Raw genomic sequence first — 72089 nt, 5'->3', positions numbered from 1 at the left:
TATTTGATCCAGGATCTACATATTCATATGTGTCATCTCTATTTGCTCTATTCCTGGGTGTTTCTCGTGAGTCCTTGAGTACTCCTATTTATGTGTCCACTCCTGTAGGTGATTCTGTTATTGTGAACCGGATCTACCGGTCTTGTATTATTACATTCTTTGGTTATGAAACTAGAGCAGATCTCTTATTGCTCGAGATGACCGATTTTGAAATTATTCTGGGTATGGACTGGTTATCTCCATATCATGTTATTCTAGATTGTCATGCCAAAACTATTACCTTGGCTATTCCATATTTGCCTAGACTGGAGTGGAAGGGTTCATCGGTTAGTTCATTTAATCGGGTAATTTCTCTTATGAAGGCTCAACACATGGTTAAGAAGGGTTGTTTGGCTTGTCTAGCCTATGTTCCGGATACTACTGCAGAGACTTTGGCTATTGATTAAGTGCCAGTAGTTCGGGGGTTCTCCGATGTATTTCCTTCAGATCCTCCAGGTATGCCACCGGATCGAGATATTGATTTTTGTATTGACTTGGCTCCAGAAACTCAGCCTATATATACTCCACCGTATCGCATGACTCTGAAAGAATTGAAAGAGTTGAAAGAACAGCTTGAAGAGTTACTAGCCAAAGGGTTCGTCAGACCGAGTGTATCGCCTTGGGGTGCACCGATATTATTTGTGAAGAAGAAAGATGGTACAATGCAAATATGTATTGATTATCGGCAATTGAACAAAGTTACTATTAAGAACAAGTGCTCGTTGCCACGTATTGATGATCTATTTGACCAGTTGCAGGGTGCTAGGGTGTTCTTTAAGATCGATTTGAGGTCGGGGTATCATCAGTTGAAGATTCAAGATTCGGATGTTTCGAAAACTGCTTTCCGTACTAGATATGGTCATTATGAGTTTCTGGTAATGTCTTTTGGTTTAACTAATTCCCCGACATTGTTTATGGATTTGATGAATAGGGTATTCAGGTCGTATATTGATTCATTTGTCATTGTCTTCATTGATGACATTTTGATCTACTCGCGCAGTGAGGAGGAACATGAGCAACATACGAGAGTGGTGCTTCAGACATTGCGGGAACAAAAGTTATATGCTAAGTTCTCCAAAATGTGAGTTTTGGCTAGAGTCTATAGCATTTTTGGGACACATTGTATCAGGCGAGGGTATTAAAGTTGATCCCAAAAAGATTGAGGTAGTTCAAAATTGGCATCGTCCCACTTCGGCGACTGAGATCAGGAGTTTTCTAGGTTTAGCAAGTTATTATCATCGGTTTGTGGAAGGTTTTTCGTCTATTGCGGCACCTTTTACCAAATTAACCCAGAAGGGTGTTCAGTTCCGGTGGTCCGATGATTGTGAGGCAAGCTTTCAGAAGCTGAAGACAACATTGACTACAGCACCAGTGTTACTGTTACCTTCCGGTTTGGGAATGTATACAGTGTATTGCGACGCTTCACGTGTTGGTTTGGGTTGTGTATTAATGCAGAAAGGGCGAGTTATTACATATGCTTCACGTCAGTTGAAGCCCCACGAGCAGAATTATCCGCTACATTATTTGGAGTTAGCTGCGATTGTTCACGCTCTTAAGATTTGGAGGCATTATCTTTATGGGGTGTCTTGTGAAGTTTACACTGATCATCGCAGTTTGCAGCATTTGTTCAAATAGAGGGACCTAAATTTGAGGCAGCGCAGATGGCTGGAGTTACTAAAAGATTATGATATTACTATCCTGTATCATCTGGGCAAAGCAAATGTGGTTGCAGATGCCCTGAGCAGAAAGGCGGAGAATATGGGCAGTTTGGCTTTCATTTCAGCAGAGGAAAGTCCATTAGCCTCGGATATTCAGTCCTTGGCTAATAGACTTGTGAGGCTGGATATTTTAGAGCCCAGTCGAGTTCTTGCATGTGTTGTATCTCAGTCTTCACTATTTGAGCAGATCAAGGCTCGTCAGTATGACGATCTACACTTAATGGTTGTTCGAGAAATGGTACTACAGGGTGGTGCCAAGGATGTTACTATTAGAGCGGATGGTGTTCTATGACTCTAGGATCGTCTATGTGTTCCTAATGTGGATGGACTGGGGAAAAAGATCCTAGAGGAGGCACAAAGTTCTATTCATCCAGGTGCTACGAATATATATCGTGACTTGAGGTAGCATTATTGGTGGCGACGAATGAAAAAGGACATAGTTGAGTATGTAGCTAGGTGTATAAATTGCCAGCAAGTTAAATATGAGCACCAGAGGCCAGGTGGCCTACTTTAGCAGCTGACTATACCAGAATGGAAATGGGAACGCATTATCATAGACTTTGTAGTTGGGTTGCCGCGGACCTTGCAGAAGTTTGATGCAGTTTGGTTCATTGTCGACAGGTTGACCAAGTCGGCACACTTTATTCTTGTTGTGACTATGTATACTTCAGAGAGGTTGGCCCAGATTTATATTCAGGAGATAGTTCGGTTGCACGGTGTGCCAATTTCTATCATATCAGATAGAGGCCCTCAGTTTACTTCACATTTCTGGAGAGCAGTACAGAGTGAATTAGGGACCCGTGTAGAGCTCAGCACAGCCTTTCATCCGCAGATCGACGGGCAATCAGAGCGACAGCTCAGATTTTGGAGGATATGCTCAGGGCATGTGTGATTGACTTTGGAGGTCAGTGGGATCGTTTCCTGTCTTTGGCCGAGTTTTCTTATAATAACAGTTACCAATCCAGCATCGAGATGGCTCCATTTGAGGCTTTATATGGCCGTCAATGTCGTTCACCTATCGGATGGTTTGAGCCCGGTGAGACTAAGTTATATGGTACTGATTTGGTAAAGGATGCTTTGGAAAAGGTGAAGTTGATTCAGGAGCGACTTCGTACAGCACAGTCCCGACAAAAGAGTTACGCGGATCATAAAGCGTGCGATTTATCCTTTATGGTAGGTGAAAAAGTTCTCTTGAAGGTTTCGCCGATGAAGGGAATTATGAGATTCGGGAAGAAGGGTAAGTTGACCCCAAGGTTTATAGGCCCATTTGAGGTGTTGAGACGAGTTGGAGAGGTTGCTTATGAACTTGCATTGCCTCCCAGTCTATCGGGAGTTCATCCGGTTTTCCATGTATCTATGCTCCGGAAGTATCATGCCGACCTATCACATGTGTTGGACTTCCGCACTGTTCAGTTAAATAAGAGTTTGGGTTATGAAGAAGAGCCATTTGCCATTGTTGATAAACAAGTTCGCCAGTTGAGGTCCAAGAGGATTTCTGCAGTAAAAGTCTAGTGGAGGGGCCAACCAGTCGAGGAAGTGACTTGGGAGGTCGAGGAAGACATGCGGAGTAGATATCCACACTTATTCAGCACTCCAAGTACAATTCTAAACCCGTTCGAGGACGAACGTTTATTTAAGAGCTAGAGAATGTAATGACCCAACTGGTCATTTTAACTTTTAGAACCCCATACCCTAAAATAAAACTTCCCGTATGTGCTTTTAATGATTATTGACTTGCGGGGATGGTTGGTTCGGGATTTGGAAGCGTTTGGGTTGAAATCGGGACACTTGGTTCCTTAAGTTAGCCTTAAAAGGGCAAGTTTGACTTTGGTCAACATTTTGAGAAAACGACCCCGGAATCAGGATTTGATGGTTCCAATAGCTCTGTATGGTGATTTTGGACTTAGGAGCGTGTTCGGAATTTTATTTGGAAGTCCGTAGTTAAATTAGGCTTTAAATGGCTAAAACAAGAATTTAAGTTTGAAAGTTTGACCGGGGAGTTGACTTTTTGATATCGGAGTCGGAATTCAGTTCCGAAAATTTTCATAGTATGTTATGTCATTTATGACTTGTGTGCAAAATTTGAGGTCAATCGGACTTGAAATTGATAGGTTTCGGTACTTAATGTAGAAGTTGGAAATCTTAAGTTTCATTAAGCTTGAATTGACGGATGATTTGTGATTTTAGCGTTGTTTGGTGTGATTTGAGGGTTCGACTAAGTTCGTATGATATTTTGGGACTTGTTGGTATAATTTGTTGAGGTTCCAAGGGTCTCGGGTGAATTTAGGACGACTAGGAACACTGCTCATAGCTGCTGGTATCTTCTTCTAAATTCCTTATACTCGCTCGCGTAGGTTGGTCTGCGATCGCATAAAGTAATTTGGGCAGAGGTGGATTTTTTCTACGCGATCGCGTAAATGGGGTTGCGATCGCGTAGGCTTAATTTGGCAGCTGAGAATTTGTTCTATGCGATCGCGTGTGCAAGTCCGCGATCACGTAGGTTGGATTCAGTTGTGCTATGCGAACGCGTGACTAAGGCCGCGTTCGCGAAGAGGAAAAAAAGCAGAAGTGGACCACGCGCTTAATGCTTCGCGATCGCGTGAGGAGGCTCGCGATCGCATAGGCTTGCGGAGACTGTGCTTCGTGATCACGTGGGATTTTCCGCTATCACGTAGGGTTAATATTTGGGTAGAAAATTTGTGCTACGCGATGGCGTGAGGAAGTTTGCAATCGCGTAGAAGGAATAACTGGGCAGAGAGTTTAAGTTCTGAAAATGGGACTTCGTCCCATATTCCATTTTTAACGATTTGGAGCTCGAATTTAGGCGATTTTTGGGAGATTTTCAGAGAAAACAGTGGGGTAAGTGTTCTTAACTAAATATTGGTTATATTACCCAAATCTATCACTGTTTTTATCATTTAATTGGTGAATTGAGTTGTAAAAGTTTGAAAACCCTCTTGGATAGATTTGAGTATTATCGGAATTTAGTGATTTTGGTATGGGTAGACTCGTGGTTGAGTGGGTGATCATATTTCGTAACTTTCGCCGGATTCCGAGATGTGGGTCCCACGGATGAATTTTTAATTAATTTCGAAATTTGTATTGAAAATGTTGCATTTTCTTATAGAATTGATTCCTATAATTTTTAGTGATTGTATCGAATTATTTTGGCTAGGTTCGAGCCAGACTTATAATCGTGGAAAAGGCCTTCTAGTAGATTAAATTAGAGCAAGACGAGGTAATCTCTTGTCTAATCTTGTGAGTGGAAAATTACCTCATAGGTGATTAAAATTAAATAATTGTTGCTAATTGTGGGGGCTACGTATGCACGAGGTGACGAGAGTGTGTAAATTGTATTCCTTGTTTAATTAATATTACTTGATATATATATATATATATATATATATATATATATATATTGTGAATTGTTAGCTAAAAATATTAAAGAATGGAAATCTCATATACTTGATTTTCTGTTTAAATTAATTAATTTTTAAGAGAAATTATTCTTCCTCCTGAATTTATTTTATAACAAATATACTCTCATTCCGGAGGTACATAAGAAAAATGTCCTCCTTTCCAGTGGAGCGGGCCGAACGCCTCGGCAGGATAGATGCATCTATGGATCGTGTCGCACGTCCCTCGGCAGTGTACACGACACTCTGGATCAGGTCGTACATCCTCGGCAGAAATCGTACTTAATAATAATAATTACACGATACTTTAATAGTTATTTCAGCTTGCGAAGCTAATTGATAAATTGGAAAATCCTTGGAATTAAATGAATTATTATTTTTGCTTGCTAAAGAATTAATTGTTATTCCTATAAATGATATTTAATTGATAAATTAGAAATTATTTTAATTGAAGGAATTTAATTAATATACTAAGGATTGTTGCATTTGAAGGAATTTGATTATTTTTGCTGATTAAATAAATTATTGTTAATTCTGTAAATCATGTTGATTTAAATATCCTAGTTGTATTTCCATTATTATTATTGACCCATAGTGAGTGTCAAAGTCGGCCATCTCGTCTCTATCACTTCGAGATTAGGCTTGATACTTACTGGGTACACGTTGTTTACGTACCCATATTACACTTGCTGCACTTTTTGTGCAGGACCTGAGGCAAGTACTAGTGGGGGACCTATCGTCTTACACCCATGCTATCCAGGGGCATAGTGGTGAGCTGCCTTTCTAAGCCGTTCTGCAGCTACTAGATAAGATAACATGATTGCATACGATGATTAACCGAATTAAGTATGATAACATGATAATAAAAGATAAATTTCTTTTTTATTTTAATTCAAATTTAAAAACTTTATCTATAAATTCAAAATATCCTTTAATTCATATTCAGTTTATATATATATTGTGATGACCCAAAATGTCATCTTTAAATTTAATAATTAATTATGTGATCTAAGCACTATTTACCATTACTCGACTTGCGTGTGCAGTCCGTAAAAAAAAAATCGGAAAGTTTTCAGGTGAAAAATGAATTAAAATGTGAATTAGAACTTTAAAACTTAACTCAGTTGACTTTGGTCAACATTTTGAGCAAACATACTCGGATCAGTGTTTTGACAGTTTTGGTAGGTCTGTATCGTGATTTGGGACTTAGGCGTATGCCCGGAATCAAATTCCGAGGTCCTTAGCCCGAGATATGGAATTTTGATGAAAAATTAAAAGTTTAAGTTCAAATAGTGACCGGATATCAAATTATGTGCAAACGACCCCGGAATAGAATTTTGATGATTCCAACAGCTCCGTATGGTGATTTTGGACTTAGGAGCGTGATCGGAATTTTATTTGGAAGTCCGTAGCGGAATTAGGCTTGAAATGCCGAAAGTTGAATTTTTGGGAAGTTTGACCGAGGGGTTGACTTTTTGTTATCGGGGTCGAAATACAATTCTGAAAATTTTCATAGCTCAGTTATGTCATTTATGACTTGTGTGCAAAATTTGAAGTCATTCCGAAATGATTTGATGTGTTTCGACACAAGATATAGAATTTGAAAGTTCAAAGTTCATTGATTTTGATTTGAGGTGCGATTCGTCGTTTTGATGTTGTTTGACGTAGTTTGAAGCCTCAACTAAGTTTGTATGGTATTTTGGGACATGTTGGAATAATTGGTTAAGGTCCCGAGGGTCTCGGGCAGATTTCGGAAGGTAAACGGAATGGATTTCGGACAAAGAGTGCTGGAAATTTCTGTTGCAGAAATTTCGTGCGTGGAGCCAACTTTGGAAGCTTATATCTCGCAATTCATAAGAAATCCGAACATTTTCAAAACAAGAAAGTTGTAGTCTTTTGATAATAGTTTCTAGAAAGTTAAACCATTCATTATTTGGACATTTGTACAGAAAGTTATGACAGATTGAATGAAAGCTAGTAGAGCAGTTTCGCCAGAAATTTCTGATTCGTGGAGCCAATTTTGGAAGTTTATATTTCGCAATGCATAAGGAATCTGAACATTTTCAAAACATAAAAGTTGTAGTCGTTGGATTATAGTTTCCAGAAAGTTAAACCATTTATCATTTGGACATTTGTACATGAAGTTATGATCAATTGAAGGAAGGCTGATAGAGCAGTTTCTGGTGGACTTTTAGTGATGAAAATGGACTTTTAGTGACGGATTGGCAGAAACTTAAGGACCAAAAATGGTCATTTTATTCATTTTGTTTTGGATTTTTGGAGCACGATTTTTGGGCGATTTTTGGGCGATTTTCACGGGAAAACATTGGGGTAAGTGTTCCTTATCCTATATTGATTATATTTCATGATTCCACACACATTTAAATCATGAATCCGTGAATTTATGGAAGAAAAATCAAGATTTTTGCAAAATCTTCCAAAAACAAAAATTGAAGATTTGGAGGTCGAGTTGTTATCGGATTTTGGTAAAATTGGTATGGGTGGACTCCTAATTGAATGGGTTATCGAATTTTATAAGTTTCGTCGGATTCTGAGACGTGGGCCCCACGAGCAAATTTTGAGCTGATTTCGGATTTTAATGAAAATGTAATATTTTCTTATGAAATTGATTACTATAATTTTTGTTGACTGTATCGAATTAATTATGAGTAGATACGAGTCGATCAGATCGGAAAATCGAGAAAAAAGCATAATACTTGGTTAAATTGGAGCAAGTCGAGGTAAGTGACTTGTCTAACCTTGTGTGGGAGAAATTTTCCCTAGAATTGATATTAGTGTGATTATTGAAATGTGTTGAAAGTGGTGTACACGAGGTGACGAGTGTGTACACGGGCTAATTGCGAAAGATTATATTTTTAAATTATGTAGATCACTGTTGCGCATTTATTAAATTATTTTATCTTGTTATATTTTTCATCATTGATCTGAGATATATACTTCAAATTTGTTTGATCTTTTCTTACTAATTGTTTTACCTGTTTAGTTGAAACTTGGTTTCTTTTATTCTGTGCATTATTTGAAGGTTGATTTTCTTTAAATTAAATATTATTAATATGAAGTATTTGACATTTTTAAACTTGATATTGAAGCAACGTAGTAAAGATTTTGAAATATTATTTTCCTAAATTATTTACTCCTGAATATTTTTATACTCATTGTGAGGGAGCCGTGAGCTCTTTATTGTGGAAAAATATTATTGTTGAATTATTTTGACATGAGCCGTGAGCTCTTTATTGTGGAAAAATATTATTGATGAATTATTTTGACATGAGCCGTGAGCTCTTTATTGTGGAAAGCTATTATTGATGATTTATTTTGGCATGAGCCGTGAGCTCTTTATTGTGGAAAAATATTGTTGTTGAATTATTTTGGCAAGTTAAATTATTTGAGCACTTGAGGTGCAAATTGTGATATATTGTGATATTGATACGCATGCAGTGGTATAAGGTCTGGGTGTTGAAACGCATGCGGTGAGATAAGGGTGGCTTGATACGCGTGGCTAGTATGGGAACTACTAAAAGTCATGCGGTGTGATAAGGGTGGCTAAAACGCGGGATGCTATTTCGGGAAAAAATATTTTCTTTAAATAAATTGTGAAGGCTCCCGCGGTGATATAAGGAAATGAGATATTGTGAATTTATTTATGATTTGAGACTACGAGGCGGTACCTCGGGAGTGCCCTTGTTGATATTGATTTATGGCCGTAGTTGCCTTTGATTATTGTTGTGATTTTCTTAAAGTTGAAAAGAATTCTGTTTTGTTTCAACGAGGTATTTATTTGCCATTATTTGATGTAATTAAATGTGAAATACTACTTGATTCATTTGAATTGTCATTTTATCTTATAATATTGTTTAAACATTTTACCATGCCATTATTTATATTCCAGTAGGGCCTCACCTGACCTCGTCACTACTCTAACGAGGTTAGGCTTGGCACTTACTGGGTACCGCTGTGGTGTACTCATACTACGCTTCTGCACATCTTTTTGTGCAGATCCAGGTTCATTTTACCAGCCTAGACGTTAGTGAGTTACCTGCGCACAGAGACTTCGAGGTATATGTGCCAGCGTCCGCAGACTCCAGTGTCCCCTTCAATCAATTTATGTTGCTTTCTTATATTTGATTTAGATCTTGACATATAGAGACATTGAGAATAAATTCTTAGAAGCTTGTGACTTATTTCTACCGGGTTTTGGGAGTTGAAATTGTTTGAATTGTAGTTTATTTATTTTAGATATTTATTATTATTCCGCATTGATAGGCCTACCTAGTCTTAGAGACTAGGTGCCATCACGACATCCTACGGAGGGAATTTGGGGTCGTGACAAGTTGGTATCAGAGCACTAGGTTCATAGGAGTTATGAGTCACAAGCAGGTTTAGTCTTGTGGATCGGTACGGAGACGTCTGTACTTATCTTCGGGAGGCTATGAAACTTTTAGGAAAATATTCAGTTCTTTGATTCCTTATCGTGCGGCATTGATTTAGCTTGAAACATATATCTCATATTCCTTTGTATCCACTCGTGTATGACATTGCGCCCTCAATATCAGTTGTGCGTCGACGGTTCGTGATGCTGCAGATGGACTATGAGGGAGCCAGAGATGCTCAAACATTGCCTCAACGTGTGGTTCCGACTGAAGATGCGGGCGTATTGAGAGATCACCCAGTGAATCATGTGGGGGTGCAACAGACGTTGGCGTCTGGTTGATTTATATAAGTTGTGAAGGTTATTATTGTGGATCATCGGACGTTGTGACCTATGACTTCGCGCCTAGTGGGGGGAGTCTACTACCAATGGGTGGATTGCGGGGTCATGTATTATATCGGTTTTGGGCCTGAAATGTATATATGTGGTACTGAAAGGTTCCCTAAAATTTACACATGTTTAAGGCCTGAGATTTCGTAAAGGATAAGGTTGGGACTTGCGGTATGTCCGCCTCCTTAATAATCCTATACTTCAATACGAAAGGAGTTATAGAAACAACTCTAAATTTATAGAAGGTCTACTCAGCGTGGACGTCACTGTTGCAGATTTTGGGGTACTTCGGAGTAAGTACACTTGTTGACGAGAGTCTGGACTATGTGGTTCGTGATAAGATTTGTCTGTATGGAGCTCTACTTTCGTGATCGTTGTGTATAAATAGGGGTAAGGGTTACCCCAAAGAAGAATCGAAGAGTTTGTTAAGAAATTGGTCAGCTCAACAGTGTTGAGTCAGCATAACAAAAGAAGAAATTTGCCTTGGGAGAGATAATTCTCCACCAGTGTTCGTGGCAAGCCTATGAAGAGGGCATACCAGCCAATGCAACACCGCCCACTTGGCTCAGTTCTCAGAAACGCTTTTGAAAGAGTTTGTTTTCTGGACTCTCCGTAATGCGTGGCGCATAGGGTATGAACGGTTGCGTCAGGTCATCATTGACGGTGTCAGAATATGCCATCAAGTTCAATAAGTTAGCCTGTCATACTCCTACTTTGCTTCCTACACCCAGAGGGCGAGTCCATAGACTCATTAAAGGACTCAATTATGATCGTAAAATTTTGTACGACTCAGGAGCTACAAGCTGATACTTCATTTCTGCTAGTTATACAAATTACCAAGATATTAGAATGTGTTCGGGGTGAGGACAAAGGACACTAAGGAGACCAAGACGTCTCGAGGTTCTGGGGGATTCAGTGGATTCTACTCTGCAAGTATAAATCATTATGGTGGGGGCTCGGGTAGTCGGCCAGCCCAACCCGCACATCGGATTACTCGAGGTGCTCCAGTAAGTTTTTTTAATGCACCACCGACATGAGTTCCTACAATGGTTATTCCAATTATCTGCACAGACTCATTATGAGCAGCCTAACGCGCAAAAGGGTTGTTATGAGTACGGTGATACTAGGCACATCATGAGAAAATTGTCCCAAACTTGGGAGAGACTTATTTTATCAAAGCACTCAGGCTACGTGTCCCATTGCAGTTACTACACCACCCACACGACCAGTTAGGGGTGGAGGACAGACGGGTAAAAGGCGTCCTAGAGGTGGAGACCCAGCCGTTGATATATTTATTTTACGGTATGGCGGAGGTCGCTACATCAGATGGTGTCGTTACAGGTACGACCTCGATTTAATATAAAGGAATAATTTCCTTAAGTTGATTCGGTTCTCAATATCGAAACGAGTCTTCCTATTGTGCTCCACTTATGAGTGAGCTTCATAATTCTATAATTTACTTATGTGTTTACCCATGTTAGGAGATGTTTTGGAGATAACTACTCCTATCATTTCGTTTTGGTAACTAATAAGAGCTGCGAGGCTAAATGTGGCTTTCTGTTACTCATTTCGGTAAATTTTGATGTAAATTCTGAATAATTAATTGCAAATTGTGAATTATATGCCCTACCGGTGTGGGGTTCATTATGTGTTGTTATTTGGTGTAACCGAAATTATTTAAAATGAGAAAATAGAAATTTTCAATTGGCACGATGTGCATATTACTTGTGATTCAGAACTGAGGACGAGATCCTCACATTTTTATATAAATTGATATGTTTAAACCGGGCTACGAGCTGCGGTGGAAGTTATATAAGGACGAGATCCTTGTGAGAAAAATTCTTGTGTTTAAGTTCTCCCTTGTGAAATTAAATTTGTACTATAATACTAATAGAGAGTCATGCATGTTAGGCTTATTTGAAAATTCTTATATGAAATTCTCTGTGCATAGTTGTCAAATTCGTGTTGTAATTATTAATTTTTAACCTACGAGGTAGGTGCCCGCCTAGGTGGCATTAAATGTGACTCGTTAATTCGGGTAAATAATTATGAAGTCTTCATGCCTCGCATCTAGTTATCAGTATTGTGAAGGTTTGCAACGAGATTTTTGTTAACATGAGGTTAAATGACGATTCTATAATTGATTATGAACAACTATTAAGACCAAATTGATCCAAGAGGGTGCCCCATTTACAGGGTCAGACGAGTGTGAGTTTAGTTTTCAGAAGCTCAAGATCACTTTGACTCTGACACAAGCGTTGGTATTACTTACATGTTAAAGGTCTTATACTGTGTATTGTGATGCGTCGCGTATTGGTCTCGGCGCGATGTTGATGCAAGACGGTAGGGTGATTGCCTTCGCGTCTAGACAGTTAAAGGTAGATAAAATAAAAAATAAAAAATAAAAAATTTCGGTCCACGACCTTGAGTTAGCAGCTATTGTTCGTGCCTTGAAGAATTTGGCTCCATTATTTGTACGGTGTCCATTGTGAGGTCTACACCGATCACCGAAATCTACAATATCTGTTTAAACAGAAGGATCTTAATTTGTGGCAGCGGAGATGGTTGGAGTTACTTAAGGATTATTATATCACCATTCTCTATCATCTTGGGAAGGTCAATGTAGTGGCCGATGCCTTGAGTCATAAGGCAGAGAGTTTGGGCAGCTTAGCATATTTACCGGTAGCAGAGAGGCCTCTAGCCTTGGATGTTCAGGCCTTGGCCAACCAGTTTGTTAGACTGGATGTTTCTAAGTCGAGCCGAGTTTTTCTTGTGTGGTTTCTCAGTCTTCTCTTTATGATCGTATCAGGGAATGTCAGTATGATGACCCTCATCTACTTGTCCTTAAGGACATAATTCAGCACGGCGATACCAAGGAAGTCACTATTGGAGATGAAGATGTATTACGGATGTAGGGCAGGCTATGTGAGCCAAATGTAGGTGGTTTGCGCGACTTGATTTTCTGGGAGGCTCAAAGTTCGCGGTACTCCATTCATCCGGGTGCTGCAAAGATGTATCAGGACTTGAGACAACACTATTGGTGGAGGCGGATGAAGAAAGGCATAATGAAATATGTAGCTCGGTGTCTATATTGTCAGCAGGTGAAATATGAGCATCAACGACCGGGTGGATTGCTTCAGAAGTTGGAAATTCCAGAATGGAAATAGGAGCGAATCACTATGGATTTCGTTGTTGGGCTCCCACGGACTCAGAGGAAGTTCAATGCAGCTTGGGTGATTGTGGATAGATTGACCAAGTCAGCTCATTGCAATCCTATGATGACTACCTACTCTTTCGAGCAGTTGGCTCGAATCTATATTCGCGAGATTGTCAGACTTCACGGTGAATCGGTATCTATCATCTCTGACTTGAGTACACAGTTTACCTCATGGTTTTGGAGGGTTGTACATCAAGAGTTGGGTACTTGTGTGGAGTTGAGTACAACATTTCACCCTCAGACGGATGGGCAATCCGAACACACTATTCAGATATTGGAGGATATGTTTCGTGCGTGTGTGATAGATTTTGGGGGTGCTTGGGATCAGTTCTTACCACTTGCGTAGCTTGCTTACAACAACAGTTGTCAGTCAAGCATTCAGATGGCTCCGTATGAGGCCTTGTATGGTAGGTGGTGCCATTCCCCAGTGGGTTGGTTCGAACCGGGCAAGGCTAGGCTATTGGGTACAGACTTGGTTCAGGACGCCTTGGAAAAGGTTAAGTTGATTCAGGATTGACTTCGTACAGCCCAATCTAGACAGAAGAGTTATGCGAATCGGAAGGTTAGTGATGTTGCATTCATGGTTGGTAAGCGGGTATTTCTCCAGGTTTCGCCTATCAAGGGTGTGATGAGGTTCGGGAAAAAGGGCAATTTGAGCCCTAGGTATATTGGGCCTTTTGAGATTCTTGAGAGAATTGGAGAGGTGGCTTACAAAATTGCACTACCACCTAGTCTCTTTGCCGGTCATCCGGTATTCCATGTTTCCATGCTTCGGAAATACTACGGCGATCCGTCTCATGTGCTAGACTTCAGTTCGGTTCAGTTGGACAAGAATCTATCTTATGTTGAGGAACCAATGGCTATTTTGGATAGGCATGTTCGAAAGATGAGGTCAAAGAACATTGCTTCCGTGAAGGTTCAGTGGAGGGGTCATCCGGTTGAGGAGGCGATTTGGGAGACCGAGCATGATATGCGCAGCTGTTAACCACTCCTATTCACCAGCTTAGATACTTTTTCAAACTCCGTTCGAGGACGAACGTTTGTTTTAGAGGTGGAGAATGTGATGACCCAAAATGTTATCTTTAAATTTAATGATTAATTATGTGATCTAAGCACTATTTACCATTACTCGACTTGCGTGTGCAGTCCGTAAAAAAATCGGAAAGTTTTCAGGTGAAAAATGAATTAAAATGTGAATTAGAACTTTAAAACTCAACTGAGTTGACTTTGGTCAATATTTTGAGCAAACATACTCGGATCAGTGTTTTGACAGTTTTGGTAGGTATGTATCGTGATTTGGGACTTAGGCGTATGCCCGGAATCAAATTCCGAGGTCCCTAGCCTGAGATATGGAATTTTGATGAAAAATTAAAAGTTTAAGTTCAAATAGTGACCGGATGTCAAATTTTTGTGCAAACGACCCCGGAATAGAATTTTGATGATTCCAATAGCTCCGTATGGTAATTTTGGACTTAAGAGCGTGATCGGAATTTTATTTGGAAGTCCGTAGTGGAATTAGGCTTGAAATGCCGAAAGTTGAATTTTTGGGAAGTTTGACCGAGGGGTTGACTTTTTGTTATCGGGGTCGAAATACGATTCTGAAAATTTTCATAGCTCAGTTATGTCATTTATGACTTGTGTGCAAAATTTGAAGTCATTCCGAATTGATTTGATGTGTTTCGACACAAGATATAGAATTTGAAAGTTCAAAGTTCATTGATTTTGATTTGAGGTGCGATTCGTCGTTTTGATATTGTTTGATGTAGTTTGAAGCCTCGACTAAGTTTGTATGGTATTTTGGGACATGTTGGAATAATTGGTTAAGGTCCCGAGGGTCTCGGGCAGATTTCGGAAGGTAAACGGAATGGATTTCGGACAAAGAGTGCTGGAAATTTCTGTTGCAGAAATTTCGTGCGTGGAGCCAACTTTGGAAGCTTATATCTCGTAATTCATAAGAAATCCGAACATTTTCAAAACAAGAAAGTTGTAGTCTTTTGATAATAGTTTCCATAAAGTTAAACCATTCATTATTTGGACATTTGTACAGAAAGTTATGACGGATTGAATGAAAGCTAGTAGAGCAGTTTCGCCAGAAATTTCTGATTCATGGAGCCAATTTTGGAAGCTTATATTTCGCAATGCATAAGGAATCAGAACATTTTCAAAACATAAAAGTTGTAGTCGTTGGATTATAGTTTCCATAAAGTTAAACCATTTATCATTTGGATATTTGTACATGAAGTTATGATCAATTGAAGGAAGGCTGATAGAGCAGTTTCTGGTGGACTTTTAGTGATGAAAATGGACTTTTAGTGACGGATTGGCAGAAACTTAAGGACCAAAAATGGTCATTTCATTCATATGTATATATGTATTTGACTAAGATGATCAAATATAGAATAAAGTTACCATATACTATTGGCATTTATTAGCTTGTGACTTGGCTTAACCACAATGCAAATTATATATGGTAATCTATATATATATATATATATATATATGTATTTGACTAAGATGATCAAATATAGAATAAAGTTACCATATACTATTGGCATTTATTAGCTTGTCGCTTGGCTTAACCACAATACAAATTATATATGGTAACTTTATTACTTTAATATACATATATATAGATTTGACTTTATCTAATCAACTTAAATAAGTTCTCATCCAACCACTTAAATTACAAAAATTGAAGGATGTGTAATTTATATATAATCCATACACAATATGTGTATAATCGTGTATTGTCTATATATCATCTATGTATATTAGCAATAAAAGTAAACAATACATCTGGTGGGATATTTATGTAAATATTCCATAGGATTTCGGTTTCTTGATTATATCCATGATATGACTTTTAAAATTCAAAAATATCTTATCTTTTTATTTTTAAAATTGCATTATATTTTAAAAAATAATCCTATTTCGAATAATTTATTTACATTTTTAAAAAAAAATATTTCACGTCATACCAATATTTTTTTTTTAAATATACTTTTTGTTACACTTGGAAATCGCTATAGAAACTATCAATTAGAAACCAATATTCCTCTTCTTGAATTCGAGGAAAAAAACCTTTCACATAATCTAATGATTCTAAACTAATATTCTTCAACGAAAATAATATTACACCTTTGTAATGTTGTCTTGACTGCAGCTAAATTAAGAGGTTTTAACTTATACTCTTCAATTCCTAGAAGGTGCTAAATTGAAATTAATTGTAATGACCCAATCGGTCATTTTAACTTTTAGGACCCCATTCCCTAAAATAAAACTTTTCGTATGTGCTTTTAATGATTATTTACTTGCGGGGATGGTTGGTTCGGGATTTGAAAGCGTTTGGGTTGAAATCGGGACATTTGGTTCCTTAAGTTAGCCTTAAAAGGGCAAATTTGACTTTGATCAATATTTTGAGAAAACGACCCCAGAATCAGGATTTGACGGTTCCAATAGCTATGTATGGTGATTTTGGACTTAGGAGCATGTTTGGAATTTTATTTGGAAGTCCGTAGTTAAATTAGGCTTGTAATGGCTAAAACAAGAATTTAAGTTTGGAAGTTTGACCGGGGAGTTGACTTTTTGATATCGGAATCGAAATCCAGTTTCAAAATTTTTTATAGCTCTGTTATGTCATTTATGACTTGTGTGCAAAATTTGAGGTCAATCGGACTTGAAATTGATAGGTTTCGGAACTTAATGTAGAAGTTGAAAATCTTAAGTTTCATTAAGCTTGAATTGAGGGATGATTCATGGTTTTAGCGTTGTTTGGTGTGATTTGAGGGTTCAACTAAGTTTGTATGATGTTTTGAGACTTGTTGGTATAATTTGTTGAGGTCCCGAGGGGCTCGGGTGAATTTCGGACGACTAAAGGATCATTTTTGGCCTTGGGAACACTACTGATAGCTGCTGTTATCTTCTTCTGAATTCCTTATACGCGATCGCGTAGGTTGATTTGCGATCGCGTAGAGTAATTTGTGCAGAGGTGGATTTGTTCTACGCAATCGCGTGAATGGGGTTGCGATCGCGTAGGCTTAATTTGGCAGTTGCGAATTTGTTCTATGCGATCGCGTGTGCAAGTCCGCGATCGCGTAGGTTGGATTAAGTTGTGCTATGCGAACGCGTGGCTAATGCCGCGTTCGCGAAGAGGAAATGAAGCAGAAGCAGACCACGCACTTAATGCTTCGTGATCGCGTGAGGAGGCTTGCGGTCGCGTAGGCTTGCGGAGACTGTGCTTCGCGATCGCATGGGATTTTCCGCGATCGCGTAGGGTTAATGTTTGGGCAGAAAATTTGTGATATGCGATCTCGTGATGAAGTTCATGATCACGCAGAAGGAATAACTGGGCAGAGAGTTTAAGTTATGAAAATGAGACTTCTATTTTTAACCATTTGGAGCTCGGATTTAGGCGATATTTGGGAGATTTTTAGAGAAAACAACGGGGTAAGTGTTCTTAACTCAATATTGGTTATATTACCCGAATCCATCACTGTTTTTATCATTTAATTGGTGAATTGAGTTGGAAAAGTTTGAAAACCCTCTTGGATAGATTTGAGGATTTGAGGGCCGAATTGTTATCGGAATTTAGTGATTTTTGTATGGGTAGACTCGTGGTTGAGTGGGTGTTCATATTTCATAACTTTTGCCGGATTCTGAGATGTGTGTCCCACGAACGAATTTTTAATTAATTTTGGAATTTTTATTGAAAATGTAGCATTTTCTTATAGAATTGATTCCTATAATTTTTAGTGATTGTATCAAATTATTTTGGCTAGATTCGAGCCAGACATAGTTGGATAATCGTGGAAAAGGCCTTCTAGTGGATTAAATTGGAGCAAGACGAGGTAAGTCTCTTGTCTAATCTTGTGAGGGGGAAATTACCTCATAGGTGATTAAAATTACATAATTGTTACTAATTGTGGGGGCTACGTACGCACGAGGTGACGAGAGTCCGTGCGTAGCTACTATTAATGCTAAAGTCCGGGTAGTTTTGGACTCAAAGCATGAATTACTTGTGTAAATTGTATTCCTTGTTTAATTAATATTACTTGATATATATATATATATATATATATATATATATATTGTTAATTGTTAGCTAAAAATTTTAAAGGATGGAAATCTCATTTACTTGATTTTCTGTTTAAATTAATTAATTGTTAAGAGAAATTGTTCTTCCTCCTGAATTTATCTTATAACAAATATACTCTCATTCCGGAGGTACATAAGAAAAATGTCCTCCTTTCCAATGGAGTGGGCCAAACGCCTCGGCAGGATAGATGCATCTATAGATCGTGCCGCACGTCCCTCGGTAGTGTACATGACACTCTGGATTGGGTCGTACGTCCTCGGCAGAAATCGTGCTTAATAATAATAATTATACGATACTTTAATAGTTATTTCAGCTTGCGAAGCTAATTGATAAATTCGAAAATCCTTGGAATTTAATGAATTATTATTTTTGATTGTTAAAGAATTAATTGTTATTCCTGTAAATGATATTTAATTGATAAATTGGAAATTATTTGAATTGAAGGAATTTAATTAATATACTGAGGATTGTTGCATTTGAAGGAATTTGATTATTTTCGCTGATTAAATAAATTATTGTTAATTCTATAAATTATGTTGATTTAAATATCCTAGTTGTATTTCCATTATTATTATTGACCCATAGTGAGTGTCAAAGTCGGTCGTTTCGTCTCTACCACTTCGAGATTAGGCTTGATACTTACTGGGTACACGTTGTTTACGTACTCATACTAACTTGCTGCACTTTTTGTGCAGGACCTGAGGCAAGTACTAGTGAGGGACCTATCGTCCTACACCCACGCTATCCAGGGGCATAGTGGTGAGCTGCCTTTCTGAGCTGTTCAGCAGCTACTAGTGTCTCTCCTTGTATTTTTCATTTTGTCTATTTTATTTCAGACAGTATTTGAGGTTATCTATAATCCACTAGATGGCCATACACTTGTGACACCAGGTCTTGACACACACATTGGTAGAATTTGTGTTTTATTATTTCTCTTATTTTTAAATTTTGCCAATGAATGCTTAATTTACTAAGTTGGCTTGCCTAGCCGTAGTGTTGGGCGCCATCACAACCTATAGGTGAAATTGGGTCATGACAACATGGTATCAGAGCACTAGGTTCACGTAGGTCTCACGAGTTATGAGCAGACCTAATAGAGTTTTGCGAATCGGTGCGGAGACATCTGTACTTATCTTCGAGAGGCTATAGGGTGTTAGGAAAAATACCTTTCTTCATATTCCATCGTGCAATTAATGTAGTACTAAATATCCTTCTCTTATTCTCTCACAAATGGTGAGAACGCGCTCGAATGAGGTTCCAGACCAGGGAAGAGCTACTCCCCAGTTGCTAGAGGCCGAGGCCGAGGGAGGGCTCCAGCCCGTGGTAGAGGGCGTGGACGTCCTAGGACTGTTCCAGTTATGCCGCCAGTGGGTCCAATAGAGAATCCCATTATTGAGGAGCAGGGTGAGGTGCCTGTGGTAAAGCCAGCTCCGGTGGATTTCACATCTGGACCGGGATTTCAAGATGTCATGGGTCGTATGTTGTGTTTCATGGATAATATGACTCAGACCAGTTTATTTCCGGCAGACCCAGCCACATCTCAGGCGGGCGGGGGAGCACAGACCCCTACCGTATATCAGGCCCAGGGTGCACTACCTGTGGGTGGAGCCCAACCAGTGGCAGCAGCTACACCTGAGCCCAGGCCAACTATAGCCGCCGATCCTCAGAAACTATAGGACCGATGGACTAGACTACATCCTCCTATCTTTGGGGGTGAGCGACATGGGGATCCACAGGATTTCATTGATTGGTGCAAGGATAGACTGTACAATGTGAGGATATTAGAGTCTCATGGGGTAGACTTTGCTACTTTTCAGCCAGAGGGCAGAGCCCGTTAATGGTGGCAGTCTTATGCTCTTGGCAGTCAGGAAGATTCTCCTCTCATGACTTGGGACAGGTTCACCCCTATCTTCTTGGACAGGTATATTCCACCCTCCCAGAGGGAAGAGTTACAGTTTCAGTTTAAGCAACTCCAGCAGGGTCAGATGCCATTATGATACTCCCTACTGAGGCGGAGAGAGTGCAGAGGTTTGTAGCTGGTTTACATACTGGTATTCAAGCCACTATGGCTCGAGAGGTTGAGATGGGTACTTCTTATGAGCTAGATGTGGAGATTGCCCGGAGGATTGAGGGTGTGCATCAGCGGAGCCGAGAGCATATTATGAGAGATAAGTGGTTCAGGTACTCTGGAGAGTTCAGAGGTGCTCTATGTGGGGGCAGAGGTCAGTTCGTGAGGGGCCAATCCAGCAGACCCCTATTTCCAGCACCACCACCTCCTCGAGGTGCTCCAGTGTGAACTTATCTCAGTGCTATACCAGAGACTTCCTACCGCCCCCAGCTATTCACGGTCCTCACAGTGGGTATTCAGTTCCCCAGGGCCAGACACCGAAGAGTTGTTACGAGTACAGGGATCTCAGTCACATGGGAAGGTTTTGCTCCAGGCTTTGGGGTAGACCAGTACAGCAGGGTCAGCAGCCTATGCTTACTGGACCAGTTGCTCCACCAGTAGTCCGACCACCAAGAGGTGGAGGACAGGTGGGTAGGGGTCATCCTAGAGGTGGAGGTCAGCCAGGTGGAGGCCAAGCAGTTGGTGCTCTAGCTCGGTTCTATGCTTTTCCGACTAGACCAGATGCAGAGGCCTCAGATGCTGTGATTACAGGTATTATTTTTGTTTGCGGCAAAGATGCCTCAGTATTATTTGATCCAAGATCCACGTATTCATATGTGTCATCTCTATTTGTTCTATTCCTGGGTGTTTCTTGTGAGTCCTTGAGTACTCCTGTTTATGTTTCTACTCCTGTAGGCAATTCTGTTATTGTGAACCGGATCTACCGGTCTTGTATTATTATATTCTGTGGTTATGAAACTAGAGCAGATCTCTTATTGCTCGAGATGACTGATTTTGAAATTATTCTGGCTATGGACTGGTTATCTCCATATCATGCTATTCTAGATTGTCATGCCAAAACTGTTACCTTGGCTATTCCATCTTTTCCTAGACTGGAGTGGAAGGGTTCGTCAGTTAGTTCATTTAATCGGGTTATTTCTTTTATAAAGGCTCAACACATGGTTGAGAAAGGTTGTTTGGCTTATCTAGCCTATGTTCGGGATACTACTACAGAGACTCCGGCTATTGATTCAGTGCCAGTAGTTCGGGAGTTCTCCGATGTATTTCCATCAGATCTTCCAGGTATGCCACCTGATCGGGATATTTATTTTTGTATTGACTTGGCTCCAGATACTCAGCCTATATCTATTCCACTGTATCGCATGGCTCCGAAAGAATTGAAAGAGTTGAAAGAACAGCTTGAAGAGTTACTAGCCAAAGGGTTCGTCAGACTGAGTGTATCTCCTTGGGGTGCACCGGTATTATTTGTGAAGAAGACAGATGGCACAATGCAAATGTGTATTGATTATCGCCAATTGAACAAATTTACTATTAAGAACAAGTTCCCGTTGTCGTGTATTGATGACCTATTTGACCAATTGCAGTGTGCTAGGGTGTTCTCTAAGATTGTCTTGAGGTCGAGGTATCATCAGTTGAAGATTCGAGATTCGGATGTTCCGAAAACTGCTTTCCGTTCTAGATATGGTCATTATGAGTTTCTGGTAATGACTTTTGGTTTAAATAATACCCCGGCAACGTTTATGGATTTGATGAACAGGGTATTCAGGCCGTATATTGATTCATTTGTCATTGTCTTCATTGATGACATTTTGATCTACTCGCGCAGTAAGGAGGAACATAAGCAGCATATGAGAGTAGTGCTTCAGACATTGCGAGAACAAAAGCTATATGTTAAGTTCTCTAAATGTGAGTTCTGACTAGAGTTTGTAGCATTTTTGGGACATATTGTATCGGGCGAGGGTATTAAAGTTGATCCCAGAATGATTGAGGCAGTTCAGAATTGGCATCGTCCCACTTCGGCGACTGAGATCAGGAGTTTTCTGGGTTTAGCAGGTTATTATCATCAATTTGTGGAATGGTTTTTCATCTATTGCAGCACCTTTGACCAAATTAACCCAGAAGGCAAGTAGTAACTCAGCAACTGCAAAATAATTCACATCAGGACTCAGCCAACAAACCCCAATAAATTAGTCAAATCCTTCAAGAGTAAACTTTCACCCGTAAGTTTTTAAATTGAGGTATTCAGAATATAATCCTTTCCAATAAGAAATTTATTTTATATATTTTTTTAAATATTCTTCCTTCAAATAAATATCTTTCAAATATAGTTCTTTCAAGATAAAAATCTTTCAAATATAAAATTTTCTAGTAATATCTTTCGAGTATAAGTCACCCTGTGACACTTAAGCATGGAAGATTAGCAGCTCCGAACACAGATATAACCATAGGAGAATCTACCGGGATACCGTCCCGTAGTCCCGAATTAGATATGCAAGACAAAGAGATCTCCCGGAATACGTCTGTAGTCCCAATTTAAATATGCAGTGCTGGGGGATCAAACTCACTTTTTGAGAGGATCGAACGGGAGGAGGCAAGAACACAAAGAAAAGAGCAAGGCGGAGAATTCTTCTACGAGTTTTTCACTTTCTTCTTCATATTTCCATTGTTGGTTATGACTTTTTATATTGTAATCTTATATAATATTATGAGTAGCTAAACCCTTCATCTAGGATTTGATGGAACCTATTGGAGGATGATTTTCTACGACATATAATATAGATTTGCCTTTGATTTTCCTCTACTTGTTCTACTATATTTTCATTGTTGTTGATTGAAGAGCTCGCAATTAACTGTGCCTATTTAGTGTGTATATTGCTCGAGAGAGAGTACACATTTAGGTAGTTGTTGATCAACACCACTCCTAACGTATTTGAAAGAACAATACGGAGGGTTTAAAGGAGGGATTAGAGATAACGAAACCTTGGTGCGATCGTAGTGAGTGGTGAATTAGTGCCAGCTAGCGTAGTTCGAGAGAATACATATAGTAAATTGTGGTAGTTACTCGAGAGAGAGCTACGGCACCCAAAGTACTCACGGTCGATAGAGAATACTTAGGCGAATTTATAGGAAACGTGGTGGGGGAGATTCCGACAATACGGGAAATCATAACTCTAGACTTTTCCCAATCTTGTCTACAATATTTGCTTCGTTAGTTGTAAATTACTGCATCTTAATTACTTTGCTCTTAGTTATTAAACATTCAAATTGTTATTTAATATTTTTGAAGGTTGAATACTTGAATTCGTGCGAAACTAGTGGTTGTAATTAGTAGGTTAATTGTGAAATTCGACTACGGACTTGTAAATCGGATTATATTTGCAATGACCGCGCGTAATGTATCATTTATCGTAGGTGAGAAGGTTCTCTTGAAAGTCTCGCCGATGAAGGGCATTATGAGATTCGAAAAGAAGGGCAAGTTGAGCCTAAGATTTATAGGCCCATTTGAGGTGTTAAGGCGAGTTGGGGAGGTTGCTTATGAGCTTGCTCTACCTCCCAGCCTATCAGGGGTTCATCCACATTTTCACATGTCTATGCTCCAGAGGTATCATGCTGACTTGTCTCATGTGTTAGACTTCAGTACTATTCATCTAGATAAGAGGTTGGGGTATGAGGAGGAGCCAGTTGCTATTGTTGCTAGACATGATCGTCAGTTGAGGACCAAGAGGATTTCCACGGTAAAGGTTCAGTGCAGGGTCCAACCAGTCGAGGAGGCAACCTGGGAGTCCGAGGAGGACATGCGGCGCAGATATCCACACTTATTCAGCACTTCATGTATGAATCTAAACCCGTTCGAGGATGAACGTTTGTTTAAGAGGTGGAGAATGTAATGACCTGACCGGTCATTTTGCTTTCTATAACCCCATTCCCCTAAATAATACTTCCCGTACTTGCTTTTACTGATTTATAACTTTCGGGGATGGTTGGTTCGGGATTTGGAAGAGTTTGGGTTGAAATCGGAACACTTGGTTCCTTAAGGTTGGCTTAAAAGGCCAAATTTGACTTCTGTCAGCATTTTGAGTAAACGACCTTAGAATCGGGATTTGACGGTTCCAATAGGTTTGTATGATGATTTCGGACTTGGGCGTATGTTCGGATTAGGTTTTGGATGACCCAGGAGCGTTTTGGCGCCTAATAGTGAAAATTGGTTCTTGAAGAACTTTGAAGTTCTTTAAATTTGGTTTAGAGTGGTTTTTTGTGATATCGAGGTCGAAATGGAATTCCGAGACCAGGAATAGTTCCGTAATACCATTTAAGACTTGCACGAAAATTTGGTGTCATTCCGAGTAGTATAAGTACGTTTCGTCGCATTGGAAGTAAATTGAAGAACTTGAAGTTCTTAAGTTTGATTCAATCGGTTTTAGGGTGTGATTCTTAGTTTTAATGTTGTTTCGGGTATTCCGTGAGTTCGAGCGAGTCCGTTTTATCATTCCAAACTTGTTGATATGTTCGGACGGGGCCCCGAGTGCCAATCGGAAGATGCTCGGACAAAGTTGAGAATTTGGAATTGCAGCGAGCTCGCAGGTGCGAGCCAAGTCCCCGCAGATGCGATCCAAGGATTGCCAGCCAGGTTCCGCAGATGCGGCTACTTCTACGCAGAAGCAGGACCACAGAAGCGAGAGACCTTCCGCAGATGCGGCCCCAGTTGGCCCAGTCAACATGCAGAAGTGGATCTGCAGGTGCGGCCTATACACCGCAGGTGCGAAAATCGTTGGGGCAGTGAGGCTCAATTAATACGGGACTTAAGCCATTTTCACTCATTTTCTCTCACTCTTTGGGCGATTATTAGAGCTTCTTGAGAGGGATTTCCACTAGCTTTTGGAGGTAAGTAGTTTCTACCTATCGTGAGTTCAATACGTAGATATTGGGGTAGATTTCAACCTGAAAATTAGTAGAAATCGTGGGTTAGATGGAAACCCTAGGGTTTGACAAGAATGAAATTTTTACCACAAAAATGGTTATGGAACTTAATGAAAATAATATATTTATGTTCTTAAGATTATGAGTAACAACTTTCTTTGAAAATTTTCGGAATCCGGGCATGTGGGCCTGGGGATAAATTTTAGGAATCTTGCATTTAGAGTTGAGAAATTACCTAAATAGTAGGGATACAAACTTTTAAGCCTATATTGATTAGTTTCTACATTATTTGGATAGTTTTGGATTGCTCGGCACTAAATTGAGGGTTTGGACATAAGCTTGGACCGGAAAATAGGCCTTAAAGCGAGGTAAGTCTCTTTTCTAACCTTGTAAGAGAGAAATTTCCCCATAGGTGAACTTATTTAATATATGATTATTTGTGGGGGCTATGTACGCACGAAGTGACGAAAGTCCGTACGTAGCTACTATTCTTGTTATGTCCGGGTAGTTCTAGGCTTACACCATGCTTTGGTGGGTCCCGTTATCTGAACATAATTGTTAATTTGCATTGAATGGAACTAAGTTGAGGATTTCAATATTTCAAAGGTTTCAAGTAAATTAATATTTTGAAAAGAATTGAGAAACATTTCGTTATATTTATATTAAACCGCGTCGCAAGTATATTCCGCGAGCGGGGTGAATATTTCCACTACTCTCATGGGAGCGGCCCGTTCGCCTCTGCAGGTTAATATATGCATCTATGATTCGCGCCGTTCGACCCTCGGTAGTGCACAATTTACATTTTTATGTTGGATTGTGCCGAACGTCCTCGGTAGAATTTGTGTGTAATTATAGAAATGGAAGCCCTTTTTATAATTGGCATAACTTTACTGGTTTAGAGATCATTTGTTTAAAATGAAGGAAGTATTTTGGTTTCTTAGATATAATGGAAGAACTGTACAGTTATTTCTTGTTCTGAGTTTATTGTTAGTTCTGTGTATCATGCTTATTTAGAATCACATATTATTATATTGTTGGCCCTAGTGAGTGTCGAAGTCGACCCATCGTCACTACTTCTTCGAGGTTAGGCTAGATACTTACTGGGTACATATTTTATTTTATGTACTCTCGCTACACTTCTATACTTTATTGTACAGGATTTGAGGCAGGTGCATCTGGCCACCAGTCCGGCGCGTAGACTAATTTCCAAACTCGAGACTTCCCGGTGAGCTGTTCTTTTGAGTCGTTCTGCAGCAGCTGGAGTATCTCTTATGCTCTTTTATTTTCTGTCTATTTCCTTTGAGACAGTAGGCTAGCATTGTTTGTCTATTCTACTAGATTGCCCACATACTTGTGACACCAGGTCTTGGCACACACACTAGTGGACTTATGATTTTGGTTTGCTCATATGATTACGATTAACAGTAATTGCTTCCATTTATTTATGTTAAAATTGAAAAATCCTAAATATATTTTTAAAATAAGGAAAAAGCTATCGTTTACAAATTTATCTATGCGGGAAATCACTAGTTGATCAGTGTTGGCTTGCCCAACAACGGTGTTGGGCGCCATCATGACCTATAATGGAATTGGGTCGTGACAATTTAACTGGGTAAGAATGATGTATGAAAGTTCTAGATAAGTTGTATATAAGTTGTATACTGTATAATTAGTTGTGAAATTTATTTTTAGTATGTATGTAATTGTAGATATATCAAATTTGTATAAAATATATTTTTATTTTGCATGTTGTTGTACCATACATTTTTATTTTCTTAAATAGGCAATTATGGCAAAGAGAGAGAAGAGTTGTGCTAACTATGGCTTAAAATAGGTAACACATAATTGGAAGGAGTCTTATTAAGATGGAAAGATAATTTGAACTCCGTTCACTTCAATTACGTCATTTTTCAAGAAACGATTCCCCTAATTTAAGGCAATAATAATGGGTTGTATATAAATTGTAAGAAAAACTTATTTAGGGCGGGTAATATACAAAATTTGAACAATTTTAGTAAATAAGTTTTAAATATTGTATAGGAAGGAAAAAAATCCTTTTATTAATAGGTCTAATCTCTCATGATAAGAAAATAATTCAAATTGAATATCTTGCATTTTAGGATCCAAGTAAAAATTATATGCACGAGTAATCTATACATTTATAAAATTTAACACGCCATATAAATAAATTAGATTAAGTTTTCCATTAAAAATATTATGCACAATTGAAATTAGTAAATTGCATAATGTCCAGGTTTATCTTCACCATCAAAATTCACATTGTCAGCAAATTGTAAATTCTCCATATTCTTTGAGTATACAAGCATATGTTTTCTTCTTCGTAAATTGAATCCTAAAATACAAGATTTTCAAGTTAAAAAGTTAATTATGAAATAGGAGACCTAATAATATAATGAAAATAATATTCGTCGGCTTTGTTATCGCTCCGCATGATTGCCGATTTTGGGAGATTTTGTAACGACCCGATCGGTCGTTTTGAGCATTTACGTTACTTTCAACTATTTGAAATCTTGAATAACTTCCTACGAGGTATTATGACTTGTCTGAATTGTCGGTTTTGGTTTTAAGGTATTTCGGAGTTAGCTTGGAAGAATGAATTTTCATGTTGGAAGCTTAAGTGGAAATAGTTCACCGGGTATTGACTTATATGTAAACGACCTCGAAATTTAATTCTGATAATTTCAATAGCTCCATATGGTGATTTAGGACTTAGAAGCGTATCCGGAAGAATTTTTGGAGGTCCGTAAAGGAATTAGACTTGAAATGCCGAAAGTTGAATTTTTGGGAAGTGTGACCGAGGGGTTGACTTTTTGATATTGGGGTCGAAATCCGATTCTGAAAATTTTATTAGGTATGTTATGTCATTTATGACTTGTGTGCAAAATTTGAGATCAATCGGACGTGATTTGATAGGTTTCGGCGTTATTTGTAAAAATTAAACATTTCAAAGTTCAATAGGCTTGAATTGAGGCGAAATTCATGGTTTTAGCGTTGTTTGAGGTGATTTGAGGATTCGACTAAGTTTGTATGATGTTTTAGGACTTGTTGGTATATTTGGCTGAGGTCCCGAGGGTCCCGGGTGAGTTTCGGATGGTTAACGGATGAAAAAATTGAACTACAACAGCTGCTGCAATTTCCTTCTGTTGGAAATTTCTTCTGCTAGATTCGAGCCCAGAAATCGAGCCCAGATGTGAGCCCAGATCGAGCCCAGGGACGAAGGCCAAGATCGAAGCCATGATCTAGCCGAGAGTCGAGGTCCACGATCGAAGCCATGATCGAGCCCAGGGTCGAGGGTCACGGTCGAAGGCAGGGTTGAAGACATGATCGAAGGCCAGGGTCGAGGGCCATAATCGGGGATCAGGATCGAAGCCAGGATCGAGGGCCAAGATCGAGGGCCAGGATCGAGTACCAGGATCGAGGACCAGGATCGAGGACCAGGATCGAAGGCCAAGATCGAGGCAGAACCGAGGTTGTCTGGGCAGAATTATAAAAATAGGGACTTCGTCCCATTCGCCATTTTTGACAAATTGGAGCTTGAGGAGAGGCGATTTTTGATATATTTTCAAGGAAAACTTGAGGTAAGTCCCCTGTGATTATTTCTACTCCATAATATTGAATTATCATCGAATAATCTGACTAGATTACATGATTTAGAGGTGTAAATCGGAGATTGGAACTTAGAAATTTGGAAATAAGATTTGTAGACTTGAGGGTCGAGTTGAGGTCAAAATTTGGTAAAATTAGTATGGGTAGACTCGTGGTTAAATGAGCTTTCGGATTTTATAACATTTGTCGAGTTCCGAGACGTGGTCCCCACGGGCGATATTTGAGCTAAAATTCGGATTTTTATGCAAAACTAGCATTTTCTTATGGAATTAATTCCAATAAATTAATTTGACTGAAACGAATTATTTATGGCTAGATTCGAGGCGTTTGGAGACCAATTCATGAGGAAAGGACATTGCAGAATAAGAATTTCACGGCTTGAGGTAAGTAACAGTTTTAAATCTGGTCCTGAGAGTATTAAACCCCGAATTTTGGTATCGTGTGATTATTTTGGAGGTGACGCACATGCTAGGTGACGGGCGTGTGGGCGTGCACCGAGGGGATTGTGACTTGGTCCGTCCCGGGAAACTGTATAGTTGAATAATTTATTGTTAGTTATATGCTCTCTATGTGTTGATAAAATTTGACTGTAAATCATGTTAGAAATCATGCTTAGGCTATGTGATAGTACTGTTGGGACCCACAGAGGTTGCGTACTTGTTGAATTGCCTGCTAAATGCTATATGTTCTCAGTCTCAGTTTTTACTTGCACATTTTATCTCAGTCTCTATTATTATTATTGATACATCATATCATTGTTGTTTGGGATGATTTCATGATTAATGAGAGCCCGAGAGACTGGAGAGATTTATGACTAAGAGAGGCCGAGGGCCTGATTGTGAGATATTGATATCTTAGCACGTTAGTTGTCCGTGCAACACGTGAGTTGGCCCTGCAGATCCTTTTATTATACTATAGCACGTGAGTTATCCGTGTAGCACGTGAGTTGGCCGTGCAGATACTTATATTATACTATAGCACGTGAGTTGGCCGTGCAGATCCTTATATTATAATATTGCACGTGAGTTGGCCGTGCAGATCCAGATATTTATATTATGGCACGTGAGTTGTCCGTACAGCACGTGAGTTGTCCATGCAGATTATAGTTCTTGGGCTGTAGGAGCCCCTCTGGAGTCTGTACACCTAGTGAGCGCGGGTACCCATTGAGAGTGAGTGATGAGGGCTGGGAGCCCAGGGAGTGATAAGGGCTGGGAGCCTAGTGAGTGATTGTTTTCCTAAGAGGTTGTACTTGATTTCCTTTTGTTGTTGCATTTAGTTGCTATCTGTCATTGTTGTGAAATATCTGAAAGATTTTTATCTACGGATTACATGAACAGGAACTGTATAAAAATTGATTTGACATTAAACTGCCAGATCTGATAGCATCTCTATTCTTTGATGGAATTACTAGAAATGAACCATAACTGTGTAGCTCATTACTATCTTCAGTTCCTTATTTATTATTATTACTTACTGAGTTGGTTGTACTCATAATACACCCTGCACTTTATGTGCAGATCCATGTGTTCCCGGACATAGCGAGTGTTGATCCTTTCGCGCGGTTGGTTTTCAGGAGATTTTGAGGTAGCTGCCGTGTTCCGCAAACCTTGTCTCTCCTTCCTTATCTCTTTGTTTACTGTATTTGGTCTCAGACTATTATAGACCATATTTTTTTAGACTTGTATTCATATTAGATGCTAATATATTTAGTGACACCAAGTTTTGGGAAGTGTTCGTATCGGTATTTGTGGGATTATGTATTGTATTTAAAATATTACATTTTCAGACTTAAAAGAATTTGTGGTTCATTGAGATTTTTGGCTTGCCTAGTATTGAAATAGGCGCCATCACGACATGTTAGGATTTGGGGTCGTGACAAGTTGGTATCAGAGCTTTAGGTGACATAGGTCTCACGAGTCATGAGCAGGTTTAGTAGTGTTCTTGCGGATCGGTATGGAGACGTATGTACTTATCATCGAGAGGCTACCGAACCCTTAGGAAAATTGCACTTTCTTGTATTTTATCGTGCGGAATTGATTCAGCTCGAAACATAACTCTTTGAATTCCTTCCACGCATTTCGTATGCGCATATGAGCGCTCGGCATCAGTTGTGCGTCGCCTGCTTGGTATTCTATGAATGAGGTTCAAGATGTGTATTCTATGTTTTGGTGATGGGCTAGTCTGGAGGACTTGAGGCCAGGTTTAGACCGCAGCTTAGTGTCGGTAGCTTCAGTTGTAACCTGTATATTTGGACTTATATGTCCGTTAATATCCCTACGAGTGAAATTTGTGGTTCGATGAGCGATGGACTGGCTTTGTGATGAGTACGATGTAACTGTGGGATGTGTTAAGACGATTTGAATGTGACGAGATGTGTTTCCTTGAAATGTAAAGGAAGGCCATTGGGTGCTTTATTTTCGTTTTAATGTGACGTACAATCTCGAGTGTGAATGTTTTGAAAGATCTTTCACGTTGTTAAATTTTGGGGAAAATTAAATTCTCGTGTTTGGTTAATGAGTTTGGACTCAGAAAGATTAAGTAATTTCATAGTAATTGTGGCTGCGAAAAGGTATAACAAGATGCCAATTTGAGACTAAGCAGGTGGGTTATCTCCTGCGCAGTAATCTATATAGGTGTGTTCCTTATGAAGTGAATAGATAGTTTCTTTTCTACCAACGGGGCGTATGTGTTGAGATTTGAATTTGAATCGGGTTGAGAAAATTTGATTTTATTGTCGCGAGAATAAATGCTAAGTTAGCGGATGAATGAGGTATTTTATGGTGGGTGTTGCATAATCTTGAGAAGTATTTTCGTTGAACTAACTGCAGTATTATGGTAGTAATGAAGTATGGGTATTATGAGTTATCGAGTGTTTTGTTCTATGGCTTTGAGCCAAGTGGGGGAGTCTGCTATTGACAATTCAATTTCATGGATATATATTAAATTTTAGTTTTGGTTTGAGGCATACTTGTAAGTTAGTTATGAATGACAGAGGTGGAGATCGAGGATGACTCGGGTAAGTAAATTCCTGGATACGGGTTACATTGAACTTTATGAAAATATGAAAATTATGGAATGATTAAGTTGTTAATTTGAAGGATGTAGTGAGCACGAAGTATGAATTCGATTGGTCGTGTTAAGGCAGGGTTACTTCTTTGAGTGTTGATCATGCTAAAGGAGCACATATCTTTTGGCCCATTAGGACGGAGTAAATTAGATTTGAGTAGAGTGGATGACTCTCGAGAGGGTTTTAATGGATTCAAAATGTATATGTGGAAAATGAAATTTTTTTGAATTTGTATATCACTAGAATCGGTTACTTACATTGGATGGTATCGGGACGTGCGGTAATTCTATTTGACTATGGATTCTACATTTCAGTATAAGAAAGGAAAAAGGAACAATTTTAGATTCGCATAAGGTATTTTCAGAGTGAGTATTACAATTGTGGTATTTATGGCGGTGTAGTTTTATGTTAGGATGTCTTGTAGTGAGCTTTGGGTAAAGTAGTGGTGTTCTAACAAGGAGAAATGGCAACTTAAGGATAATCCAGAAGAAGCTCAGAGAAAATAGGACAAATGGGTAACATGCTGGATCAATATGGTAATGGTATGCTCGTTTTGTTTAGTTCTTATGATGAGGTGAGGCTTTACAGGTGTTTTGTGGCAATACTCTCGGATTTGGAAACTTGTGTGGCTTGGTGGAGTTATAGGGATTTAGTTCTGATAGCTTGGTTATGTGCAAATGGATTTCAAAGTGTTATTAATGGTTTCTACCATGGGTTGAACCGGATATATTCTACTGGTGTATGGAACATGTTGTGTATTATGAATTCCTCCTGGAAGGAAGCAAGATGAAGGTTACTGAATGACCGGGTATGTAATTTGCTGGTTACCCAAAGTTGATAATGAGATTCTCGTGCTTGTCACATGGTGACATGATAGATGTGGTGTGTGGCGTTGGATTAAGATTTACATGTACAAGGTGGCTGTTTATTCTTGAAAGGAAGATCACGAATTTTTGACAGAATGGTCAATTTCAGATAATTAGATGAATGTTATAACTTCTCGGTAATCCCTGAGAAGGGTGCACATTTCAAAAGGCGCATTGTGTTTTGACTTACAGATGTTCATTGGTATTGCAGTACTCACCTAGTTGATAGACTGCTGATATTCAAATTATTGCTATGTGGCACGGAAGAATTATGAAAGTATTCCTTATGGGAAGATCGTGAATGGAAGCTGTGTTAATCATTCTAGTGCTGGAGTTGAGATCAGTTACGGTGATTCATGTGTTTGATGAATTTGGAGACTGGGAGTTCTCAGAAGTATATTGTTTTGGGTTGCGGCCTATTTGAGATGACTATTTTCTTTAAACTCAGTGGAGGCAATAGTTGCGTTAATTATTTGTAATATCTACGCGCTATAAGTGTGCATATATGTGGGGTTTGAGCTAATGTGCGAGCATCAGGGCATGTATTCATACTCAAAAGAATGCTTAGGCTATGATATGCCTAGAGTTGACTGTTAAGCGTAAAGTTATAACGTTTCTCATGTTCATACCTTTGTTGAAAACTATCTGGGCTACATTTGAGGTTACAAAGAGGCTAATTTTCTTGAACAAATGGGGTAGTTACTATTTCTGCGTTATATTGCCGATTTGAAGTGTGATAATAGAATTTGCACATGCTTACACTATGATGTGTTATCAGTCCAGGAGCATGGGAATCTTATTTCATTATCATATAAAAGTGTACTTGTTTAATTGCTACTGTATGATATGCTGGGACTGGAGGCCTGTGACCATGCCAAGCGATTCATATTATTGACACGTGAGTCGTTTGTGCCGTGTGTGGGAATTTTATTTCTATGATACTTTATCTGATTCATTAATTTCCCTCCTCTACAATTGTGAACATGTGCCTACGGCTTCACAAAATTTGAGGAGTTGGTTGTAACATTGCGGTTGTGGTAGTGCTTGTTGAACTTGCAATACGATTCTCTTCCTTGAGACATCTCCCATATTTGGGTACACGGATTGCGCATTTGTGGCTTGAGTTATATTGATGTGGCGTGTCTGTGGGATAATTGTGTTTAATTATATAAGGTCATTGGACCTAGAATGACTACTATCAGGTTTGATTAGGGTATATTCGGGAGGATAATATTGAAAGTCGACTTAGAAAGTGATTATGGTTCTGGTTGGGGCGAGAGAGCTCCATGACTTGTTGCTCTGATATGGGGTCATGATATTTTTTCATGTTTCTTTTATTATCAGCAGTGTACGAAGGTTTTGGAAAGAGGTTTGGCTTGATATGAGGTTTAATACTTGCACTTGGTTGGTTTGGAGTAATTACTGTGATCGAGAATGGTGTTGCGAGCATGTGAGTTGTGTAGTATGCAATGTGATTATATCTGGGGTTATGGCTATGGCTTGATACAGCTTGTTCAAGCTTATACAGTGTGTAGATGTGGGATTTGGGTCTTGAAAAGAATTTAGGATGTTAGAAATTTGGCTCCAAGATTTTTGGGCTAATGTTAAATTTATAGTTTTCAGTTATGTTGTGTGGTCAGGCCTATATAGAATAGGGTGACATGAGATCACCCCCGGGTATGTGCGTGGTAAGGTGGAATAGAGATTGAAGGTTAAGAACAACTCTTGGCACGTTCGACGACGAACACATGTTTAAGTGGGGGTGATTGTAATGACCCGACCGGTCGTTTTGAGCATTTACATTCCTTTCAACTATTTGAAGTCTTGAATAACTTCCTATGAGGTATTATGACTTGTGTGAACTGTCGGTTTTGGTTTTAAGGTATTTCAGAGTTAGCTTGGAAGAATGAATTTTCATGTTAGAAGCTTAAGTTGAAATAGTTGACTGGGTATTGACTTATGTGTAAACGATCTCGAAATTTAATTATGATAATTCCAATAGCTCCGTATGGTGAATTTTCTATAAATCATGTTAGAAATCATGCTAAGGCTATGTGATAGTACTGTTGGGACCCACAGAGGTCGCGTACTTGTTAAATTGCCTTCTAAATGCTATATGTACTCTGTCTCAGTTTTTACTTGCACATTTTATCTTAGTCTCTGTTATTATTATTGATACATCATATCATTGTTGTTTGGGCTGATTTCATGATAAATGAGAGCCCGAGAGACTGGAGAGATTTATGACTAAGAGAAGCCGAGGGCCTGATTGTGAGATATTGATATCATAGCATGTGAGTTGTCCGTGCAACACATGAGTTGGCCGTGCAGATCCTTATATTATACTATAGCACGTGAATTGTCCGTGCAACACGTGAGTTGGTCGTGTAGATCCTTATATTATACTATAGCACGTGAGTTGGTCGTGCAGATCCTTATATTATACTATAGCACGTGAGTTGGCCGTGCAAATCCAAATATTTATATTATGGCACGTGAGTTGTCCGTGCAGATTATAGCGCTTGGGCTGTAGGAGCCCCTCCGGAGTCTGTACACCCCTAGTGAGCGCGGGTAACCATTGAGTGTGAGTGATGAGGGCTGGGAGCCCAGAGAGTGATTAGGGCTGGGAGCCCAGTGAGTGATTGTTGTCCTTAGAGGTTCTACATGATTTCCATTTGTTGTTGCACTTAGTTGCTATCTGAACAGGAACTGTATAAAAATTGATTTGACATTAAACTGCCAGATTTGATAGCATGTCTATTCTTTGCTGGAATTATTGGAAATGACCTATAACTGTGTAGCTCGTTACTATCTTCAGTTCCTTATTTATTATTATTACTTGCTGAGTTGTTTGTACTCATACTACACCATGTACTTCGTGTGCAGATCCAGGTGTTCCCGGACATAGCGGGTGTTGATCCTTTCGCGCGGTTGATTTTCAGGAGATTTTGAGATAGCTACCGTATTCCGAAGACCTTGTCTCTCCTTCTCTATCTCTTTGTTTACTGTATTTGGTCTCAGACTATTATAGACCATATTTTTCCAGACTTGTATCATATTAGATGCTCATATACTCAGTGACACCAGGTTTTGGGAAGTGTTCGTATCGGTATTTGTGAGATTATGTATTGTATTTAAAATATTACATTTTCAGACTTAAAAGAATTTGTGGTTCGTTGAGATTTTTGGCTTGCCTAGAATTGAAATAGGCGCCATCACGACAGGCTAGAATTTGGGATCGTGATAGATGTTTTTCCCCTTTTTAATTTTCTTTTATTGTCCACCAGCTAAACATCTAATTTGGAAAAAGAATAAACTTAAATGTTGCCATATAGTTTATGTTTTATAGCAAGTAAGTAGGAACGAGTCTAATTGTCAGGAAATAAATTGTTATAGTAAAATTTCTCGGCAGTTGCGGAGGATAAGGAAAACAATTAAGACATTTTCAACGTTGAATAATTTGCATATCTCAGTAGAAAATAATCAAATAAAGATTTGTTAAATTTTATATTGACATGATAGATGAAGATGATCATCAATATTTAAGCATAAATTATGAGTTTATTTATTCATCCGCAATAACGAGGGCATTAATTGTTCACAGTAACGCTGATAGATGATATTGTAGGTAAAATAACATGGGAAAATAACAATAACACTGCAATAATATAATTTGTTAGCAGATACACAAATTGGCTTGAGTCGTGCTGGACACTGCAGATACACAAATTGGCTTGAGTCGTGCTGGACACTGTCCTAAGAAACTATTTCAGCAGTCTGAAATATTTTTCCAGGATTAAACAAGTTTACCACTATTTATTTAGAGGATGCAGGAATTAACAAAATATTAAATTACAAACCTGACTATTTAAAAAAGGGGAACAAAAGAAATTAGACTACCAAAATGGAAAGAAAAACAATATAAAGGGAAGCTGGTGAAGAACGAAATTAGAAGGAAAGAAGTAGGTTGAAGGGCAAGAACGTTGCAAATGCAATTGCCATTTTTCGAAAACATTTTATCATTTATCTTATGGCTTCTGGGCAAGAACGTGGCAAATGCAATTGCCACTTTTCAAAAGCATTTTGCCATTTATCTTGTGGCTTCTAGTAGGGCTATGATGTCATACTATAATTTCATATATTTTGACGTTATTTACTCTATTTGCTTGTTGCTTGGATGCTAATTGTGCGATAATTATGATTAATAGAGCTAATTTCAAGTGTAGGAATGCTTGGACATGCATTGGAGAAAAGTTGCACGGAATGGTACCTCAGAGCTAAATAATTGGAGCAATAAAAGAAGAAATGCAAGGCAACGTAACAACAGTGCCATAGACAGTGCAAGGCATTGTCCAGGGCACTGTCATAGGCACCCCAAATAGTGCCTTGCGCAGAAACAACAGTGCCATAGACAGTACAAGGCATTGTCCAAGGCACTGTCATTGGCGCCCCAGACAGTGCCTTGCGCCGAAACAATGGCACCATAGACAATGCCTCGCGCCGACGATGCCATCCGAACAAATTTTAATTCCTTATTAGTTTTGGACATGTAGAGTTCGGCCCCTACCCTATAAATACCACTTAAAGTTACTTGTTTTAGGGTTAGTCATCATTAGAGAGGGAATCGACCTAAGGAGGCAAGAACACACAAGAAGCAAGGTGGAGAATTCTTCTACGAGTTTTTCACTTTCTTCTTCCTATTTCATTATTGGTTATGAATTCCAGTATTGTAGTTTTGTATACTATTATGAATAGCTAATTTGTTATCTAGGGTTTTGATGAAACCTTTTGTAGGATGAATTCTTAAAACGTTTTGATATAATTGAGTTTTTGAATTTTTCTATTTGTTCAACTATGTGGTTATTTTAGTTAATTGAAGAGCTCTCAATTAACGATGCCTATATATTATGTATTGATTGAAAAAGAGTACATATTTAGGTGGTTGTTGAATAACGTCACTCCTAACGTATATGAGAAACTAATATGGCAGGTTTAAAAGCAGGATTAGAGATAACGAAGATTTGATGTGATCATAGTGAGCGGTGAAATAGTGCGAGCTAGCGTAGTTCGAGAGAATATGACTAATACATTATTGTATTTACGTGAGAGATAATTACGATAAGTCGAGTGCTCATGATCAGTAGAGAATAATTAGGCAAAATTATAGAAGACATAGCAGGAAGGATTCCGACAATTGGGGAAATCATAACTCTAGACCTCCTTAATCTTTTCTCCAATAGTATCTTTAGTTATTAATCTACTACTTTAATTTGTTAGTTAGTTAGATATAAAAATCTTAATATTTATAATTTAGGAATTGTTCGAGCTTGTCTTCTGAGTGATATTTAAAAGTTGTAGTGAAACCGTAGTTCTCTGTGGCCGCTTATCCTTTTTAGGACTAGAGTTGGGTGTGATCAAATTTTGGCATCGTTGCCGGGGAACTAACGGTGTAGTTGTGGCTGTATATATTGCTAGGTTTCAAGTTTAAACTCTTATTTTGTTTTGTTTTAGTTTTTAAATTTTTTTTGTATAACTTGTTGATTTGAGAAACATAACATCTTGGAATTATGGAAGTTTAGGTGTTGGTAATTTTACTTTTGATCCGTATACATATTGTGAAGGAAACTACACGTGGCAGAATTTTCAAAATATTCCTGAGAGCGAGTTATGTGCACCAACTCAATCTTATTTGTGGAATGTGAGTGATGTGTGTGGTGGTCAAAATGGTCACTTTCATGGTTGTGCTTATATTTCTTATCCTCCTCCAACCCCTTACTATGATGGTTCTACGTTTTTTTGTGAAGTTAATAGGAGCAAAGAGCCTGGGGATGCGGACCAGAAGGAGATCAAGGATATGTTAAAGTGCATTCTGGAACAAAATAATGAGAAACAATTGTAGATAGAAAGGCAAGAGGCCACTATTCGCAACTCGGAGGCTCAAGTGAGTCAAGTGGTTGAAGCTTTTAATGCTCATCAAGCCAATTTTGGGGATAATAGCCAAGAAGAGGGTGAATTTGAGGTGCTAATTGAGGAGGTCAGAGTAGAACATCAACAACCTAGCCAACTACAATTTGAGGATGTCGATGTTGAAGATGTTGAAGATGTGGGACTAGAGTCATCCAAGGACATCGAGGATATATATTTTGTTGACTCTAGTATCATTGATGTTGAGGATGTTGAAAGTCCTGGAGTTCATGTGTTTGAGCGCATTTGTCCTCACTACAAACATTTTTCCATATTATGCTTGGATGATGATATGGAAATAGAGTCATCTAGTCCGATTGAGGAGTCAAGGAATGAGGAACATGGTGCCTACATTCTGGATTGTTTCTTGCCAGAAAGACATGACTACATACCTCATCTAAAATCCAAGAAGTGTAGAATAGTACAATGGTTGCTTGGGTCAATTAGATTTGTTCCACCACCACTGAAGTATAACCGAAAATTTGAAGCCAAATTGGGGGCTCAATTCATAAGCTCGAGGTGGAGGCAGAAATTGGTTCATGTCGTGCCGCGACATTAAATCAGGCGCTTGTTGGGAGGCAACCCAACTTTACAGCTTTCTTTTATTTATAGTTTTTTAAAATTATTTTCTTATTATATTATTTGTGTAGTGTTGTTTTTGATTTTTTGGGAGCAGGGGAATCATATCTATTGGAACGATGCAACAGCAAGCCAGATGGTTAGAACTAAGTGTGGGGTGCCCGCACAAAAGAAAAAATCCGAGAGAAATCTGAGTACCCCATGAGCTACTAGTGCTTCAACCTTTGACCTACCAGGGTATTTCCTTTACCCTCTTATTATTTATGTTGTACATTGGGGACAATGCACAATTTAAGTGTGGGATGAAGAGATTGTCTAGGTGACTTTCTATGCTATTTTAGTTGTATTAGTTTAATTGATAAAATGTTTTTGAAAAGATTTTGGACTTTTCACAACGATGGATCTCTTAGACAGTTTTCTTGAGGGATTTAAGACTAAAACAAAAGACAAAAAAATTAGAAAAAAATGCAAAAACATGTCTTTTATTTTTCTTAGGTAGTAATAATCCCTCGTGGTTTTTCTTAGTGCCTCGGTTATTTTTCATGGGATGTAACTTGAACCGGGTAGTAGTTTTATTTATTTATTTATTTATTTATTTTTGCTTTTAGAGTAGTATGTACGAAATAAAGGAGAACTTATGTGATTTGAACCTTTTGACTTGCATGATGGTTGCATACTTAGGTTCTGGCATGTGTTTCACCTTCCCTTAGCTTTAATTATATGATGATGCCTTGGAAAAAATGAATAGCATGTGGTATAACTCCTATGTCTCAATTGCTTTACTTGTGTTCACTATGTGCTTTATGCTTAATATATCTCTTGGCTTTGTGAATACTTGTTTGATTGAGAGTCTGAATGGGACCGTCCTTAGGGAGTCATGTGCCATGTGTGAAGTGATTTCTTTGTATAGTCCATGTTATTACATTTGAGTCTAGAACTTCTCAGGAATGTGAATAGGGAAATCCTAGGTGTTACTCGGTTTGAAAAGTGATGTTAGGCTTTCTTTGATCTTTTTGAGTTTTGTTGCTTATCACAAATAAAATCATCTCTAGATACTCTTTTGAGCCTATAAGCCTTTTTTTGGCACCCGCATTACAAGCCTATCTCATTTTGTTCTTAACTGAATCATTTTGATTCTTATACCTCTTAAAGCACTTGAATTGTAAAGAGAGCGCTAGAAAGAAGTAATGGGGAAACTTGGGGTAGCTTTTGAGTGGAACCAAATGAAGAAAGAAATGTGCATTTGTGCTTTAAATAAATATCCACTAGAACCAAGGTAAAAGTAAAAACAAAAGGAGGAAAGAATAAATGAATAAATAAAGGTTTCTCATTTTGCCTAGGTGATGTGATCTGAAGCTGTGCGTACAGAAGAAGGAAAAATATTCTGGGGTTAGCTATCTTGTGATGTTTGAAGTGGATTGAAGGAATTTTGCGCTTAAAGTTGAATACGTGATGTGTTAAAGTGATTAGAAGGATTAGACACTATATACTAAATATATCCTACCCGTCCCTTAGCCCACATTACAACCGTAATAAAGTCCTAGTTAATTTCGGACCGAGCGGGCCTACATTAGTAGAGGTTTACATAAGGGGCAAGCCTATGGTTCTTTTTGCACGCATGTGACTTCTTTAAGAGAGTGAGTGATTTTTTTTCATATGTGTGAGTCCTTAAAATGTATTCGATCATGTGATTTGGTTGTGTGGATTGCTTACTATTTGTTTTATTGTGAGGGCACATGGTTTCACAAAGGATAGGTAACATTATTAGACATTTGTGTTAGATTAAGTATTTAAGCCTCTGTGCATTGTGACATTGAGTTAGTTTTCGAGGCTAGGATTGTTATAATCATGTTGCTCCTGGGTTGGATATTTTGAAATTGGGCATGAGTATGGGAAGTGTTGAAAACATATGCTAGAGCTTAATTGTTACTATCAACCATCGTCGTAGGTGTAGTGTGCTGTGAATGTGTGGCTTGTTGGGTTCTTGAAGAGGAAGTGTTTGGTTGGTTTTCTCTAGGGCGAGAAACATTTAAGTGTGGGGTGTTGATGTCGTACTATAATTCCATATATTTTGACGTTATTTACCCTACTTGCTTGTTGTTTGGATGCTAATTGTGCGACAATTGCGATTAATAGAGCTAATTTCATGTGTAGGAGTGCTTGGACCTGAATTGGAGAAACATTGCACGGAATGGTACCTCAGAGCTAAATAATTGGAGCAGTAAAAGAAGAAGTGCAAGAAAACGTAACAACAGTGCCATAGACAGTGCAAGGCATTGTCCAGGGCACTATCATTGGCCCCCCAGACAGTGCCTTGCGCAGAAACAACAGTGCCATAGACAGTGCAAGGCATTGTCTAAGGCACTGTCATTGGCGCCCCAGACAGTGCCTTGCGCCGAAACAATGGCGCCATAGACAGTGCATCGCGCCGATGATGCCATCCGAACAAATTTTAATTCCTCATTAGTTTTGGACATGTAGAGATCAGCCCCTACCCTATAAATATCCCTTAAAGTTAGTTATTTTTAGGGTTAGACATCATTAGAGAGGGAATCGAACTAAGGAGGCAAGAACATACAAGGAGCAAGGCGGAGAATTCTTCTACGAGTTTTTCACTTTCTTCTTCCTATTTTCATTATTGGTTATGAATTCTAGTTTTGTAGTTTTGCATACTATTATGAATTGCTAATTTGTTATCTAGGGTTTTGATGAAACCTTTTGTAGGATGAATTCTTCATACGTTTTGATATAATTGAGTCTTTGAATTTTTATATTTGTTCAACTATGTGGTTATTTTAGTTAATTGAAGAGTTCTCGATTAACGATACCTATATATTATGTATTGCTTGAAAAAGAGTACATGTTTAGGTAGTTTTTGAACAACGTCACTCCTAACGTATATGAGAGATCAATACAGCGGGTTTAAAAGCAGGATTAGAGATAGCGAAGCTTTGACGTGATCAATGTGAGCGGTGAAAAAGTGCGAGCTGGCATAATTCGAGAGAATATGACTAGCACATTGTTGTAGTTGCTCGAGAGAGAATTACGATAAGTCAAGTGCTCATGATCGGTAGAGAATAATTAGGAGAAATTATAGAAGACGTAGTGGGAAGGATTCCGACAATTGGGAAAATCATAACTCTAGACCTCCTTAATCTTTTCTCCAATAGTATCTTTAGTTATTAATCTACTAGTTTAATTTTTTAGTTAGTTAGATATTAGAATATAAATATTTATAATTAGGAATTATTCGAGCTTGTCTTCTGAGTGATATTTAATAGTTATAGTGAAACCTTAATTCTCTGTGAGATTTGACTCCGGACTTTTAGACCGGATTATATTTGCAGCGACCGCTTATCCTTTTTAGGACTAGAGTTGGGAGTAATCAAATTTTGGCGTCGTTGCTGGGGAACTAACAGTGTAGTTGTTGCTGTATATATTGCTAGGTTTCAAGTTTGAACTTTTAATTTGTTTTGTTTTGTTTTGTTTTTTTAATTTTATTTTATTTAACTTGTTGATTTGAGAAACATGACATCTTGGAATTATGGAAGTTTAGGTGTTGGTAATTTACTTTTGATCCGCATACTTATTGTGAAGGAAACCACCCGTGGAAAAAATTTCAAAATGTTCCTGAGAGCGAGTTATGTGCACCAACTCAATCTTATTTGTGGAATGTGTGATGTGTGTGCTGGTCAATATGGTCACTTTCATGGTTGTGCTTATATTTCTTATCCTCCTCCAACCCTTTACTATGATAGTTCTACTTGTTTTTGTGAAGTTAATAGGAACAAAGAACCTGGGGATGTGGACCTGAAGGAGATCAAGGATATGTTAAAGTGCCATCTAGAACAAAATAATGAGAAACAACTGCAGATAGAAAGGCAAGAGGCAACTATTCGCAACTTGGAGGCTCAAGTGAGTAAAGTGGTTGAAGGTTTTAATGCTCAGCAAGCCAATTTTGGTGATAGTAGCCAAGAAGAGCGTGCATTTGAGGTGCTAATTGAGGAGGTCAGAGTAGAACATCAACAACCTAGCTAACTACAATTTGAGGATGTCGATGTTGAAGATGTGGGACTAGAGTCATCCAAGGACATCGAGGATATATATTTTGTTGACTCTAGTATCATTGATGTTGAGGATGTTGAAAGTCCTGGAGTTCATGTGTTTGAGTGCATTTGTCCTCACTCCATACATTTTTCCATATTATGCTTGGATGATGATATGGAAATAGAGTCATCTAGTCTGATTGAGGAGTCAAATAATGAGAAACAAGGTACCTACATTCTGGATTTTTTCTTGCCAGAAATACATGACTACGTACCTCATCTAAAAGCCAAGAGGTGTAGAATAGTACAATGGTTGCTTGGGCCAATAAGATTTGTTCCACTACCCCTGGAGCTTAACCGAAAACATGATGCCAAATTGTGGGTTAAATGCATAAGCTCGAGGTAGAGGAAGAAAGTGGTTCACGTCGTGCCACGACATTAAATCAGGCGCTTGTTGGGAGGCAACCCAACTTTATGACTTACTTTTATTTTTAGTTTTTTAAAATTATTTTCCTGTTATATTATTTTTTTAGTGTCGTTTTGGATTTTTTAGGAGCATGGGAATCATAGCTATTGGAACGATACAACAACAAGCCAGATGGTTAGAACTAAGTGTGGGGTGTTCGCACAAAAGAAAAAAACCCGGGAGAAGTCTGAGTACCCCATGAGAGTCTAGTGCTTCGGCCTTTGGCTTACTAGGGAGTTTCCTTTACCCTCTTATTATTTATGCTATGCATTGGGGACAATGCACAATTTTAAGTGTGGGATGAGGAGATAGTCTGGGTGACTTTCTATGTTATTTTAGTTCTGTTAGTTTAATTAATAAATTATATTTGAAAAGATTTTGGACATTTTCCAACGATGGATCTCCTAGACAGATTTCTTGAGGGATTTAAGTCTAAAACAAAAAATAAAAAAAATTAGAAAACAAATACAAAAATATGTCTTTTATTTTTCTTAGGTAGTAATAATCCCCCGTGGTTTTTCTTAGTACCTCGGTTATTTTTCGTTGGATGTAACTTGAACCGAGTAGTAGTTTTAATTTTTTTTTTTAATTTTATTTTTACTTTTAGAGTTGTATGTAGGAAATAAAGGAGAACTGATATGATTTGAACCTTTTGACTTGCTTGATGGTTGCATACTTAGGTTCTAGCATGTGTTTCACCTTCCCTTAGCTTTAAATATATGATGATGCCTTGGTATAAATGAATAGCATGTGGTATAACTCCTATGTCTCAGTTGCTTTACTTGTGTTCACTGTGTGTTTTATGCTTAATATATCTCTTGGCTTTGTGAATACTTGTTTGATTGAGAATCCGAATGGGACCGTCCTTAGGGAGTCATATGCCATGTGTGAAGTGAGTTCTTTGTATAGTCCATGTTATTATGTTTGAGTCTAGAACTTGCCAGGAATATGAATTGAAGCGAAATCCTAGGTGTTACTTGGTTTGAAAAGTGATGTTAGGCTTTCTTTGATCTTTTTGAGTTTTGTCGCTTATCACAAATAAAATCATCCCTAGATACCCTTTTGAGCCTATAAGCCTTTTTTGGCACCCGTATTACAAACCTATCCCATTTTATTCTTAATTGAATCATTTTGATCTTTATACCTCTTAAAGCACTTGAATTGTAAAGAGAGCACTAGAAAGAAGTAATGAGGAAACTTGGGACAACTTTTGAGTGGAACCAATAGAAAGAAAAAATGTGCATTTGTGATTTAAATAAAAATCCACTAGAACCAAGGTAAAAGTAAAAAAAATAATGAGGAAAGAATAAATGAATAAATAAAGATTTCTTATTTTGCCTAGTGGATGTGATCTGAAGCAGTGCGTACAGAAGAAGGAAAAATATTCTGGGGTTAGCTATCTTGTGATGTTTGAAGTGGATTGAAGGAATTTTACACTTAAAGTTGAATACGTGATGTGTTAAAGTGATTAGAAGGATTAGCCACTATATACTAAATATAGTTTATAGGCCCATTTGAGGTGTTGAAACGAGTTGGTGAGGTTGCTTATGAGCTTGCATTGCCTCCCAGCCTATCGGGAGTTCATCCGGTTTTTCACGTATCTATGCTCCGGAAGTATCATGCCGACCTATCACATGTGTTAGACTTCAGCACAGTTCAGCTAGATAATAGCTTGGGTTATGAAGAGGAGCCAATTGCCATTGTTGATAAACAGGTTCGCCAGTTGAGATCCAAGAGGATTTCTACAGTAAAAGTCCAGTGGAGGGGCCAACCAGTCGAGGAAGCGACTTGGGAGGCCGAGGAAAACATGCGGAGCAGATATCCAGACTTATTCAGCACTTCAGGTATAATTCTAAACCCGTTCGAGGACGAACGTTTGTTTAAGAGGTGGAGAATGTGATGACTTAAAATGTCATCTTTAAATTTAATAATTAATTATGTGTTCTAAGACCTCGAAAAGTACTATTTATCTTTCTTCGACTTGCGTGCGCAATCCGTAAAATTTCATGGAAAGTCTTTATGTGAAAAATGGATTTAAAATGTGGATTAGAGTTTTAAAACTCAATTGAGTTGACTTTGGTCAATATTTTAAGCAAACGGACTCGGATCAATGTTTTGATAGTTCCGGTAGGTCCATATCGTGATTTGGGGCTTGGGCGCATGCCCGAAATCAAATTCCGAGGTCCCTAACCTGAGATATGGAATTTTGAAGAAATAAATTAAAATGTTTAAGTTCGAATAGAGACCGGATGTCTAATTATGTGAAAACGAGCCCGGAATAGAATTTTGTTGATTCCAACAGCTCCGTATGGTGATTTTGGACTTAGAAGCGTGTTCGGAATTTTATTTGGAAGTCCATAGTTAAATTAGGCTTGAAATGGCTAAAAACAAGAATTTAAGTTTGGAAGTTTGACCGATGAGTTGACTTTTGATACCGGAGTCGGAATCCAGTTCCGAAAATTTTCATAGCTCCGTTATGTCATTTATGACTTGTGTGTAAATTTTGAGGTCAATCGGAGTTGATTTGATAGGTTCCGACATCGAATGTAGAAGTTGAAAACTCTTAGTTTCATTAAGCTTGAATTGGGGTATGATTCATAATTTTAGCATTGTTTGATGTGATTTAGAGGTTTGGCTAAGTTCGTATGATGTTTTAGGACTTGTTGGTATATTTGGTTGAGATCCCGAGGGCCTCGGGTGAGTTTCGGATGGTTAACGGATCAAAAATTGGACTTAAAAGCTGCTGCAATTTTCCCTTCTGCTGTATATTCTAGGCTGTGATCGAGCCCCAGATCGAACCCAGATATCGAGCCCCAGATATCGAGCCTACGATCGAGGCCTGAGTCGAAGCCAGGGACGGGGCTCAGTATCAAAGCCACGATCGAAGGCCCATGCTCGATGCCCTGATCGAAGGCCCAACCTCGATGTCCTGATCGAAGGCCCAACCTCGATGCCCTGATCGAGGCCATGACCGAGGTCTAGGCTCGAGCCTGTGATCGAAGCCGCGATCGAGGCCCAGTTCGAGGACCAGTTCCGAAGGCTGCTGGGCAGTTTTATAAAAAGAGGGCATTCGTCCCATTTGCCATTTTTGACGTACTTGAGCTTGAGCAGAGACGACTTTCGGCAGATTTTCAAGGGAAAAACATTGGGGGTAAGTGATTCTAACTCGGATTTGGTCTACATATACAAGTATATCATTGTTTTCACCATAAATTAGTGTTTTGAGATTTAAATTTGGGAAATTTTTAGAAATCTCATAGAAACGAATTTTTGAGATTTCGGTATCGATTCGGAGTCAGATTTGAGTGAAACTGGTATCATTGGACTAGTAATTTAATGGGTTGTCGGATTTCATAACTTTCGCCGGATTCTGAGATGTGGGCACCGCGGACGATTTTTTAATTATTTTCGGATCTTTTCTTTAAAATGTAGTATTTTCTTATAGAATTGATTCCTATAATATTTAGTGATTGTATCGAATTATTTTGGCTAGATTCGAGCCAGACGGAGTTGGATAATCGTGAAAAAGGCTTTATAGTGAATTAAATTGAAGCAAGACGAGGTAAGTCTCTTGTCTAATCTTGTGAGGGGAAATTACCTCATAGGTGATTAAAATTAAATAATTGTTGCTAATTGTGGGGGCTACGTACGCACGAGGTGACGAGAGTCCGTGCGTAGCTACTATTAATGCTAAAGTACGGGTAGTTTAGGACTCAAAGCATGCCTTACTTGTGTAAATTATATTCTTTGATTAATTAATATTAATTGATATATATGAATATATTGTGAATTGTTAGATAAAGATATTAAAGGATGGAAATCTCATATGCTTAATTTTTGTTTAAATCAATTAATTGTTAAAAGAAATTGTTCTCCTCCCAAATCTATCTTATAATAAACATACTCTCCTTCTGGAGGCACATAAGAAAATGTTCTCCTTTCTTGTGGAGCGGGCCGAACGCCTCGGCAGGATAGATGCATCTATGGATCGCGCCGCACGTCCCTCGGCACTGTACACGACACTTTAGATCGGGTCGTACGTCCTCAGCAGAAATCATGCTTAATAATAATAATTACCCGATACTTTAATAATTTATTTCAGCTTGTGAAGCTAATTAATAAATTAGAAAATTATTAGAATTTAATGAATTATTATTCTTGCTTGTTAAGGAATTAATTGTTACTCCTGTAAATGAGATTTAATTGATAAATTAGAAATTATTTGAATTAAAGGAATTTAATTAATATATTGAGAATTGTTACATTTGAAGGAATTTGATTATTTCCGCTGATTAAATAAATTATTATAAATTCTGTAATTTATGCTGATTTAAATATTCTAATTTTATTTCAGTTATTATTGACTCATAGTGAGTGTCAAAGTCGGCCATCTCGTCTCTACCAATTCGAGATTAGGCTTGATACGTACTAGGTACATGTTGTTTACGTACTCATACTACACTTGCTGCACTTTTTGTGCAGGACCTGAGACAGGTACTAGTGGAGGATCTATCATCACATACCCACGTCATCCCGAGGCATAGTGGTGAACTGCCTTTCTGAGCGGTTCTGCAGCTACCAGTGTCTCTTCTTATATTTATATTCTGTCTATTTCATTTCAGACAGTATTTGGAGTTTTGTATAATCTACTAGATGCTCATGCACTTGTGACACCGGGTCTTGGCACACACATTTTGGTATTTTATTATTTTCTTGAAATAAAAGTTTAACCAATGTACGATTGACTTATTAGTTGGCTTGCCTAGCTGTAGTGTTGGGCGCCATCATGACCTACAGATGAAATTGAGTCGTGACATAACTTCATCCGAAATACAAAATAAAGACATGAAATCAAAAACTTCATTCAAAAATACTACATAATGTCCATCAACACAAAAATAAGTACTTCATCTAAATTAATTCTACAAACATCCATCCGATGAAAAACATAATGCGCTTGACTTATTTAGAGGTTCACTTCATTAAGAAAGCCGCAACAAATCCAACAAATAGCGTATATGAAATTATAATGAACATCTTCAACTTCAACACTTTTTCTTCCAGCTCTCTTGCTTTGTTCGCTTCAACAATATTTATAGCCACTAATGCATTCACTTTTTCCATCAGTGTGTCCCTTTCAATATTGCGTGCATCCAATGCCATATTCAAGGTATTTAGTTGAACATGAGCAACATCAAACTTCGACTTGAAATTGTTAATTACAACCAACGCTATGTCCGGTAAGACTTTGTCTTTCCATTCCCAAAAACCACATGATTCATTCTTACAAACACAATCCAAACAACATATAATGAGAAAACTAATAAAACTGAAATTTTGTTTAAAATGTCAAAATTAAATAAATCTATAGATACATATCACTTACTTCAGGTTTCGCGCACTTATAGAATCTCTTACCGGGATTGTAAACAATGGTTGAAGTGAAGTGGTTGGCAATATCACCACAAAAGCACCTCCTTTTCGAAGAACAACTAGATTCAGACATTGAGTACCCATTTATCCACTTATAAGACAATCTAAATTGATAAGGAAATAAGAAACAAAATCAAACTAATACAAGCGAATTCAAGTTTAAATACAGGGGAAACACCCAAATATGGAGGATCTTCAGTGTTAGGGAGGAAATACGATTATGAAAGAGACGAGGGTTTTCATTTAAATGAGGCTGGTGTAATTTTGTGGGTTATTTTATTGGGTGGGTTGGGTCTTAACAGGGATGGGTATTATTAGTTGGGTCTGAATATTTGCACAGGGAATGACACATTAGTAGGGACCCAAAAGTACCAATAGTATAACGAAGGACTTCTAAGTATTATAATCAATAGTACAGGGTATATTTGACTCTTTGCCATATATCCTTGAAATATAATAAGGCCTCATTTGTTTTTTTTTTTTTAAGATTAAGACATCTGAATCTGAATACACATCTGAATATCAAGATGTGCATTAAGATTAAGACATCTGAATCTAAATACATATCTGAATATTAAGATGTGTATTAAGATCTGAATACTAAATGAATAAAACTGTTTGTTTTTTAACATCTGAATGTCATACAGACCTATTAAAAGCCCGTTTGGATTAGTTTAAAAAAAATAGCTTTTCAACAGAAATAGTTTTTAAGCCAAAAAGCAATAAGTTGGAATTGCTCAACTTATTGCTTTTGGCTTGTTTTATTTAACTTATTTTAAGCATTTTTTGACTTTGTCAAATACTGAAAAAAGCTAAAAAGAGGTTAAAAGTTGATTTGATCAGCTTAAAAGCCAATCCAAACACCCTCTAAGACTCATTAAGTGGTTATGAAGTAAAAAAAAAAATTTAATGATTAAAATTAGACTTTAAAAACACACTTAATGTTTGAGATCTGAATGATTAAAAGATTCATATCGTCATTAAGTGCAAACAAATGAGGCCTAAGACTATTATTACTTTTCCTTTTTTTTTTCATCGGGCAATGCATACGTTATGCTAGAGTTCCCTAATTACATTGCATCTCAACTCTGTGACACTACACTACACAGTGTTTACCAGTTATTTAATCGAAATATATAACGCACTTCTAATTATTCGTATCAGTAATACTTTGTGGAAAAGAATAGAAGTTTCAGACTATGCTTTCTACATAATGACATGAAGGAAAAGCAATTTGGTTTTGAAAGAAGTCTAGTTCCCTCTTAGGATTAAGGTCTTCGTATACATTACGTTCTCCAGACCCCACGATATGGGATAATACTGGGTATGTTATTATTGTTAGAACTCTAGTTAACGGATGACCCAAAATAGAAAAAGAATTCCAGAAAACAGAATATTTAGCTGTACAACAATTAAGCAAGTAAATCTGTATTAATACCTTGTGAGATCATCCACATTCATTATTAATTGCCACCACCTCCTACCATTATCAACTATTATCATGCCATCCACCACCACCACAACTTCCTCCTCCTTAATCATAGCCGCTACCAAAACTAACCACCCCATCATCATCAACAACCATAGTCGGCACTACCTACCATTATAAACTACCACTACCTTCCTCAATCACAACCACCACTACCACCACCACCACCAACCAACCATCATTATTAATTATTACCACTTACCGCCACCATTTTTAACCATAATCGACATTACTGCCAATTACCACTAGTTACTACTCAAAACACCACCATCAACCAAAATCACCACCAACCACTACATCTAGTCGGCATTCACAAGCACCAACGTTAGCCATCACCGACACTAACTACCATATTTTAAAAAATATATATTTTATTGATAGAATATTAGATTAATTAGTATTTTATGTTTATTAATTCAGGATCATCTCCACTAATATATCCCAACAACTTGAGCTCCTGCTTTTGTGAATTTTTCATAAGAGTCCCTCAAGGCACAGGCCTATAGACAGTTTTTACACATCGGTTATCACCAAAAGTAACTTTTAAAGATCATTGCAGTAAAACAAAAAACAATAGTCTAATTAATACTCTTCTCTAACTCTGACTAGTTCAATTTTCAACAACTGTAATCTAGAAAGGAACAAAACTTACATACAGTCAGAGTGATGTTTTAAACAGCTTGTTTTAAATCTTTTGTTCATAAATCTGTACGAAATAGAACTGCAAACTCAAAGTGTTTAGGGATATATATATATATACTTGTTTGGTGCAACCACAGTCCGGTTTGCCTTTAAACGCTCACACTTTTCCCATCTTGATCTTTCAATGTGATCAGTGGTCGAGGCACTGTACATTTGTTCAACTACAAAAATTCACAGAGAAGAAAAGAAATCAAGAAAAACTAATGAAACTAAAAAGGTAAGAGAAAGTAACAAAAGCAATGCAATTTATTTTACCTTATTAGCAACAATGGAAGTTTTAGGTGAAGAAGAAGAAGAAGAAGAAGAAGAAGAAGAAGAAGAAGAAGAAGAAGAAGAAGAAGAAGGGGTTGAAAAAGATGGTGAATTGTGGACTTTAAGACCATAAAACGGTGACAGCTCTATTTTCTTGGTAAATTCATTTCTAAAAGAATTACTACTAGCTGTTGCTTTTAATTAAAAAATGAAACACTTATCAAGCAGCAAGAAGGAAAATTACATTAAACTAGCTACGATGATGAATTTACTAGATAGTCTTAGACAAAATGCTGAAGAGGGAGAAAGTTGACAACTAAATACAGTGCTCATCAGATGTAAATTAAAGGTTTTACATTTCAGTAGAATTAGAACAAGACATACCTTAATTGGCATCTTCACAAAAACTCAAACTCATGTCTTCGTAACTCACTTAAAGTTGGGGAATTTATGTATGCCTAAGTAAGATAAACATAGTATTCATCACCTTTAACTCTAACTCTCAGTTAACTTAGATTTATAGGTAATAAAATCAGATAAAAGAACTCCCAACTCATATCAGACTATTTTTTTTTGGGCATCAAATTAAAAGAGAGACAATATTATTTTACACCGTTTGTCTCGTTATAAAATAGAAAACCGTTCGCGCCTCTATAACTTAACTGTTCTCATCAAGAAGATGATCAGACAATATTATTTAACACCATCTCTGTGACTTTTGTGGGAAGCTAATGCACTTTTAGAGGGTAAATTTCACAAATGGTCATATAACTATGACTTTTTTTCACTAAAGTCATATAACTTTGTTTTCTCACTCAAAAATCATATAATTATAATTTTTTTTAATTGGATTATTATTTATTAGACTGAAAATAAAAAATAAAAATCACAAAATAAGAAAGTACTACTAAAAAATTATATTTTTCGATCACTATGATTTTTGTGTGAGCTAGTAAAAGTTTTATGATTTTTGTGTGAGAAAACATAGTTATTGTGGCGTTGATGAAAAAAAATCATAGTTATATGATTTTTGTGTGAGCTAGTAAAAGTTTTATGATTTTTGTGTGAGAAAACATAGTTATGTGGCATTGATGAAAAAAATCATAGTTATATAATTTTTGTGTGAGCTAGTAAAAGTTTTATGATTTTTGTGTGAGAAAACATAGTTATTGTGGCGTTGATGAAGTTATATGATTTTTGTGTGAGCTAGTAAAAGTTTTATAATTTTTGTGTAATAAAATATAATTATGATGTCGTCACTAATTAAACTAAATAGAGGTAGTTTCGTCGGCATTAATGCACTTTTTAGTGACGAAGCCACACAAATTGATGACAAATTCTTTGCACTTTTTATGACAAATAAGTTCGTCATAAATATAGTATGTATTTGGGGACGAAAAAAGATTTTGTAGTTAATAAATCTTTATTTAGCAACGAAACACAAAGTTGTCTTTGTATATTATTAGTGATGGTGTTTTAGGGACGAAAGATTGACCAAAAAAAAAAACAAATCGTCACAAAAAATAAAATAAAATTGGTGACGAAAAGTGAATCTTAGGTGACAAAATAATTCATCATAATCAAATTTGTTGTACTGATTTTCTTTTGCATAAAAAATATATTTCCTGAATGATTGTTGAGTGAAAAATATTTTCCTTACAAAATAGATTATATAAAAAAACAACAATAATATCAGTAAGTCGAAAGTGTTGTGATAATACTTTAGAGTTGTAAAGATCAATAATGTATAGAATGATAAACAAGTTGCTTATGCAAGCCTCTAATTAAGGGGATATTCTGCTTAACAAATTATAGAAAGATGGAGAGGAGAAGTAAGAAAAAGAAGGCAAGCATATGCGCATTATGAGTAATAAGTAGAACAGAGTTCTCTTGCTTGTGTTATACTAATTGCTCTGCTTTTGACTCCCCTAACATACTGAAATATCTTCTAATTTACTTTAAAAAAAACTCAATCACCTAAACTTATTTTGGCTTCTCACTTCCATCTTCAGTTTCATAATCCTTGAAAATGCTGGGACTTTGGTTTGCTTAGGCGTTTACTTGGAAAACATGTTGGATTTAGATGGTCCCCCTCTCTTAAGGGCATCTGCAATAAGAATTGTTGTTTAGTGGACGACGAAATTTCACACAGTATAGTCAAAACAAATTATTTTAGATAGTTAAGGTGTTTAACTAAGTAATTAGGAAAAAAATAGTAGTAATTGTTTTGGATAGAACCACAAGAAAAAAAGTAGCGTCCCCCTAGAATCACTTTTGGAAAGCATGTCCAAACACAAATTGAAAATCACTTTTCAAAATAAGACACTTTGCCTAAAAATTTTGCATCCTCATTCATACCTTGACACACATCATTCTTGGCTAATGATGCAAAATGTTTTGGGACTTTCCTCTTTGTTTTAGGTTCAAAAGCATCAGCAATGGGCTCACTGTCGAGAGAATGAACTCTTCCTTTCTTTACAAAGAAAAAAGATGACTAAATTAGTACACACAACGCAGAATCAAGCATGAGTGCAGCAAGGTTTAGCTCGTGCTTTTTTTTCCAATCAACTCAAAACTTATCAAACTGACCAAAAAATCTAAAAAGTTCATAAAGATATAATCTAAAGGGAAAGACACAATGCATACCTTGTGGTGATCACTCAAAAGGGACATGGGCAATTTCCTTTCATTCAATATAACATTGTAGTTACTGGAAATCCGATTTTGGATTTCTTCCCTAAAAAATTCCAATTTCTTCTGACTGATCACCCGAGTATTGACTGTAAAATCCGAAAATCATATCCTTATTCAGATGTTTCAATATAATTCTTCCATATATGACTTTTTTGTGATTGAGACAAGAAACCAAGTACAAATCCATTATGAGCAAATTAATCCGCCGAATATAACAATTAAACAATTATACTGCGTGCATGCTTTCCAATTAGTTTGAAACTTTTCACCAATAATGTCAATTCGACCAACACGAGATTAATTGGTTCAATATTTTAAACTGGATTTTGGATATCCAGAAGTGAAAAGTGTCAAAATATTTGTGAATAGAACATACTGAACCAGCGGGGATCCGGTTGTATCCGCGTTGACGGAAGTTTCTGTGACTGAAAATCGTGCTTTATAATTTTGCCCTTCCGGTCACACTTCGGCCTGCTATTATACATCTTCAGCCGCCGATTAGTGGCGACACTACGTTGATTTTTCTTCTTCCCCATTTTTGATCGGTGAAAATAAAAATGGCGGCGTCTGAAGCCCTTAGATTATTCAGTACTAACGCACAGAGAATGTAAACGGAGAGTTATTCCCTTTTTTCTGAAAATTACACTAAGCGCTTCTAACTTTGGTTTATTTATCTTTTTGCGTCATAGATATTTTCATATTTGCTCTTTTTTCTCGGGATACCCTAATTTTGGAATTTTTCGAGTTCGGAGAAAACCAAAAAAAAAAAGGCGACAAATGGAATGCTCAAAATAGGGAGTGATAAAAATCTTCTTACAAACTTATTTCCATTTATAGGAGTGACTTTACGGTTTGCCTCACACAAGTGGTAGTTTCTTTTTGTGTGTGTTTGCAATGTAAAATTACAATATACTTTTGTCATTTTTTCCAAAGTAAGATATTTTAAGTATTTTCTTAGATTTACATTCAATGAAAGAATTGTGCAAGAAAGGGCACAAAAATATTTCGTAAGTTAAAAAAAAGGATGTAACTGAAAAATAAACACGAGCACGATATCTTGTAACTTCATTAACTCATCCTCTTATCCTCCATTTTCTTTTATCTTATAGAATGGTTCACAATTTGCAATAAACAGAATTCAATTTTTTTATTTAAAATCTATTTTGCCTCTGAAACATGTTGGTATACTTGGCAATTGAGTTCATAACAAGTTGAAATTATTTTGGAATTCCCTCGGGCGGGACATGTCATGTCTTTTCGATTAGCACAATTTGCACTAAAACTGTTCTGTTGCTGGTTCGCTTCCCCATTGTGCCTGCAGCACCAAACTCACCAACACTGCGCTGTTCCAACTTCTCATATTAAAGCTTTCAAGCATCTGTTATTGGTAAGAACAGAAATTTGATTTAACAATTTATTCTCATCTGCTGATAGTTTTCACTCTTTTTTCCTCCCTTTACATTCCTGCATCAGAAGGACTATATTGGATATAGGAACGAGAAAATGCTAGGAGAAATAACAGAGCAATCTCCTTTTGGATTCTGGTTCATCTATGCGACATGTAGTTGCGAGTCAGAGCACTTGTCCCTTGCTTCAGAGTAAGAAATGACATTTTGTAACCTACCAATTCTATCTGCCATATCTAATTGCTAACAATTGCGAAACATCTGAGTTTCTGAAGCAAGTATTTGGTTTAGGTACTAGCAAGAAAATACCAGCAATGCTACCCATTGCTATGTTGTAATGGCTCCGCTTCGACTCCTCTATACATTGTCAAACATAGTTAAGTATCTTCTAATTTACTAAGAAGCTCAGCTACCTAATCTTCTTTTGGCTTCTCTCTTGCATCTTCAGTTTCAGTATCCTGCAACAACCTGAACTTAAGTATCTTATGAAGCTGTGTTACAGGCTTGACTTGCTTGGACTCGGTTTCCTTAGGGTCTAATATGCGTCTTCCTGGCAAATGGTTGGATTCAGATGGTCCTGTGTCTTCGTGAACCATGGAGGGAGCATCTGCAAAAAGAACTTTAGCTTAATGATAAAATTCCAGATTGATTCAAATATTTTGTGCTTTTTTGTTCTTCCGGCTAATTTGGAAAATGTAAGACATGCAAAGAGGCTTAAGTTCCAGAAACTCCTCAATTCATATGTACCCAGGAAAGAAAATTCCACGGTTCATAGTCCGCAATGTACCTAATTTTGTCTCAAATTGACATTCATATGCACCAGGGGAAGCGACTAAGATAATCAGATAAATATCTCATGCCTTCCAAACATTTTCAAGAATCTCTTGTACTGTCAATAAAATATGTTGGTACAGACTACAGAGGAGCGTGGCTCACCACTTTCACTAAATACAAGGCATGTCCCAATAGTCTCATCATACTGTCCAATCTGCAAAACAGAAACAAAGACCAATTGAAATATCATATACACAGAGAAAAGTTGAGAACTATGATAGCAGAGACAAGATGGAACAAATGTTATTACAAAATAACATGTTCAAAAGAAACAACATTTTGTGATGTGCAACCAGAATTATTACACCCACTATCCATTATATCTACTTTGTTTTCCCTCACCAACTCTTTTTCTCTAGAATGATCTCAACTAAAGAATCACCAGAAATAAGTGGGGTTGAAACAGATAAAATATATTTGTATCCTCTTATTGATGGAAGACACAACTGTGTGGGCTGAAACTTATAAGGTTTTACTTAAGTGCAATATTGACTATCTTGCAAGAAACAGTGAGACAATAAAGTGACTGTAAGTGTAGTGTGGCGCACTACTGTGGTGTAAGGGTGTCAGTGGGCATCAAGATGTTTGATCACTGTAACGACTAATGCCAGTAAAAGATATAGAACTTGATAAGAATGTGGTAAGCATGATTATAAAGTTCACACAAGTTTTGGACTTGGCTCGGCCATTGAAGCCAACTATACTGGTGCAGAAAAATTATAATGTCACAGAAAGGGAAAACTAAGCTGTTTTCAAAACCATCAACTCACCAGCTTGATTTTGCCATCAATGGTCAAGATGGGATTCAATGTGTCAAGACCCTGAGAAAAATAAATTGAAGGAAAATAATCAATTGTAATATTTTCATAAAAGCACCACGAAAAAACCCAGTTGTAAAGAACTATGGAACAGTTGAAAACCATGAGTATCTGAAGAGTGAAGAGAAATAAAAAAGAGGGGGTTACACTTTAGTTTGAATCCATAAGAAAATTAAAGCAATTAACTAAAAGGTAAACTTGAGCTAGAAAATCATACAGAGAGAACATATGGTGCATTTGGGGGAATGTGAACTTCGGAGGAAATGCCATCCAAATCAAGCAATACATACTCTGCTTCCTCCTCCTCCACCATGTTATTGTCACAGAGTGATTGGTTTCCCATCATTCAGCGCCAGCAGAAATAACACCACCAAGAAGTGCAATGGATGTTACACGCAGCTGCAGCAAAAGAGAAAAGCTGAAACGAGAAAAGACAGAGAGTAAACAGATGAAGATAAAAACCCTAATTTTTCATTGTACTACAACTTTATATGTACACTAGTGGTGGCTAGTTCATGCCAAGCTCAATGCAAAACATAAAAAATACAGACTTGAAGTTTAAAAACATGTCCATTGGTGTAGTTAAAATTTTGCTATACTACTTGAAGTTTGGTGTACTATTTTATAATTTTTCCTCACAGAACATGACTCTTAATTGCCAACCAGTAATACCACCTTTTTGACAAACCTCTTGATTGCAAGGATTCTCTTTTTCTTTTTTATTGGATGAAGAGAGCAACGGAATTAATTTTAATGGCTTAGAAAGCTTTCGCAGATAATTTTAGCTCTTTGGAGTTCAAAAAACCTCTCTTAGCACTCTTTTGTGGGAATAAAATGATCTCTTTTACTGAAGGTGTAATAAAAGCACAAAATACAAAGTGAATAAATTGTCAAGAAAATATGTACTAAATGCAACACTGAATGAAAAAGTGAAAAATTTAGAAGCATGGAAGGAGGAGAGATAGTGCGTTGATCATCAATAAAGAGAAGTGTAGTTTTTGTGAGAAAACAAAAATATGCAAAACACATACATGGAATGCGATTTGAATGCAATTTGCTTATGTCATAAGTTAATTGAGCTAACGAGCCGTCTGGCAGTGGCGTTAGCACAAATCGCACTGGACAAATGAGTTTTATCAAACTCAATGCTGGAAGGCAACTTATGAATCTCAATTGCCAAAAGCGACTTGTAGGTCTCAATGGATGATTGTGTTTTACTATTTCCAAGATTCTGACCATGTCGCAGAGAATATTCATACTCTAACAACAATAACAACAACCCAGTATAATCCCACTAGTGGGGTCTGGGGAGGGTAGTAGGTACGCAAACCTTACCCCTACCTGGCGTAGAGAGGCTGTTTCCGATAGACCCTCGGCTCCCTCCCTCCAAGAACTCCCCACCTTGCTCTTGAGGTGACTCGAACTCACAAACTCTTGGTTGGAAGTGGAGGGTGCTTACCAGTTACCACTAGAGCAACCCAAGTGCAGTTCAAAATTGTGATTAATGAAAAGCATTCACAGCCTGCTATTTATCTTTTTAGATTCCTCACATGCAGAGAATATTTCGTACTAAAACGCATTCACGAATTGCAACTATATGAAATTACTTGTCAATTCAGCGTATCAAATTTTACAGTTCTCAGGCTTTTTGCAGTGGCATATGAGCAGTCGATTTGTAAACTGCATTTCATAATGTGTTTTATTTTTATCTTTGATAGGTTTTAGATAAGTTAAACACATCCTCTCTAAAATACCCTGAACATTATGGACTTAACCAAAACAAGGATATGCTTTTCTTCAACCAAAGATTGTCATTAAATACCGGAAAATGCTAATTTAAACCAATAATTAGTGTCACCTAGTAGGGAAAATGCTTATTATAACTATCTTACAACTGATATATTTGCACTTTGAAATTTTCAGTTCTCTAAAATAATTCGAGTAAGGATATTTAACTGTCCGAACATAGTACAAATTCAAAGCCACAACATAAAAACCAAAATGATAATTCAAAACAACATAAACCTATTCGGACAGCCATGGCTAGAAGAAAAAGAACAGAAGTCGTCGAGTCGAGCAGCAAGGGTTTTAACAAAATTATCCCTAATTTATCAAAGTGGAGAATAAATTAACTCTAGAATATCAGAGGAAGAACATACCTTTCTTTCGTAGTGAAATTCGAATACAAAATGAATGGAGTTGATTTCACTTTTAGGGCTTTTTCAACGACGCCAAGGTTTGAGCTTGTTGTTGGATGTAGAAAATATTTGCTACAAAAAATCAGTCAAAAACATCGAAAATCGGTTGCTATGGCGGAGGTAAAAGGGGGAAAGGTTGTCCAGGAGGATTTTACACTCTATTATGACCGCAATTTCGGGTTTATACGCCAACTTATAAGCTTCAGAAACAAAATGTGACTTATAAGTCGCATATTATGTATGAGACTTGTCAGAAATGCGTATACTGCCGCCCCCGTACACTTCCTTTTTACCATGAAAAAGGGTTGTAGTAATTTGATTTCTCATTGGTCAAGAACTTTTAGTGGAAAAAAAGAAGACAAAAGCTTGTTCAAGTAGGAATCAACTCAAGATTCAAGAATAAGAAGAAAAGTCACATTCCTTAGTAAATTTGGATACGGTTTCTTCCTTTTCGTACCTATATATATATATATATACACACTTAGGGTTGTACAAATAAAATCGACAAAATATATCAACCCGATAATTCGAGTCAAATCGGGAAAAAAAATCCGACTATAATTTGATTTGATTGATTTGGTGTTGGAAAAAAAAAACGACGATATTTGGTTTGGTTTTAACTAAAAAAAATCAAACCGAAATCAAACCAACATGATGTTATATGTATAGAAGTTTTAAATATATTTAATACATGAAAATATTTATTGTAATGTAGTTTTTAAATATTTCTTAAGTTTTTTCATAATTTTATTTTTTAATGTATTATTTCAAGTTTGGGCTTATAATTTTTTGATGCTCCATTAAGTTTTATAGTCCATAAATATTAGTAACTCAAATAAATCTTAAACCAAAATCAAATCAATACTAATGATTTATAAAAAATATTCAATTCAATTATACTATGAATGAAAATAGTGTTGGATATCTATTTTTTAGTTTTTCATGGTTTAGATAAAATGCATAACTTATTTTTTTTTCTTTTAGTGTTTAGTCATGTAAATAATAGTGGTTATTAGTCGTACTTATTTTAGCAACTTATTAGTAGTTTTAAATTATGTTTGTTTTTATTATGGCTAATTAATAATATTTAATTTCTTTAATGCGTTTTACTCATCTTATTGTTAAATATTGTAGTACAATGCCATGAATCATCTCATATTTATGTTATTTTATTAAAAATACTTTATATAGTTCTGTCTTACTAGGATTACAGAAATATCTAGAGCACAAATTCTATATTTTGTGTTATGAAGACTTTATGATAAAAAAAACCTGAAACAACCCGAAAACCCGAGAAAAATCGAGATTTAAAAACCCGTCTTTTATTTATTTGGTTTGGTCTTTAGATTTAATAACCCGATATAATTGGTTTGGTTTGGTAATTAGAAAATCCGAATCAACCCGACCTATATACACAAACCTAATGCATATACATGAACATATCAAGAAGAAGCAAATTAAACAAGCATTTTCTACTATATTTTTGCAGCTGAAGTAGAAAAATAATGGTTAGACTGAGAAAAAACTCCAATGTTCCCTGCTAAGGAGCCGTTATTTCCTAAATTTGACATCAAGGGTAACGACGGCCGTTATAGTCGGAATAGGCTCAGTTTAACTTTAGATTCTTGATTATCAAAGGCATTGTGTGTCTTGAACCGGAAATCTTTTATTCATGTTAGAACAATTTATAATGGAATTTGAAATCTCGATTTCTTGATAGATATTGGACGGTTTTCCCAGAGGCAAAGCCATGATTTTAACTTTATAAGTTTTAAATTTTTTAACTATGATTTCATGCTCTAATAACTGAATTCTAAATTTAATGTTTGTACATACTTAATAAATTTCTTAACACAAATAAGTTATTTGAGCAAAAGCTATATATTGGGTTCAGCCGAACCCTGCTCTGACCTCTAGCTCCATCTCTGATCTCGCCTCCAATCCAAATGATTTCTATCTTCCCTTATTAAGATATTTCTTGTTATTAGGAGTTGGTCGAGAGGGATCCATTTATTATGAAACATAAAGAGAGCTTTCAAATATTCCAAGACCTGACTTTCTCATAATTATTTCAATATTTAAATTTATCAATAATATTTTTGAGTATTCTTTATTTACTTAAATATATCAAATAAAATTAAAGTGTCGCAAGAATCACATTATATCTATTCTCCTCTTTATACATTAGTTTTTGCTCTATAATATTTTGATTTTTTGCATTTAGTCTTTATCTGTAATACGAATATTAGCGTATTATTGTATTATTTTTCTAAATGGATGGTGTAGAATTAGTTCAAAGATTAAACATAAAAGTTCTTTTATTATATGCCATACATCTATTAATAATTGTAATGATTATTATTTGCGTACAAATATTTCCGTATTATTTTCAATAAGAAATTAAATTGAATTCTTCTTCCCGTTTGTATTTAATACGAAAGTTTAATTTTTTATTAAGATTACTATATAAGAAGTTAAATTATATCTTTATATATTTTATTTATTTCTCGAAATTATTGTTTGTGTTTTTATCTTATCCATATAGCACATAGTATGACCATATGAATTATTCAAAAACTTTCTCATCTCAAAATATATATTTATATTTATATTTATAATTTTTTCTTTTATATAATAGTTTTCTTAAAAATATATAGATATTTAATTATTTTAAATAACTAATTATTAACTAAACTAACTAATTTTGTCCTAAAATTCAATACTTGATGAATTTTTGTTGTGACACTTGATATCACCACATTGATTTGCTTCTCCTATTCTATATAGATATAGAAATAGATTATTGAAAAATTCCCCCTTTATCCTACAAAATATCTATTTGCCCTTGCTATTTTTATTTTCTCCTTTATGTAATAGGAATCTTTTTTTATTATATATGATATTCTTTTATTAGGTATTTTATTTATAATCTAAATGATCTTATACCTTATTATAAAGGTAAAATGACCTTCGAGCCACCTAAACTTGCACCCGTTTGTCATACCGGTATATAAACTTAGAACATTTCCATTTAAACACTTCAACTCATACATTTGCCCAATATTAAACCCTTTCATCCATCTGACCATATCGCGTATATTACAAATATGCATACGTAGCCATCTAATCAACAAAAGACCACTAATATTACTACACGTCAGGGGGATTTCCTCCATCCCCCTCCCCCCCCCCCCCCCCCAAATTTTATAATTCATACTTTTTATTTCTTTATCTTTCTTCTTACCGTAGCTCGTCGAACTCCATCACAGGTAAGAACTAATATTTTTCACTTATCTATAATACAACAAGAAGAGACTAGAATAAGCAAAGAATGAAAAGAAGCGGCGAAGAATAACTCTCGCCGATGGCTCTAGAGGCTTCGAACAATTGAATTTCTTGTAAATTTATAAGTGGGTTATTGGGTTTAAGAATATTGGAGATGGGTTTCCACTGATCTCTGCTTTTGAGTTTAAAAATTACACCTTTTGAAATAAAGTAAAGAATCCTATAAGGATTAGTAAAATTCAAGAAAGGAAAGTCTAAATTGACGAGGAGATTTAATCATCTTCTCCACCACCACAGCAACATAGATCAGCCCACCTTTCACCATTGACACCTACACGCAAGAAACCCTCCACTATTCTATCGCCTCCAACCTTGTCCATCATTTTTTTCCACAGTCATCACTTAACACCTATTTCCAACTACCTTAATCACCGGTCACAATCATAGAAAAATTAAAGCTTGCTATTACGTCATAATTACCAGCCATATAATGAAATGCCTCTCGAAAACACCTTCAAGTTATCCCCTGGAACCACTAGTAATAACACATTTTCTCTAAAAAAAAAAAAAAAAAATTGGGGGAAGAGGATTTGGAGGAGAGGAGGAGAAGGAAGCAGAGGAGCGAGCGATTGGAGAAGATGGAGGAGTTAGGGGGGATTCAAGGGACATAAGGAAGAAAGAGTGAAAGGGAGTGGTATTTGGCTACTCCTATTTTACAGAAAGAGGGAAGGGTGACGGAAGAAACGAGGGGCTTGGATTTTTCCTTTTTTTTTTTTGTCCTTTTGTTCTTTTAATCAACAAATAGATCAAGAAAATTATACTTACGCGCCCCTTTCCACATAGGTGTAGTCAATGGTTAGAGTGGTTTATAATATTCGTTTCAACAAGTAGGAGTGCTAAAATGGAAAATTCCTAAGTTTATGTACCGGTATGACAAATGAGTGCAAGTTTAGGTGGCCCGGAGGCCATTTTACTTATTATAAATTATAAATAGAATAATACTTTTATAATTTTGTTACAAAATATAATCATGAATATAACATGAAATAAATAGCTATTAAAATTATATTTTCTCACCTAGATTTGAAAAATAATATTGGAACCTCTTACAACAATACTAGTATCTTTTCTTTTTGTCAATAAGATTGTACAATTTATGTATAGCTAAAAAAAAGTTATTTTTGCCCTATTTGTACAAATTTTCCAATAAGGAGATTTAATTGAACAAACTTACCTCCCTTTATCTTTGTCCCTACACTTTCTCTCTTATTTTTAATTTTGATTGTCATTAATAAAAATATTTTCTAAATAATAATTTAAATTTTATTTAAAGTATAAATAATAATCTGTTAGAAATTTATTATAAAATCTACCTTTACTTTTATAATAATATTTTGTATTACCTACATTGAGTAAATTATTATAAAATCCTCACCTTCTTTATTTTTAATTGTGAAAATAATTTTTTGAGCTTTTATTGCTATTAATAATATTACTTGTCACACCTCCTTTTTTACGGGAAAATACGTTTTTTCAATTTAAGTGACATTATTGAAATGAGACTATTTATTTTAATTTTTAAGAGAATCCCCACTTGAAATGATTATTTAAGGTGTACCAAGTCACCGTTTATTTTAAATCCCAAATCAAGGAATTTTTGATTCTGTTTAAGTCCGCGAAATCAGAAGACCATGTAAGAAATTCTGTTTATTTTAAATCCCAAATCAAGGAAATTTTGACTCTGTTTAAGTCCGCGAAACCAGAAGACCATGTAAGAAATTCTGTTAATTCGGGAAAAGGTGTGAGACACTCCCGAATTTCATGGTTTTTGCACGGACGCTTTACAATTACACTCGGCTTCATTATCTGCGTATTACACGTTTTAAGCCTATTGTGCATTTTTACCTTTTACCACATTTATTATATATTTTAGTATTTATGGAATTATTTTAAACAAGTTACGATGTCGTACACTTATTATTTTATACACATTGTAAATCGTGTCACGTGAAACGCACCTGCAATTTACGACATGTTTTAATTTTATTATTACTTTGAAGTTATAAGGCCAAGTCATGCGAACATGCACTCGGATTTGGAATTATGTATCATGACTATGCCACAGGAACCGTACCCATAGTCACAATAATTTTATTAATCGCGCCTATAATAAGTTACGATATTTTTGAATTATTTTTTCATTTTTTTTAGAGATTATTATAAGGTCATTAATTATGAAATAGTTGTAGAAAAGCGTGAAGAGAGTTAATTATGGAAAGGTAAGCTACCTTTATAATTAAAGAGGAAAGTGGGCCTGGCGAAGGATTTATTTGACCCAACCATTCATTTATCAAATTGGCCCAAACTAAAAGAGCATACTATTTTTAAGCCTAATCTAATTTTCTGATTTTCTAAGACAACCAAATGGCCCAACTAGGTTAAATACTAACCAAACAACCCATTAATTAATAAAAGCAACTCAAATCTAAAATAATCCTCACAATCAACTTATCAAATTCATGCCAACTCTCTGACATCTTCACATTCAAACTGAAGAGCGAAACTAAGGACCCGTTTGGTCATGAGTTTTGCCAAAATAAATTTGGGATTTATTTGGCAAACATCTGTTTGGCCATAGATTTTATCCATATTTTGGCAAAATTTCAAATTCCAAATTCAAAATTCCAAAATCACCTCAATTGCTGATTTTGGGCCAAAACATGACCGTTATATTTTTTAAAATTTTTAAATATTACCCTGAACTTTTATAGTTTGTAAAAGAGCCACATTTATTACGACCAACTAAATATTTGATGAATATGCTCCCTTATCAACTCAATCCTTTGTGCATCTTACTTTTGCTTCTGATTTGTAGGCTAAACGACTTTCTGAATACTCATATCAATTAACTTTTTCTTTTTAATTAGAAGCCGTAGTTCTCTAATGTGATTTCATTGTAATTAATGATTTATATAGTTCATTATAAAAATAATAATTTTGTACCAAACTTATTTATGTTCATGACTATGGTTTGTGATAATGGTACTATTGGGTATTTGTGATAGTTTTTAGAACTTGTAGGGTATAAGTCATGCTTCATGTTTTTTCAAATAAAAAGTGAAATATATTTTGAAAAATCATGTCCAAACACATTTTCATCTTCAAACCAAACTTCACCCAAATCAGATTTTTCAAAACAAATTTGGAAATCTATGACCAAACGCTAGCTAAAAGAATACAAAATATTAAATCTTAATAAATGACTAAACTATATCTAGAACTAATCAAATGAACTAGAGAAAAAGAATTTAAACATGAGGGGGGGAGGGGGGTTGTGACTGTTTTGCGGCAGTTTTGAGGTGAGTTTTTTGGATGGTTATCAGCTCGGTTTTCATGGCTACTATGCTGCGTTTTTTCCAGCTGAATTTTGGGTTGTTTCACGGGGGAAAGAGCTGGGTTTAGAGTTATTTCGGGGCTGTTTTGTGACTGATTGCAGCTAGTTTTTTATGCTTTGTTGGCTGCGTTTTTGACGAAGACAGAGGTATTTTCATGGTTGTTTGAGTAGCTATTTTGGTGAAGAAAATAGAGCTCTTTTCCGCTAGTTTTTATGGAGTTTCAAGGCTCTTTCGTGGTGGTTTTAGATTGGGAACCTTGGGTGTTTCTAATGAAAGTTAGCGGCTGTTTTTGTGGTTTTTATGGCCGGAGAAGATGGGTTTATCAACTGCTATTGATCTAAATCAAATGAAAAAATTGACTCCCCCTTTTTAGTGTGGTTGCCCGCTCCTTTTAGGAAGAAGAGGAAATTCTCAAGTCATTTAGGTTTTTTCTAATTTTTGTTCTCCCTCCCACATATCCTCAACGTGAATATTTTCAAACGCATGAGATGAACATGATGACCTCTTACTGTTACATGAATAACTAAATCCATGAAATACTAATTCTACATCTATTCGAATTCACTTTCCTTTTTAAACATTGACGCTAGAAGAGACTAGCATCAAATTAAACAAATCGCTAACATTTATGAGTTCAAATTTAATCCATAACCATGGTTCAATTAGATTTTCAAGCATTTCATCCGCCAACGAAACTAGATCAAAGCTAATAGATCAAAACAGTAACAATAAATTAATCATAGGACGAACACAATTTCATACTAGAATAAATCTGGACGAAAACGTGGAGTTTCAGTATATACCTAACGTATATGAGCTAATCTAACCAAAGCCAGTTTCCAAATAAAGGCCATAACACTACTGATGGAGTTTAGAAGCAGTTGTGAGCGAAGCAGCAACAGAAACAGAGTAATCCCAACCCAATTCAACCTTGAGAATCCCAGAAATGCAATTCAAATAGCAAAAGTTGAATTCCTACCCAAAATCTTTTCAATCCTTTTTGAAGTTTTTATTTCAGAGTTTTGAATCTACCTCATTTTTTTTTTGTCGAAAGTAAAATTTTATTTCAACTTGCTCTTTTTTGACTCAAGTAGCAAGTCTCAAAAATAACCAAAAACAAGAAGCTATACATCCATACTGTTGCTTATCCAAAACCACTCGATAAGCGTGATTCTTACTCTATCCTAATTGCTATGACTACAAACTAGGATAACTATTCAGTCTATACAGGTCTCCATTTGCATTTTTGTTGACCTGTTATATGCACTTGAATTGTAATGTCTTTAGCTATGTCCTTAGCTTCCCTTTTCTGGTCTTGAAATCTTCTGCTATTCTTTTCCATCCAAATATGATACACCACAGCTGCAAAAATGATCCCTAGGATTATTTTCCTTGGATTTCTGTTATTGACATTGTTTTATAACCAATTCACGTCAGACTCCTAGTTTGTGATGCTTCTTTGGTATCTTAGCCATATCGACATTCCCTTCCACAAGTTTTTTGAGTATTGGCACTCAAAGAATAGATGAGCATGTGTTTCTTCAGTATCCCTTTCACATAGCACACATGACTGGGGAACCTGGATTCCCCATCTTGCGAGCCTGTCAATAGTAGCTAGTCTTTGTTGTACTGCCATCCATAGTATTAACTGGTGTTTTGGCAGGATTCCCTTCAACATAATCAGTGATTTCATGGAACTTTAGGATAACATGGCATAGAATAGATATAGGCCTTCTTTATGCTGAATCTTTCATCAGACACAAAGGAGTCTATCATTGTTAGATTAGAAGCCCACCACTCTCTAGCGGAGAAAATTTTCTTCACTAACTAGCGGCCTATTTTGGCATTGTCATGGTAGAAATATTTTTGTGTTTTATGTAGTGATTGTGGATCCACCTAATTTATAGTTTATCTTTCTTTGCAGTTATAGCCCATAGAAGTTTGGTAGTGCAACCTTGTTCCATAATGCATAGTTGATGATGTTTAGACCATCAGCAGCTCTTGGTTTGCATAGCGTTTCCCAAGCAACAGGAGCTCTACTAGTGTTGTCATGTACTCCAACCCAAAGAAAATTCCTACAAATGCTATTAATTGTCTTAATGGCCTTCTTTGGTATTAAGAATACCTGCGCCCAGTAGGTCTGCATCTCAAATAAAACACTTTTAATGAGTTGTAGTCTTCCAGCATAGGATAGAAACTTAGAAGTCCAGCTTCTGATCCTGTCTACAATCTTTTCAACTAATGGTATGCACTGGTGGGTTATGAGCTTCCTTGTGGACAGAGGTACTCCAGGGTACTTGAATGGAAGAGTACCTAGAGTTAAGTGCAACTCAACTATCATTTTTTCTTTGAAGGCCACATGCACCCCTGCTATATATAAGGAACTCTTTTTCAAGTTTGCTTTAAGTCTAGAGACAGCAGAAAAGTGTTCAAATACTCCCATCATTAGCTTCATAGATATTTCATCTGTCCTACAACACATCAGCAAAGCAAATGTGTAGAACTTGTAGACTTGCAAACTTAGGGTGGAAGTTAAAGTCAGGATTTTGTATGAGTGTCTTTAGGAATTTGTTCAAGTATTAGATTACCAGCACAAACAAATATGGAGACATTGGGTCTCCCTGTCTTAGCACTTTTTTTGCTTCAAATCTGTTAGTCAATCCACCGTTAAGTAACAATGTGTAGCTAACAGTTATTACACGTTCCATTATCAGGGTTACCAGTTTGTAGAGGATCCCAAATTCTAGTAATACCATTATCAAGAAGCTCCATTCTACTGTCATATGCTTTCTTGATATCAACCTTGATCATGCATATGGAGGAGACTATTTTTTGAGTATATCCCTTGATCAGCTCATGTGCCATTATAACATTGTCAAGTATGTTCCTACCTTTAATGAAGGCAGACTGTGAAGGCCCTACCAATATATCAACAACTAGTTTAAGCCTAGCTGTTAGTATCTTAGCAATAATTTTATATAGTGTGGAGCAGCATGTAATATGCCTAAATTCCTTGACATAAGTAGGGTTCTGAACTTTGGGTATCAAAGTGACTGTCGTGCAATTTATTTCTTTCAACAACTTGCCAGTTTCAAAGAATTGTAGTATAGCTTCTGTGACCTCCTTACCAATAATTGGCCAGAATTCTCTAAAAAATTCAGCAGGGTATCCATCTATACCTGGTGTCTTGTCACTAGGGAGATTCTGCACAACGTGAGCTATTTTCTTAGATATTACATGCTTTAAGAGTTGATGTTGCTGATCCATGATTAGACATGGGCCATTTATAGCTATATTAATATCTATACTAGGCAATTCATTAGCTGCTTCACCCAGTAGATGCTGAAAAAACTGAATGAACTCCTGTTGTATCTGTTTAGGTTCAGAAATTTTGATATGTTATTCATTGTAGATACATGTTACCTTGTTCCTTGCTTGTCTGGATCTCATGTAAGTATGGAAGTATTCGGAGTTGCAGTCACCTAATTTGATCCAGGTGGCCCTGGATTTCCGTCTCAATACTTGTTCATGTACTGCTTCCCATTTATCTATAAGTCCCAATGTACTTCTTTCCTCCTCAAACAGTGAGTTATCAAAGTAGTCTTTATTAAGCTTGTCATGCACCTCCTTCAATGTTTCTCTCAGTTGAATTAGTTTCTTCTCAACTGAAGAGTGTTCCTATTGGAGGCCTCTAGTCTGCATCTCCACTAACTTTAACTTCCTCCATATTGAGTATATTGTGTAGCTTTGAATCTGTTGATTCCATATGGATTACAATACCTGTTTGTATTCTTGTAGCTGTATCACTGTAGACAAGAGTCTAAATAGCTTTTTCACTTTCATTCTGGTAACCTCTGTGGTTATCATAATTGGTGAATTATCTGAACACCCTGGCAACATGTAGATAGCTTCCACACCATTGTATTGTTGAAACCAATCAGCATTTCCAAACGCCTAATCAATGTGGCTGTAGATTCTGATGTCTGCATCCTTCTTGTAACTCTATGAGAATTTGCAGCCTCTCTTAGTAATTTGCCCTACACCAATATCATCAATAAACTGTGGGAAATCAGTTATCACTGCTTGATGAACTGGGGCTCCATTCAGTCTATCTTCCACATGCATGACATTATTGAAATCACCTATTATAAGCCAAGGTCTATTAGTATGTATGTTCCTCAGGCTTCCCCAAAGTGGAATTCTGTCATGAATAGTGTGCAATCCATATACAAATGTTATATAGCTGGAGAAAGATGAGTTATTATCAGTGACAAAGCAGTACATCATCTGACCAGAACAATCCAGCACTGTCACTTTAACATTTGCCACTCTCCATCCTATCCAAATTCTACCATTTGGTGCATATGCATAGTTGTCCTTGAACTTTCAATCCACACCAAACTTCCTTTGTATTGCTTTTACTCTATGTCGTTTAACACTAGTCTCTAGGAAAGCTACATATCTACTTTATTAAGCAATTGAAACTTTTTGAATTCCCATTGTTTATGGGACTTATTCGGTCCTCTTATATTCCAAGAGACAATGATCATGGAGGATTCTGTGGTATAGGACTAGTACTCTCAGTTGCATTTTGAGCTTCACCTCTACTAGAAGATAGCCCATGTTGACTATTATTTGATGGCCTTTCCAGAATTGTCAAGGGTGCAAATGGATTCCTTCTAGATAATTCCTCACAGTTGATATCCTTGTGGCTCTTCTTGCCATATGATCCTTGAAATACAACAACATGTTTACCTTGATTGGTAACTTATATCTCTACTACTGGTTCCTGTTGTGTAGGTTCCTATTGAGGTAGAACAGTAGTTGTGCTATTTTCTGTATCATTTGGTTTGGGCTTCCATTCCCATTTTGCCTTCTTCTTTCTTTTTCTTTTATTCTGTTTAGGGTCTTCCTCCTGCTGTATGGCTTGTTGGCAATCACCTGTATTGTGCCCAAATTTATTACAATCCATACAAAGTTTTGGTTTCCATTCAAATTTCACTTTTTGCTCCCAGCTGCTTCCATCTGGTTTCTCAATGGTTAACTCATCTGCTTCCAATACTGGATAGGCAGCTCGGGAAGACTAACCTATATAGGAATGATCCTCATTGATTTGTTTTGATTCTGAAATTCAAAATCCCATTCCTTCAAGACCATGGGTCTATTGTTGAAGGTATAAGGTCTATTTTATATAATTACAATTTTATCCTCCATTGATTCAAATCGAAATATAAAATAACTATCATCATAAGAAATACCTTCGGAGTAGTCACCAAGTTCCAAACCCCGTAGACGATTTTGAACATTTTCTTAAACGGAGGGTTTCTCCTAGTACATACCCAATTAAAGATGTTTTCAATCGCTTACACTGTTCTTCTATCTATTTCGGGTTCAACTTGGCCACTTTCACTCTGTATTTGATCACCGGAGGATAGAAATCCAGCTGCATGCCGTGTGTTTGTGTTCTGTTACCTTTAACTACCTTTGTCATGGTCTATTTTATACTCTGAGACCCAGTTGAGTAGGTTAATTTTCTCGTCGATGTCAGCAATCCTGGTTCAATTACTGGTGATTCCTCTTTCTCCGGTGGAGCTTGCATGACAGTAGGGGCACTCCCCATGCCTGCCATCCAAATGTAACAGTTGCATTAGGGCCTATTTCTGAGGAATGCCAGTTTCAGGAGTAATCATTCGATTTCTATTATCTACTGGGAGTGGTGAGTTTATAGAGAGGGGAAGGTTGTTATTCCGGTGAGTCATTGCGAACGACGTAGGTTAGCTACCCTTGCTCAACTTTCGCCAGAGCCTCTCTCTCTACATTTCTCTCTTAGGTTAAAGTGACACATTGTTTAATTACTAACTGCAAAAAACTCATGTT

At 36.8% G+C, this 72089-nt stretch overlaps 3 protein-coding genes and 1 long non-coding RNA gene across 6 annotated transcripts; all 4 read right to left on the bottom strand.

Moving 5' to 3' along the window:
* Positions 1 to 48565: 48565 nt before the first annotated feature.
* On the bottom strand, positions 48566 to 50005 carry LOC104090628 (uncharacterized). The gene is made up of 2 exons (XR_011409649.1): positions 49093 to 50005; positions 48566 to 48989 (listed from the first exon to the last, which is right to left on the bottom strand). It is a non-coding gene; the product is annotated as an uncharacterized lncRNA (long non-coding RNA).
* Positions 50006 to 53415: 3410 nt separating this feature from the next.
* LOC104090630 (nuclear/nucleolar GTPase 2-like) lies at positions 53416 to 54929 on the bottom strand. Its single transcript, XM_009595773.4, has 4 exons — positions 54653 to 54929; positions 54229 to 54362; positions 53941 to 54055; positions 53416 to 53689 (listed from the first exon to the last, which is right to left on the bottom strand). Exons 1-4 carry the CDS (start codon positions 54810 to 54812, stop codon positions 53640 to 53642), a joined length of 459 nt encoding a protein of 152 aa, XP_009594068.1. The 5' UTR covers positions 54813 to 54929; the 3' UTR covers positions 53416 to 53639.
* Positions 54930 to 55792: 863 nt separating this feature from the next.
* Positions 55793 to 67206, bottom strand: LOC104090631 (uncharacterized). 3 transcript variants are annotated; one of them, XM_018768934.3, is made up of 5 exons: positions 67016 to 67206; positions 57552 to 57752; positions 57287 to 57337; positions 56619 to 56670; positions 55793 to 56289 (listed from the first exon to the last, which is right to left on the bottom strand). In XM_018768934.3, exons 2-5 carry the CDS (start codon positions 57678 to 57680, stop codon positions 56096 to 56098), a joined length of 426 nt encoding a protein of 141 aa, XP_018624450.1. In that variant the 5' UTR covers positions 57681 to 57752; positions 67016 to 67206; the 3' UTR covers positions 55793 to 56095. The 3 variants fall into 3 exon arrangements, with proteins under 3 accessions (XP_018624450.1, XP_009594069.1, XP_009594070.1); XM_009595774.4 differs by lacking the exon at positions 67016 to 67206 and adding an exon at positions 59494 to 59796; XM_009595775.4 differs by lacking the exon at positions 67016 to 67206 and adding an exon at positions 59494 to 59796 and having other exon boundaries at positions 57552 to 57733.
* LOC138895539 (uncharacterized) lies at positions 66786 to 71832 on the bottom strand. Its single transcript, XM_070180239.1, has 9 exons — positions 71718 to 71832; positions 71032 to 71273; positions 70254 to 70499; positions 69993 to 70166; positions 69636 to 69839; positions 68912 to 69584; positions 68167 to 68678; positions 67075 to 67142; positions 66786 to 66918 (listed from the first exon to the last, which is right to left on the bottom strand). Exons 1-9 carry the CDS (start codon positions 71830 to 71832, stop codon positions 66786 to 66788), a joined length of 2367 nt encoding a protein of 788 aa, XP_070036340.1.
* Positions 71833 to 72089: the final 257 nt, after the last annotated feature.

This window comes from Nicotiana tomentosiformis, chromosome 7, assembly GCF_000390325.3.
Source record: "Nicotiana tomentosiformis chromosome 7, ASM39032v3, whole genome shotgun sequence".
Lineage (NCBI taxonomy): Eukaryota > Viridiplantae > Streptophyta > Magnoliopsida > Solanales > Solanaceae > Nicotiana > Nicotiana tomentosiformis.
The sequence above is the reverse complement of the archived record's forward strand: the minus strand, read 5'-3'. Positions and strand labels throughout refer to the sequence as shown.

Bases quoted from the DNA above. Each gene is read 5' to 3' on its own strand.
- LOC104090631 (XM_018768934.3), bottom strand. From the start codon at position 57,680: ATGATGGGAAACCAATCACTCTGTGACAATAACATGGTGGAGGAGGAG. The intron at 57,338-57,551 runs GTATGATTTTCT...TATTTTTCTCAG, and splicing joins ATGCACCATATGTTCTCTCT to GGTCTTGACACATTGAATCC. The intron at 56,290-56,618 runs GTGAGCCACGCT...TTCTTTTTGCAG, and splicing joins CCTTGTATTTAGTGAAAGTG to ATGCTCCCTCCATGGTTCAC.
- LOC104090630 (XM_009595773.4), bottom strand. From the start codon at position 54,812: ATGGGGAAGAAGAAAAATCAACGTAGTGTCGCCACTAATCGGCGGCTG. The intron at 54,363-54,652 runs GTATGTTCTATT...CGGATTTTACAG, and splicing joins ACCGGATCCCCGCTGGTTCA to TCAATACTCGGGTGATCAGT. The intron at 54,056-54,228 runs GTATGCATTGTG...TTCTTTGTAAAG, and splicing joins TTTTGAGTGATCACCACAAG to AAAGGAAGAGTTCATTCTCT.
- LOC138895539 (XM_070180239.1), bottom strand. From the start codon at position 71,832: ATGGGGAGTGCCCCTACTGTCATGCAAGCTCCACCGGAGAAAGAGGAA. The intron at 71,274-71,717 runs GTATAAAATAGA...CTGCCTATCCAG, and splicing joins CTACTCAACTGGGTCTCAGA to TATTGGAAGCAGATGAGTTA. The intron at 67,143-68,166 runs GTTGCACTACCA...GGGATTCTCAAG, and splicing joins ACTATGCATTATGGAACAAG to GTTGAATTGGGTTGGGATTA.